General features: G+C 39.7%; 3 protein-coding genes and 1 long non-coding RNA gene across 5 annotated transcripts in view; 2 read left to right on the top strand and 2 right to left on the bottom strand.

The window, feature by feature from the left end:
• The first annotated feature begins 1342 nt into the window (after positions 1 to 1342).
• On the top strand, positions 1343 to 19385 carry LOC138958874 (uncharacterized). The gene is made up of 3 exons (XR_011453536.1): positions 1343 to 1992; positions 17495 to 17630; positions 18416 to 19385. It is a non-coding gene; the product is annotated as an uncharacterized lncRNA (long non-coding RNA).
• A 3682-nt stretch (positions 19386 to 23067) lies between these two features.
• On the bottom strand, positions 23068 to 40271 carry LOC138958873 (exocyst complex component 7-like). Its single transcript, XM_070330184.1, has 21 exons — positions 40130 to 40271; positions 39411 to 39576; positions 38804 to 38888; positions 38173 to 38281; positions 37708 to 37825; positions 36062 to 36233; positions 34759 to 34834; positions 34369 to 34427; positions 33769 to 33824; positions 33167 to 33276; positions 32710 to 32814; positions 31713 to 31832; positions 31039 to 31098; positions 30473 to 30511; positions 29717 to 29779; positions 27052 to 27118; positions 26705 to 26773; positions 26354 to 26570; positions 25702 to 25786; positions 24293 to 24334; positions 23068 to 23996 (listed from the first exon to the last, which is right to left on the bottom strand). Exons 1-21 carry the CDS (start codon positions 40178 to 40180, stop codon positions 23760 to 23762), a joined length of 2106 nt encoding a protein of 701 aa, XP_070186285.1. The 5' UTR covers positions 40181 to 40271; the 3' UTR covers positions 23068 to 23759.
• A 195-nt stretch (positions 40272 to 40466) lies between these two features.
• Positions 40467 to 54016, top strand: LOC138958872 (WW domain-binding protein 11-like). The gene is made up of 14 exons (XM_070330183.1): positions 40467 to 40605; positions 42568 to 42599; positions 42905 to 42998; positions 43643 to 43740; positions 43970 to 44057; positions 44384 to 44455; positions 45231 to 45333; positions 45664 to 45785; positions 48025 to 48114; positions 48591 to 48844; positions 49515 to 49716; positions 50271 to 50462; positions 51015 to 51308; positions 52200 to 54016. The coding sequence occupies exons 1-14, from the start codon at positions 40542 to 40544 to the stop codon at positions 52322 to 52324; spliced, it is 1830 nt and encodes a 609-aa protein (XP_070186284.1). The 5' UTR covers positions 40467 to 40541; the 3' UTR covers positions 52325 to 54016.
• Positions 54017 to 55978: 1962 nt separating this feature from the next.
• LOC138958871 (forkhead box protein J1-like) overlaps positions 55979 to 60948 on the bottom strand; it is a 13244-nt gene continuing 8274 nt past the window's right edge. Inside the window, exons 3-4 of one of the 2 annotated variants that reach the window (XR_011453535.1) lie at positions 58553 to 60948; positions 55979 to 58405 (exon numbers count right to left, since the gene is read on the bottom strand). The exon at positions 58553 to 60948 is cut by the window's right edge and continues 2813 nt beyond it. The gene's annotated coding sequence lies outside the window, so the exon portion shown is untranslated. The other variant, XM_070330182.1, reaches the window with a different exon arrangement.

Raw genomic sequence — 60948 nt, 5'->3', positions numbered from 1 at the left:
TAGAGCGCTGTCCACGATGTTTTGTTAAACGCACGGAATGCATGGTATTTGAGAGGACTTTTGCCCTTGGCATTTGCCAAATAAGGATATCGTACTACGCTGCATTACTTTCATGAATTTTCAATCGGCTACCCTGGCTTCGTCCTTCCTGATCGAAGGGGAGTGTATTTTTGATATTTGTAGGGAATAGCTAGACTTAGTATTTGATGCCGATTTCTGTATAAAAATGTAGACAAACACCTTTAAACTCGAGTATTATATTTTCACAAAGATGGTCGCAACCGTTTATAATTATATGGCATGTTGCATTTCCATTTAAAAATCAGGTAAAGTGTTATCTTGTGCTTCTTTAAAATTTGGGAGCTAGAAAGTACCATGGTGATGTGTTGCTAACTGCATTTAGCTTAGGGAGTTTACTATTGCCCATTAAACTCAAAGTGTACAACCAGCCTATATTATAAAGACTTAACAGAAATGATCAGATTCAGAGCATATATGACAGCACACGAATGGAATTAGCACTATATATAGCTTGCACACCAACAAACAAGAGAAATTTTAACTGGCAGTGTGACGATCAAACAATTCCATTAAAAAATATAGCTGGAACCCTAGCTGTTTTGCGCTTGGAGTATTCTCAAACAAATTTGGCATATATATATATTTTCAGGAAAAAAAAGGTGTACTCCATACATTTGACCGTTGCAACATTAAAAACAGGGGCGGACGAGGGGGGGGTTTCTGGGGTTTCCGGAAACCCCCCCCCCAGCCAAAAAATAAAAATATTTTTGTGTGTTTTTTTGGGTTGAGTTTCAATTTTGTGGGTATTAATCAGTGACAAAATCTGCTGCCTGGAACTGGTAATGATCATCCTCAGAATGCACCAGCTTGCACCATTTTGCATCCTTTTTTTCAAAATTTTCCGGGGGGGCATGCCCCCGGACCCCCCTAGCAAGCTAGGCGCTTCGCGCCGTCGGCTCGGCGCTTCGCGCCTTCACACCCATATCTTCACAATATACTTTTGGAAACCCCCCCCATAAAATGAACTGATCCGCCCCTGAAAAAGTTTACCAAAACATTAAACCAAATGCTTCTTTCAATGTGTAATGACAAAAGCGGTTACCATTGATCAAATGCAGAGTTGTTATAATCATTAAACCATACTGATCGTATTTTTAGACAAACAAGCATACATACTACATAGTCTAATACGGCAATAATTATGTGTTCCCAGGTCTTGATCACAGGCGGAAGGTATCGTCCACTGGTCAAACCTTCTTTGTATCACTTAGCTCCTAGCCGCAATCGGGATTTTTTTCCACCCCATTTCAAAGGACCAGACCATGCTGTTTTAAATTTAAAGGTTATTAGAACCACTAACCGATGACTGAAGGTTAGAGAAATGCACCTGAAGATGCCAAAAATGTAAAGAAATTCACCGAATAAAATAAAAAATGTATACCACATCAAAATACATACCATTTTCGTTAGTTAATTTGTGTTTACTATGTGATTTTGTATGAATATTTTATTGAAGTACCGTTCAGCCTCACACAGCCTCCGCGCGCTGTGATGCGCAACATTTTTCAGTTCGGTCGTCGTACTTTACGCTCTCTTGCTCCGCGTCAAAGAAACTACAATGGGTGTTTTGAAAGAGCAGAGCTAGCTCTATAATTTCGTATATTTTGAGAACTGGAAAACAAAGTGACCAAAAATTGCGGTTGAAGTTTTCAAAATCAAACTACCGACAACTTTATCACACTGCCAAATGAAATACACCATTCGATTCAGCTCGAATTTTTCTTTAAACAAGCAAAAAATGAAGTCAGTCCGACATGTGTCCTCCGAGCAAGACGCCCAAAACGAGGCTCGAATAGCTTTGCCTGCAGTTTTGAAAATGGCGCCCGGTGGCTCAAGCCGCGATTACCGACTCAACAAATTCGACCCAAGCATTCTTTTCGTCCGGCACATCGATTCAAGATGTTCTGTTCGGTAAGTTTAGACATATTAAAGTATTGATTGAATGTTTTTAATGGCGGATGTACGAAATGACAGAAGGTATTTTGTACTGAATTTGACGAAGCGGTTCGACTTCGATGGCCTGTCTGTTTCAAGCGGAAGGGTTGTGTTACGAAACGCTTTCGTTTTTTTCTCTAACCCAATAGAATCTAATGACGAAAATAATCATTGACAATGTATCTAAAGATATTAAAAAAAAAACTATTTCTGGTGCATCTACGAAATGAAAACATTGCATATTGTTCAAGAGAAAGGGGGAATGTACGTTCTGGCTCACCGATTCCGACAGACCCTAAATATTAACGCAAAATAGGCTTCTGGACTAAACTTTTACTAAAATGAAACATGCGACAAAATCAGAAAAATACTGCATAAATCCATACAAAAAAAATATAGTAAAGTAAGGTTGTTTTGAACCAATGCCGGGTCTGTCGGAATCAGTAACCCAGAACGTACATTCCCCCTTTCTCTTATACAACATTCTTAAGCTCAATACGGTATTCAATGAATACGCTCTCTCATTTACAAACTTTACTTCATATGTTCTTTCACTGTTAGAATTATATCTGATACATGCAATGTGACTGTCTAAACGAATAGTTAACTCTTTACAAGTGATTCTATTTTTACTTTTTCTTCCCGTCCTATTTGAATCCCCTTTTTTAAAAACTGCTTTTTCAGATCTTCTATATCGAGTGGCTTGTTATATTCAGCTCGTGTTTTTGTTTGAATACTTGCTTTCTTACTTTTGTAGTCATCAAAGTCTGTTTGTATCTGTTTGAATTCTTCGTCAGAAACTTTTGAATCTTCAAGTGCTTTACTGATAGACAGTTTTAGGCTAGACAATTTTGATGATGCAAGAGTGGAAATGGATTCGTGTTTTTCAAGCTTTTTCACAATTTTTTTCATTATAGCTGATGCTATAAATGATAAACCACCAACTGCTGCTGCCACACCACCTAGGATTAGAGAAACTGGAGTCCCTACTCCGGTAGCTAACAGAATTGTTCCCGTTACACCTGCAGCTGATGCAAGGATAGTAGAACCAGTGCTGGCATTAGAAAGGCTGTTGTAAGTTGTTGAGTACTTACGTCTAGCGCGAGAATATTTTTCTAATTCATCTTCTAGTTGTTTTTGTATATTACTAATGTGTGCCAGTCTGAATTGTTGACTTTCTGCTGCACTTTCATCAATATTAGGATAAAGCTTCACACTGCTAGTCATCTTTTTAATGCAAAATATAAAATATTTATCTTAATTCTCACTGGCCAGTGTTTCTGCTAAGCTTTGAAGCTGTTCATTGCTTAACACCTTATCTGTATAGTAGAAAGCAATCAAATCAAGATAAGTAAGATTAATACTTCTTATTTCTGTTAAATTATTTATATCTGCGTTAACAACAACATTTTGGTTTGACGTCTGTTTTTTTATTGTGTTAGAATCCTTTTGAACAGCAATAAATACTCTGACTTCTTCAACATTTAATGGTCTCCAGTTGAGATTTATTCCTCTCATTAGAACAGTGTTTGTGGTTTCTTCCCTTTTCCTGACAACTATATCAAATATCATAGTTGCATTCTGCCCTATTGGAAGCTTGGGTATAAAATCGACAATGGTGTCAGCGTCCTTTTCAACACTTTGTTTTCTGTGAATGAGATAGTTGTTCTTATGGAAAGGTTTAACTGCAACTTCTCCCCTGCTGTTAATCGCAGGAACAAGGCTAACAATTAGTGGTTTAGCATTGATTGACTTACGGAATGTGTCGTCTTTTCCAACAAGAGTGTATGGACTCACAAATTCAAACTTCATTTCCCAGTCAATCTTTTTTATAACAGGACTAAGTACCCATTTTTTATTCTGATGTTTCCACATGTAGTATATGTCATCGACAATTGGATCAGGTACATTAACATCACGGATTTGGCCTAGTTTGAGAAATCTTGGTTTCTTTTCATCGTCGATTTCCTTTCTCTTGTAATGACCAGTGTCTGTAAACTCGAATGCATACACTGCACCAACTTCAGCATTGCTCTCAAAGTCGATAGCGTCTGCTAAATCTTTCAACTCTATAGTTGAACATGCAACAGGATAAGCTATTGTAGGTCCACTCGACATTTTAATACTCAATATTTTATGGAACTATTTCCAATGTAATGTTAAACAAACAATCAACTGGTTGTCCACTTTGATTTTTCAGATCAATGTGTAGGAATTCATGACACCCTTCCTCCAAGTCCTTGAACTGAAGTGTCTTAAATGTTGGCACGTGCATTTTACAAAAAGAGGCATCACTCGGTGGAAGAATCCTAAGCAGATCAGAACGCTGATCATTAAACAGATTATAGGATGTGTTAAGCTCTCTCATGTGAACAAACAGTACACTGTTAACATCCATGTCAATGGGACGTGTTCCCTTGTATAAATTTGTAATTCCAAGCATATCAAGGAGTTTGGTTGGAAACTCAACGTTTACTTCTCTAGTTTTGGGCATAGTAAGAGTAGCAATGAGACTTGCATGATTTAAACTCGCTGTAATACCTACTGGAGCAAACAATTCTTTCTCTAAAGTGCAGAAGTCATAGTAACCATCTTCTACAGAATGTGTTTTACCATTAATTCTAACCCAGTTGTTAGCCTTTTTTTTACTGATATTATACCAAGTAACCTTGTACATAATTTCATGCAGTGCAACTTTCATTCCTCCATTTTGATTGTTGATAGGGTTTGCAAGTTTAACTGGCACACCAGTCTTCACATTTGTTAGTGTGATAAACATTTTTTATTCAACAACAAAAATGATTCAGTATAAATTCAACAAAGACGTTAAATACAAAACTGGACCATATTACAATCCAAAGACTATTTCTTTCCATGAGTTGGACTTTGCTGTAACAGAAACAGAATCCATTCGCGTTAAAGTGCCTGACCCATTCCATTCTTACCTAAATCCCCCAATCAAAAATGATAGTGTTCCAAAGATGTGGAACTCTCACCCAATTCAGTTCTATCAGAATCAGTTAAACTTTGCAATATTCTGTGCAACCACAGGATGTGGAGTGTCCTATGCAGACCACATGAATAATTCAAACTTACTGACAAAGTGTGTGTACACATTTCACGTTTACTATCAGTGCAGGAGAATCTTGTCTGAACTTCAGGCACCAATGCCGCATGAAAAGAGCTGGAACCCATTCAACAATAGGATAAACATGAAAGTGTATGAGCGTCTCTGCAATGAATTCAATATAGATTTTAAGACCGACTTTAGGCAAAAGCAAGACAAAAACCATGGCATGGGAACACTATATTTATGGGGTGTCCACAGGAGGTATAATTTTGATTACTGGCCAGGTCATACATCTTTTTCTTCAAATGTGCAGGTACAGTTAGGATCAATAGAACAAGAGCACCACAATGCATGGACTACTTTTATATTAGACACCGGCAAAGGTTTCACTGGATCAGGTGTTGAAAGGATCAATGAATCTATCCGAACATATGCGTGGTGCTTGCTAGGCTCGCAGGCACAGACACGATCAAACATAATGAGAACAAGCACAGGGTTTGGTGCACAGAAACAGTTGTTATCAAATTTAGAAGATGTCATAAACTCTGCAGTTGATCTGCCTTCCAGCATCAAAAGGTATCAAGACTCTCTCCGTTATGCAAGATCAAAAGTTGACTTTGCTGTTGGTAACGGCCTTTACATGTTACCTTCTGATCTCCAGCTGCAGATTGGAACAATAACAAATTATAACAATGAAATCATTATTGCTAGTGACACCCAGCCGCTTGGAAAGGGTGAAGAACTGAATTCAGAAATCAGAACGATGTTACAGCCATATCACAATGAACAGAAACAAAGCGTGACAAGTGAAGATCACGCTGCAGGTGAAGATCATTCTGTCACTAGTGATGATCAAGCTGTTAGTATTATTGATGATCATGAATCGCAGAAGACTGCTCTAGTAATTGGTGGAGTGGGTGTAGGCTTACTTTTGCTTTATTCTCGTTAGCAGAACACCTGCAATTAAAACTATTAGAGTCCAGAGATGTTCAGCCATGAAACCAACAACTTTACCTGCAAAAGATAACAGCCAGCTAACAATTGAACCAATGATTCCTGGAAGTGCACCCAAAGCTTTTGCTGCTAGTTTCTTTAATAGTTCTGCAATGTGTTTGAGTTGTTTCTTTACCCATCCCGGATCAGATGGAGGTGAAGGTGGAGGTGGAGGTGGAGGTGTGACAGTGCCACCTGTGAGTGTTAACACTAATGTGCTTATTGCAAATCCTAACGCAGTTAGTATACTAGCTATTGTGATTCCCTGCTCTCTGAAAAGCGTTCTAATTCTTTCAGCAAGAGTTGTGTCTTCGTAAAGGATTCTTTGAATTGTATTTTTTATTCTGCTGACCTGTGTTCTCAGTTGTTCTCTATTGTTACTTAGAACTTCTAACCTTATGGCTTTCTCCTCCTGCAAATCTTTTAAACGCTTAGAAATTCTGTTTTTTACTTCTTGTTCTAGGTTCAAATCATCAGCATCAGCAAGTTTTTGTTTCTCTTTGTTTATATCTTCATCCAGCTGACCTAGTTTTGACAGATTATTTGCTATTTCACCTCTGATGGTTTGTAGTGATTGATTAAGGGCTTCTATTTCTCTCATAGGTAATAGTTCATGTGGAGTCTTCAGTGAAGTTTCCTCAGAAAAAGAAGTCTCTATTTCTTGTATAAGTTGATCAGCCTCATCTGCAAGTTTATTAAGATCTTGCAATGGAACAGATTCTATTTGAGTAGCAGTTGGTAGTCCTAGTTCTGCTTGTTGAAGTAAGGAAACAACATGGGAAGATGATGACCGTGTGCTAGGCACAATATCTAATTGCCTAAGTCGATTAGCAGTAAGTTTTTGTTTTAGTGAAACTTTTGATAGAAACTTAGCAGGATTAGATTTATATGTAAGTTGGACTTTTTCTCCTTTATCGCTAGTTGTATATAAATGATTTGCTTCCATTTTGAACTGGTTTGGATCTAAAACATCAGGTTCTTCTCCTAAACTTTTGTAGAAATCTCTAACTTTACCTTCCAGAAGTTTATGTCGTGCCACCTCATAATGCAGTGAATGATGGTAGGGAACCAAAGGGATTGCTTCGCTCATGTCGTCCGCTGGCTCAAATAAATCTTCAAATCCACCTTCTGCCATTTGTAACTTATTTTTTATTTTGAAAATAAAAAAAGATGGCACAATCGTTCGGTTCTGTTCTTGATCCTTACAGAAGGCTGAAAGAACCTCTCGGGGTAAAAGGAATAAGGCAAACAGTTATAGTCACAAATAATCCTTCTACTATTGATCAGAATGAAATACTTACTGTTAGGTTTCCTAATCTAGGTAAGAACGATGTTATTGTACCAGGCACTGTAAGACTATCATTCAAATTAGAATTAGAATCTGGCTCAGATGCAAATAGGACTTTGGCTTATAATGTAGGAAGAGCAATTGTGAGGAAGATTACTGTCAAACTGGAAGGGCGGGAAGTGATGTCATTGAATAATGCAGATGTATTTTTAGTTTATGCAGATAATTGGTTAACTGACAATGAAAAGAAAAACAGAGTGTTTCAAGGGATTCAGTCAGACAATGGGATAAAAGTTAGAATAGGAGCAGGAGATAAAGCTGACAATAACAAAAAAGATAACGCTGTCAATGTTGCTTTTGGAAACAAATTTTGTATTCCACTTGACTTTGAACTCATAAATTCACATCCTCCCTTCTATCAAGGAGCATTGCGTGACAGGCTGTCATACGACCTGACTTTCAATAGTTATGATCGTGTTATGCTTTCACAAGACCCGGAAGCAAAGTATAAGGTGTCTGGAATTTCTTTAGAGTTTGATGTTGTAAACCATCCCGAACTGGCTAGACTTATAGAAAATCAGTACAGTTCTAAGCTGCCTATCTATTATGAAAGAGTGTTGAATCACAGTACACTTTCAAAAAGCCAGGCTGATCCAATCTGGAACATTAACTTGAATACACCAGCTAGGTCAATGAAGGGAATACTTATGTTGTTTGAGGAACCAAAAGATTCATATGAAAGGCAAATAGAAAAGTTTTACAATCCACTAATCAATAGAGTATATTGCACAATTGAAGGGCAGCCAAACCAAATATTTGCATCTGGCATGCTGCCATACCAACACTATGATGAAGCAAGAAAGTACTTTACTGGAGGAAGATTGAAAGACCCAACATCTGATCTTGTGGCTAAAGATCTACATTTACACGGTGTTGGCGTAGAAGATTTCTTGACAAATAAATATGCGTTATGGCTGGATCTCAGAACAACTGACGACAACAAACTGCATGGAAGTGGAAGGCGAATTGAAAACGGATCAGAAGGAATCACAATACAAATTGAAAAGGAAGTAGGGAGTAGTAGTAAATCAGTTAAGATCTACGTGTTTGTTGTGTCAGATGCGCAGTTAAACATCTCTGAAAGCAGATTACAGGATATTGTTTATTGAACGTGTTAAAATGAAGTATCTAGATTTTCTTCCAAAAGATCCACACTGTTCTTTGATTTGTGGGGCAACAGGTTGCGGCAAAACAAGATATGTTTTGGATTTATTACAGACTGTTTACATAAATCACTTTGAACACATAGTCATATTCTGTCCAACCATAAAGCATAACAGAACATACAAGGAGAGAAAATTCATATGGTCTGATCAAAATATATTTATTGTAAATCCTTCTGATCGTCTAAATGTTTGCTTGGAGCATTATTTCGATCTTTTTCAGAACACACCAACACTGTTTATTATTGATGACTGTGCAGCAGAACGTGACATTGTTAGAAAGAAAAGTGCACTAGCAAAGCTTGCATTCAGTGGACGACATGCATTAATATCAGTTTGGATATTAACACAAAAATACAATGCAGTTCTGAAAGACTTTAGAGAGCAACTCAAAACAATAACATTGTTCTATTCAAAGGACCGTGACAGTTTTGAAGAGTGCCTTCGAGAAAATGATGTCATTGAAAACAAACAGGAGAGAGAAAGAATAAAGAATAATCTGAAATCTTCTAAGCACTCGAAACTGGTTTTAAAAACTGATCAACCAGTTCAGTATGTATGTTTGTAGAAATCCTTGCTAAGTTCTTACTCAAGTTCTTACTCAAGTTCTTGTCAAGTTCTTGTCAAGTTCTTACTCAAGTTCTTGTTAAGTTCTTACTCAAGTTCTTGTCAAGTTCTTGTTAAGTTCCTACCTAAGTTCTTACTCAAGTTCCTACCTAAGTTCTTGTTAAGTTCCTACCTAAGTTCTTACTCAAGTTTAATTTCTAGATTTTAATTTTATTCTGCATCAAAATAAAATGAACTGTGATGAATTGCTGATGCAGACTGCTACAGATATTGAAATCTGTGACAGTAGGACTATACCTGATAAAAAAGAAAGATTGTATTCACTTGCTGTTTGTGGAAAAACAAAACACTACCTTGGGCAGCAGTTAACTGTGGAAGAAGTACAACATCTTTCCTCAGAAGATATAGAAAAGTATCATGGACGGTATGAATCAGTGCTTGGTTCTAAGATGGTTAGAAGTATTGGACAGACTGTTATAGGTTTGTACACAAAGATTTTTGGACATTTTACACCTCTCGACTCGGAGGAAGACTTAACACATGATCTAACTCATGACCCTGTTGTTTCCAAGTCCCTCGAATCTCTTGCCTGTGGCCTGTATTATCGATTTGGTGCTTTATTAGTACCATTTGTTGCTGGATTAATTACTTTCAAACACATTAATTTTCAGAATAAAAAAGATGACAGATCAGTTGAAGCAGACAGTGGAGCAGACGAAAATACCAGAAGTGAACACAGTGACAAAGAAACCTGGTAGAGTAGAAGCAGGAAAAAAACTAGCCGAATGGAACAGACAAAAAAAGTTAAATCAAAAGGCAAAGCAGAACATTATGTCTGAAGTTGAGCAGACACCAAACATTCCTGAAGTGACTAAGGTCACACAAACTGATCAAGAATTAAAATCTTCATTTCTATCATACAGAAAAGTAGCTGTAGCAGCTGTTGTTGGAGGAGGTGGATACTTGCTTTACAAACTTTGGCAAGGCAAATATAAAGTGTCAGAAAAACCAAAATCAGAAACACCAAAATCAGAAACACCAAAACCAACAAACAAAGCAGTACAAACAATAACAAAGCCCACAGTAGTACCTGCAGTGGATTCATTTCATATGGAATAATTTTAATATTTTAATTTTGATAACATAAAAATGAGTTCTGAAAAGACAATAGTTAATCTAGTTTATCACGCTGCAGTGATTGGAGGCTTGAGTGTAGGTTACACAATGCTGGGTAAAAGTCTCCTCAGAATGAAACCAGCCGACTTGGGAAAGTTAGACTTCGAAGACGGTGCTAAACTAATTGGTGTTGTGACAGCTTCCTTTGCAACAAAAGACTTCCTGGTGAAGCAAGGAATTATTCCAGAAAATATAAACATGTAAGACAATAAAATGGCTAGCTTGGTTATGATGGTGGGAGGTGCGATTGTAAATGCGCTTGCATTTTCTGGCAGCAACTATTTGTTTTCTAAACTGCAAAATGGTGAAGAGAGGGAAAGGCACAACAAAGCCATGGAACAACTGGCGAAAGCACAGGATGAATACGAGAAGAAACGAATTGCGCAGTTAGACTTTATGAATGATAAACTCAGGCAGCAAGGACATGCAAACAAAACCTTTGACAATGTTGATGCAGCCATTCAAGAATACTATCTTGTAACTGGAAAGAAAATGAAGACAAGTGCTCCTCCAAAACTGGGTGACTTTTATCAGCCTTCAGAAGAGCAGAAAATGGGCGAGATTGTTTTCATTGTTATTGGTATGGCTGTTGTTTACTTTATTGCGCGTGCTGTCAAATCTTAATATTCTGTCATTTAAAAAACCATGAGTGATGCTTTGTTATCTAAAATATATTATTCCCCAAAAGGATACTGGAAAGGAAGAACTGCTATTGACAAGCTCAGTGACACAGCAGGTGTTTCTCAAGATACAGCAAAGAAATGGTTGTCAAAGCAGGCAGTTTGGCAGATCTATTTACCTGCACCAAGAAAAATTACACGACCACACTTTGTTAACATTAAACCGAATGACACTCATCAAATAGACCTACTGTATTTACCGCATGACACAGTCAGAAGGAAGAAATATAAGTATGCACTGACTGTAGTTGATGTTGCAACAAGATACAAAGATGCTGAACCGTTGACAGAGAAAAGTGCTATAGCTACAGCTGTTGCCCTGCAAGAAATTTACAGACGTGGACCACTAAAGTATCCCAGAATGATTCAGTGCGATGATGGTAAGGAGTTTAAAGGAGCTGTCAACCAGCTTCTGTTAAAACATCATGTTACAGTGAAGAGAGGTATTCCAGGAAACCACAGGTCACAGGCTATTGTTGAGAGCTTTAACAAACAGTTGGCAGAAAAACTGTTTTCATATCAGTACCATCAGGAATTTTTGGACACAGAAAGTAAATTGCGTAACACTGAATGGGTCAAAAGATTACCATCAGTACTTAGAGCAATGAATCTGGAGGTATTTAAAGCTACAGGGTTAAGACCAGTTGATGCAATCAAACAGAAAACAATACCTGTTGCTCCAAAGTCAACAACACCAGTGGCATTACTACCTTTCAATCAGAAAGTCAGATATTTATATGCACCCGGTGAAGCTGAGGGTGACAGCAGGAAGCGTGCAACGGATCCAATCTGGAGTATTGACATTCATGAAATCAAGAGAGTAGTAGAGACAAATCCACCTATATATTACTTGAGAGAACCAGCACCGCAAAGAGCCTTTGTAAAAGAGGAATTACAATTAGTTCCACGTGGTACAAATGTTAAATGATTTTTTATTTCAGATTTTATAGTGTTAACAAAAATGGAAGCTCTGAGAAAGAATTCTAAGCAACTTCATTTTTTTAATTTATATTTTTATTTTGAGTTATAAAATCAAACTCACAGCGATGGAAGACTCTGTATTAGAATCTTTATCGACAGTATTTGACACCGTTGAATTACAAGTAACGGATCCTCAAAATGTGCAGTCCAGTGTGCAAGACGCCATTGAACAAATTCCAAACAATTTGTTGATTGAACCTCCAGTAAAAGTGCAGATAGTCAGTTTAATAAAATACAAAACAGTCAGTGATGAGGTGCTAGAAGTTCATGTTTCAACCAGACAACTAGCACTTAATTCTATGACAGAATTGAATGGAAACTGGGCAGATGAAATGATGAAACGGTTTGAGCAAGCTGCAGAGGATGCAAAGATGAAAGGATCCGGATGGTCAGAAGGTGAAATTCTAAAAATAGAATTGAAGCTAAGTAAATTTGCCCCCATCAGAGGTAGAAGTTACATACCTTTACCTCCTGCTCTTGTCAAAAAACGTGCTGTGCTGAACATAAAGAATGATGATGACAAATGTTTTATGTGGTGTGTTCTGGCAAGACTGTACAGTGTAAAGAAAAATGCAGAAAGAGTGTCTAACTATCATGCATACAGAAATAAACTAAACTTTACTGGTATTGAATTTCCTGTCAGCATTACAAGCATTGACAAATTTGAACAGCAAAACAAACCCATCACCGTAAATGTTTACACGTGGGATGAGGAAGATGAACTGAAACCAGTCAGAATATCAAAGAACTCACCAACGATTGGTGATTGTGATACTAACCATGTTGACATGTTACTAATGACTGATGGTGTAAAATATCATTACACTTTGATTCGTACAATGAGTAGACTGATGGCGAGCACAAGCAATCACAATAGTAAACAAGACTTTTGTAGGCGATGTCTCTTGCGTATTCCATCAATTCATGCAGCACTTATACACAAGCAACATTGTAAGAGCGTTGATGATGCGGTTGTGAAGTTAACAACACCACCGCCAGACAGCAAAGTGTATTTTAAGAATGTATGCAAACTACAGAAAAGTCCTTATGTTGTTTATGCTGACTTTGAATCTATCATTGTGCCATATGAAGGACCTTTACCAAAAGACCTACCTAAAACAGTAACTCTAAGTAATCATCAAGTCTGTTCATATGCATTTATTGTTGTTAGTTCAGATGGTAAACATTCTAAACCGCAATTGTACAGAGGACCTAATGCAGCAAAGAACTTCTTACAGCAAATGAACCAAGTGCGAAATGACTGCTCCAAACAACTGAATCTTTCAGACATTGTTATGAAACCTGAAGACCAAGAACAGTTTAACTCTACCACACAGTGTTGGATATGCGAACAAAGTCTAACACCAAACACAGACAATCCAATAGTAAGAGATCATGATCATGTAAGTGGGCAGTTCCGAGGAGCAGCACACAGCAAATGTAATCTACAATTAAAGTTTGATCCTAAGACTTGGAAGCTTCCAATCTTCTTCCATAACTTGCGCGGTTATGATTCACATCTGATCATGCAGGCAGTAACTGATGAATACAAAGCAAGATGCATTGCGCAGTCTTCAGAAAAGTACATGGCCTTTACTCTGAATAGTTTACACTTCTACGATTCTGCTCAACATCTGATGGGAACACTTGAGTCTTTATCTTCATCACTAACTGCTTTCCCAATCACATGTAAGTACTTTGACAGTGACTTAGTTAGAAAGGGAGTCTATCCATATGAATACATGGATTCGTGGGAGAGGTTTGATGAAGATGAGTTACCACCAAAGGATGCTTACTTCTCACGGCTGAAGGGTAAAGGTATAAGTGACGAAGACTATGAACACGCTAAGACTGCATGGAATAAATTAGGATGTAATACAATGGGTGATTATCATGATCAATATTTGTTGGCTGATGTTTGTTTACTTGCAGATATATTTGAGAATTACAGAAGAACATGTATGAAGCACTACAATCTAGATCCTTCACATTACATATCTGCACCAGGCATGAGCTGGGATGCATTTCTTAGATTTACAGGAGTAAAGATTGACTTGCTATCAGATCTTCCTACACTTCAGATGATTGAAAATGGACTACGTGGAGGAATCAGTATGGCTTCACACAATTACTGCAAAGCCAACAACAAATACTTGGACGACTTTGATCCTATGAAACCTTCTAATTACATCATGTATCTAGATGCAAACAATTTGTATGGTTGGGCAATGTGTCAGACGCTTCCACTTCGGAACTTTAAGATCTATTCAGGACCATTTTCACAATGTGTTGTGCTGACAATATTAAAAGCAGGCCCAGACAGTCGAAAGGGATGGATACTAGAAGTTGACTTAGACTATCCACTATCACTTCATGATCTACATAATGATTATCCTTTAGCGGCTGAGAGGTTAAAAGTAAACCCAAGAGAACCTCCAAAGCTGGTGCCCAATCTGTTTCACAAAAAGAAGTATGTGTGTCACTACAGACTGTTACAGTTTTACATTAGACATGGATTAATTTTGAAGGCTGTTCATCGTATAATTTTATTTGATCAAGAACAGTTTATGAAACCTTACATCATGAAAAACACAGAACTGAGAACCAAAGCCGCTGATGCATCAGAGAAAGACTTTTTTAAACTGATGAACAACAGTTGCTTTGGTAAGACAATGGAAAACCCACACAAGAGAAAGGATGTTAGACTTGTTACAAGAGAAAATGAGGCCATCAAGCTGACATCCAAACCACAGTATCAAGACTTTAAATACTTTCATGAACAGCTGTATGGTATCTTAATGAAAAAACTTGTAGTCAAGCTTGACAAACCAGTATTCATAGGCTTTACTGTGCTAGAGTTGTCAAAACTGTTGATGCTTGAGTTTTTGTATGATTATTTGAAACCAAGATATCCCAAATCGAGAGTACTTTACACAGACACAGATTCATTCTTACTTGACATTCCAGCGGATGACATTTACAAAGATCTAGAAGCTGAAAGTCCTGCAGTAAAAGGAAAAGATTCTTTTTATGACACTTGCGACTACCCTAAAGAATCACCATTGCACTCAAATGTTAACAAGAAGGTTATTGGAAAGATGAAAGATGAAATGAATGGGAAGATAATTAAGGAGTATGTTGGATTGCGTGCAAAGATGTACAGTGTTGCAAGTGAGAAAGGGGTGGTTAAAAAAGCAAAGGGTGTAAGCAAACAGGTTGTAAAGTCGAGCATATCGCATGATAACTACAAGGAAGCACTGTTTCAGAAGCGAGTGTTTCACCATGACAACCCTAAGATCAGTTCCGCGCTTCATCAGATCAACACAACTATTGTAAACAAGAAATCTTTAGATGCTAATGACACAAAGCGCGTTTATTCATCACCAGAATATTCTTATGCAATTGGACACTGGAGAATAAACGCGGCTTCAAATAGTCTGAGTGTGTAATAAGAATTTTTGTCAATCGGGAAAACCCGCTATGACAGCTTTGTTTTGACTGCAGCGGGGGAGAGGAAGTTGCTTGCGTTGGGGAAGTGTTTGTGAAAGGGGAGTACTAGGCTTTGTTGAGTTTCAAAGCAGCCACCAAGTACACTTGTCAAAGCTTGAATCAATAAACAAGTCATTTGCATAAAGTGCACTCGGCGGCCGCCTGAAAAGGCAGCCTTTAGAAGTTGTTTGACGGGTTGGAAGAAACATCAATAGCAGGCAATACAAAGACCTGGCGCTCCAGCCTGGAGCGCTCTGCTCAACCGTGACTGACTTCTCACAACTGAGTGTAGTGACGGGTTGGAAGAAACATCAATAGCAGGCAATACAAAGACCTGGCGCTCCAGCCTGGAGCGCTCTGCTCAACCGTGACTGACTTCTCACAACTGAGTGTTTTCTACCTGAGAGGATCGTGTTTGGAGTTGTAGTGGTTCTTGCATGGGAGAAGTCCAATATTTTCTGATCTCCTCATTACTTTCAAACATTGTCTTCAAATCTTTTTTCAGAGAGTAGATTTCAATGAAAGACAGACCAACTGTAGAAAACCTGCTAAAGTATGGTTTCAGCAAACGAGCAATCTCTCTCAGTTTGCGTGAATAAGCTGGTGAGATGCCAATGTTTGCCTGCAACCACTCTTCCCACTTGTTTTTGTGAATTCCTCGTTCCTTTTCTTCCTGAAAGAATTTGAAAGATGCATCCAGAAGAGAACCATACTGAAGGTTAAAACACATACTGGTGGCCTCCTGTCTTTGAATCTGCCTGTATCCTTCCTTCAGCTTTTCAATAGCAGCATCTGATGACCCTATTTTCTCTGAGGAAAAAAAGAAAACTTCTTTCCTAACTGTCTTACTCACATCAACCTCTTTTGACTGCAAGTATTGATGGAGTTCTTCTGGTGACATAACCTTTCGTTTTTTCACCTGCTCCCCATACAGAGATGTCAGTTTTCTTTTTGGTTGGGAGAGAAATCTAGGTAGTTTCCTACTTTCTGATGGCCCTTCTCTTTTCATTCTATTCAATACATCAACATAATTATTATGATGAAATATATGCTCCTCAATGATGCCAAGTTGTTCTACACTCCATCTGCTTTGTTGATCCATATCTTGAGGAAGAAGTTCTCTCTCTAATTCTTCAGAAATGCTATCTTGACTCTCACAGAAAACACAACTGCACGGCATCCGATTCCGGAATGAAATGGCAAAATCACCAGGCTATGTTACAATCAATACCAAGTGGTGGGCGGACGTGACGTAACTGTTGCTATCACATGATTTAATCTTGTCTTGCCATTGGAGGAATCAGTATAGAAGACAAGCTTGCTGTTTGTTTTTACCAGATCAATACGGTAGTTATGGCTAGCCGACCGACGGGCAGATTGGATCAATACGCACGCTGGCTGCAACTAGTTAATATTTCAATGGAAACTAAATTTAGCGTTGCACAGAGAGAAAGGGGGAATGTACGTTCTGGGTTACTGATTCCGACAGACCCGGCATTGGTTCAAAACAACCTTACTTTACTATATTTTTTTTGTATGGATTTATGCAGTATTTTTCTGATTTTGTCGCATGTTTCATTTTAGTAAAAGTTTAGTCCAGAAGCCTATTTTGCGTTAATATTTAGGGTCTGTCGGAATCGGTGAGCCAGAACGTACATTCCCCCTTTCTCTGTTCAAAAACTGATTTTATTCAGGTCACGTAACTTCTTCTTTTCTTGCACCAGCTGAGTGGAAACCAAAAGTAGAATTCACCAGCTGACTCTGAGAACGTTTTGCGGACTCGCAATGTTTCGCACATGTATGTCGACTTATTTCGTGTGAGAAAACAGATATTACAGATATATTTTTTATAAAATACTGGTAGCTGCTTTTTCATTTATTGAAAATGAAATAACTGACTTTTCTTCTTTGAGTTTGAATGGTGTTTTTCTTTCTGCAGAAGTAGTGTTTGATGTTATTGTTATAACTTACTTTTTATTTTTAGTCAAGTTTTGATTGTTCTTTTCTCCAGATGACACACATGCACCGACAACTTGCTAACTATTTTCTTGCCTCTGGCCGTGGCAGACCTCCAAATCCACCGACCGGGGCTGACAAACAAGGTTTTGCTGCAGTTACAGAGGCAAAGTGGCAAGCCCTCTTCAGTGGTAAGTACTCGGTTGATCACAACTCTTTTTTGTCTTATAGATATGCTTATGTATTTATAAACAGGCTAGCAATCCTTTGCGTCTTTTCTTTATCCACTAAAATTAATTACAAAATAATAATAGACATTGATAATTTGTATTTATTTCTTTGGCTGTCCCTTTTACTATACTGCAGCATAGTTCATGCACTGGTATATTGCTATTTCATATGTTACGTGGATTTCCATTGGTCAATTGGGCAAAACTGAGCTCAGTGCAAAAGTGATATCGACGACATTTCCGTTGATATCAGTTTTGATATCGACGACCTCTTTATTGCTTCCCCACTTCAAAAACAAAAACACCTAAATTTTAAAACAAACAAATATATATAAAAATGTAATTATCCCAGAATTTAGTTGAGCAAGTGACTAAAGACTTTTTGAAAGAAAAAACATTTTGAAAAACTGAAAAGTACAAGAAAAGAGTGAACAAAAAGAAATGATAATCAGAGGGAGGGATATGGAACAGCCAAAACTGAGACAAATACTTTTGTAATTTCTTTACAATAAATACAAAATCGACAAAATGTCCCGAGAATTAGCAATATATCTAACATTGACTGACTGTGTGACGATATCTTCTGCTATTGGTCTGTTTCGACAGTGATATCAAAATCTCGACCTCCAGTCTCGATTTTGATATCACTGTCTCAACAGACCATAGCAGAAGATATCATCACACAGTCCGTCAATATTGGGTAATATTATCTTTTGGAACACAGACTGATATTGACTTTTTTTCAGGTCCACTCCTGGTTTGAGAAGCTCTTCCCAGAAGTTACCTTTCCTGTGGATCGGATTGGTGGTGTCATTGATCGCACGGAGAAGCAATTCAAGGAGCACCTCAGTGGGGAGACAGGAACAACAGCATTTCTTCAGGTTGTCAGAGATCTTGATTCAGAGATGAGATTCCCAAATTTTGACATAAGAGGGTAAAGGAAGTTTGGCCCTTTGCGTTGCCCCTTGTGGGAGTCAGGGGGCTGAAGCTGATGCGTTTTTAGCATTTACATAACAAAAAATTGCTCAGAAATTAGTCTTAGCAGCAGAATATTTTGATTAGAACTTTGGGCATTGTTCATGCATTTCTAGAATGAATCTCACAAATAAACAACAACAGTCACTGAAAATAACATCACACTCACAGACTGACAAACACAAGTGTGCACACAAGGACAAATATGTGGTCAAATGGTCTTTCAACACGCTCTTGCCTCTCTATTTGTTGCCCAGTACTTTATTACACCACGTGCATTGTGCCTTCCCCGAACATTCAACTTTTGAACCGAATCTCCGAGACGGATGGAAAGTTTTCGTCCCTTCACTTCGGTAGTTATAATTTCGTCTTTCCACGCCCAAACCCATTTGTTCTTTAGCCCTTTATCAATCTCAGAAGCTAAAGCATGTTCTGTTTCTGCCAACAATCGCATTGACGACGCCATCTTGCTAAAGTGGCTAAAGTCAACAACTAAATCAGCCCATTTAGGAACTTCCGCGATGAAGACACTGATGATGAGGAGAAACTTGTTCCCAAATGGACAGTTCGTACACGGGTCTAAAGTTCATTTCGTAGATTTTTGGTTTTGAGCTCGGCGTTTTTGTCGGAGGTATTGTCGGTCCGGACAATCAAAAACCGGTCTAGTCTTTTGGGCGATTCAGTCATTGGCAGGTCAGATTTTTGATAATCAACCTCTACCCCCCCCCCCCCCCCCCTTTTTTTTTCTCAAGGGATCTGGACGATTCAGGAAAACGGTCCTGGGGATCAACTTTTGAGCAGAATTCCGCGAAAAAGGGGAAGAATCTCATCTCTGTTGATTTTGTTTCTGATGCACTCAGCCACCTTGGGTTAAGAAGGGGAGAACTTCTTGGAGAGTGCATACACTACTTGGTAGGTATGCAACATATTATGTACTGGTTAGCCTGTAATGTACTGTCTTGATTTCATTTTCGAAATATAGTTTTTCATAATAACTATATCGCTGATAGCTCTACACTTTTACTTTTAGGGTGTATTGCAATTAACTTTGGAAAAAAGGTTAAGCAGCTGTTTATGTTTAAACAAAAAATTACTCACGAGACCTTTAGCTAAACCCATGTGACATTGGTAAAAAAAACCAGCATGAGCGATTGCTAGTGCCGGCGATCTTGTATTTCGGCAACAAATTGTGAACTCTGATGAACTTGTTCGTCCTGATCGCAGGATACAGCTTGCTCTATTTAATCTGAATTTATGCCAAATGAGCTTTTATTAAATAATTTGAATTTAAACCAATTGTTTGTTTTACATTTGAGAATATGCGTCTGCATGTGTTGAACTGCTTCTGTCTCTAGTCAATTTAGAATGTACGTAGCACAATGGTCTGTCAGTGCGAAAGGATTTGCATGCACCCACAAGCTGGTTGCAGCATTTTTCTGGGAGGGTTTAGGTATATTTTAACTGGGACTTTAAACCATCTAAACAATGTTCAGGGTTTGGTAAAGCATTTCCTCCTGCATAACTGCAGTAAGTTATCACTCATCACTAGGTTGCAGCTCACTTGCTGTGAAATTTGAAGGTCGTTGCTTGATGATTTCATGGACATCGCAGTAAACCGTGACAACTGCACAGGTAGCTGCAGCTGGCTCAAGGAAAGCTTGTACGTGGTAAGAATTTGGAGGACAGGCCAGGGATATCCCGGCTCACCCTGGTCGTTGCTAGCTATAGCTGTGACATGGTCGCGGATATATAGCTGTGACTACCACATAGAGGTCCGGGTAATCGCGGCTAGCTGCGAGGTAATCGCGGCTAGCTGCGAGGTAATCGCGGTATATAGCTGTGACTATCAGGAACAGGTCCAGGTTACCGCGGCTAGCTGCGACCTGGTCGCGGCTAGCTGTAACCTGCTTGGGTCTATAATAATTCATCGTGGCTTGTCACGACTAGATCGCAGCTAACTGCGACTAGATCACAGCTAGCTGCGACTACATCACAGCTAGCTGCGACTAGATCACGGCAAGCCGCAGCATGATCCCAGGAACATCGCGGCTAGCTGTGACCTGGTCGCGGCTAGCTGTGACCTGGTCGCAGCTAGCTGTGACCTGGTCGCGGCTAGCTGTGACCTGGTCGCGGCAAGCTCACAGTAAGGGGTCCAGGACATCGCGGCTAGCTGCTGCTAGGTCGCGGCAAGCTCGCAGGGAACATCGCAGCTAGCCGCGACCTCATCACATCAAGCTCGCGGGTGGGATCTCCATATAAGGATATATAACTACATCGCAGCTAGCTGCGACTTAGTCGCAGCAAACTTAATTTGCATGGTAAATTACGGCCTCGCAGCGACCTCGCAGCGAGGCTCGCTGCGACCTCGCTGCGAGGCTCGCCACAGGGCCTTTTTTTCTGTATGTGTGGTGTTTACACAGCGCTCATTATATTTTTTTTAAGATAACAGGGATTTCTGCATTCTTCTCGTGGTGATTTCTAGTTTATTTGTGATGATGGAATAAAATCTCTTGGGGAAAGTCCAGTGGTACATGTAAGGGTCATTTTTTAAACTGTCTACTTGCTGGGAACTCTGCTTTTGGCTCACATGCGTAAGGCAACAACAAAAACAACATTTTAAACAAGTTTGTTTGTTTGTTTGTTTATTTGTTGCTTAACGTCCAGCCGACTACGCAGAGCCATATCAGGACGAGGAAGGGGGGGATGAAGGGGGCCACTTGTCAAGCGATTCCTGTTTACAAATGCACTAACCCATTACTTGTGTCCCAGCAGGCTTTAGTAAAACTAAATTAATACCTACTGGAAGATTACCAGTTTCCAATATGTTAAAATAGGCTTAACCTATCTACTGCTGGACTTACATCAGAACACTAACAGATTAAACTATACATGAATCGCGAGACAAGCGGCAAGAGAAGAGATTTTTGGAAAAAATACAGGTGAATGAGCAAGAAGGCAGAAAAAAGAAAAGAATTCATGAAGAAAAAGAGAGCATGACAGGAAAGAGGAACCAAAAATCTACCTAACAGCAAACTAGAAAGCTCCTGCGGTTCCAAAAACAGGAGGGGCCTTTAATTTCATAACCGCAGTGCCCCGCTGCGGGATTTTAAACAAGTGAACCAATCGCAAGGAAACGAAGATGATGATGGAGAAGAGGTGAAATCCGATACATTTGCAATGGAAAGGGGCAAAAGGAACCAATTACACACACAACATTAAGTATACTGAAAATAAAAAAAAGTACATAGAAGATGAAAATAGCAGACAGACAAACAAAATAAAAAAAAACAAGAAGTAAGAAAACGCCTCCACCCTCCAATTTTTGTTGTTGAAAAGTGTTCCATGCTGTGTGTGGAAAGCAGATTTTCCTGTCAAAAATGTTGTTTCAGTGACCCCACCTGCCATGGGAAGTGGATATCTTACAGTGTGAATGCAGCCAACACAGAAAGTCTGAACATGTACTATTTGAGCAAACCTGTGTGTGTGTGTGTGTGTGTGTGTGTGTGTATTAACGTGTACATGTATGTATGCACATGTGTGTGTGTGTGCACATCTCTTGTTTGTGCATACATCATATATGTGTGTGTGTGTGTGTGTGTGTGTGTGTGTGTGTGTGTGTGTGTGTGTGTGTGTGTGTGTGTGTGTGTGTGTGCTAACATACACAAAGGTCTGTATGCAAGATCTTCACAGCTTGGTTAAGCAATCAACATACACACAAAACCGTAACTCTTGATGAAACATATTTAATTGGCAAGTATCTACAAGAACATATCACATATTGCACATAAAAAGCGGTAGCACTCAATCAAATAAAGCATCAATCAACAAGTTGTTCAGATACCAATGAAGAAACATATTCCACAGCAAACGATGGCTCTTGTCACCTTCACTTTGAATATATTTACCATCCATCGGCTGAGTGTATATTGGTAGGCAGGTAGGAATGGCCGACACAACCAAGATTTACCCCTCCCCTTCTTCCTGTTTCAGCCGTCGTCTCCAGCTTACCCCCCCCCCCAACCCCCCCCCCCCCCCCCCCATTGAAGGAGCGAATATTTTGACTGATTATATCCTTATCTGCAACAAGATAACAAATCGTTGCTGCAGCAATGCTGTGAGCTGCACTGCACCTTTAATCCCCAACCTACCTACTACAAAACCCAAATCCTCTTTCTCCAGCCCAACCCCCCTACCAATCCACCTGAACCTCCCCTCTCCCACCCATCCCTGCCCCCCCCCCCCCCATCCCTGCCCCCCCCCCCCCATCCCTGCCCCCCCCCCCCCCCATCCCTGCCCCCCCCTCCCTCCCCCCCCATTCCCCCAAGTTGGTGCAAGAAATAACAATCGTCTTTGTAAAAAACCAAATGTACCAAATATTGCACATTAACATTTGACTGATTTAACGCTAGGCAAGCAGCACAAATTCGATTCACACACTCTGAACAAGTTAATTGTGATGACCTGGCTGGCTGTCAGCACTTAAAAAAAGGCAACATGACGATAAACCATTTAACTACATGTATATGGCTTAGCACTTAGCAAACTTACACATTCTGTTGCCTTAGCTGTGTTTTTTGTTTGATTGATTGTGTGTTTTTTAAGCACAGTGCTCATGAACCTGTCACAAAACTATCATGATCTTCCCCAAGCCCGGGCTGCATACAAATACAAATCCAAAAACACATCTGTTCGCCAATGTTGCTGCAACCCATTCATCGTGCACGGTTGTTCCCAGAGCTTCATTTCTGCCTCCTTAGCTGCAGGCAGGCTAAGCGATTTTTAGCATCCTTTCCACCACCGCTCTACACACCAGTGCTGGCTCACTCAGAGCCATACACTGATAAGTACCATCTTCCAGTGTAGCGCGGAAGCATTTGGGTATAACAACCAAGCTGTAAGGGTAACTATCAAACCCCAATATCCAGATGTATGAAAGGAACTGTTCAGCTTTTTGGTAACTGCCTCTTGTCTAATTCGTGAGATTCTTGTCATAGTGCTTCAAACTATAACGAACACAAGTTTGTGGGTCTCTGAAACGATTTTGTGTGACTCTGAAACTATTTGCTGAGTCTCTGAAACTATTTGCTGAGTCTCTGAAACTATCACCAGATCATATTAAGCAGACGCATCAAAGAATTTGTCCAGCATTCTGGTCACAGCATCTGCATCGTACTTGACGTACTTCTGACGATTTTTAGTGAAATTAAGAGTGCTGTATTTGTCGTGGAACATGCGATAGCGTGGCAAGAGGAACTCCTTGTTCTCGAGAATGAGTTGTTGACGGAGCTCTGGGTCTGGAATGGCGTAGGCTTTCTGGATACGATGGATTTCTTCCAGCTCTTTGTTGAAACCCTGTGGATGACAGAAAGTGTTCTGTTATACGATGAGCATACTAAAGATTCTCAGCTAAAATTAATTTTGTCAATAAATTTCCACAGTTGAAATTATTATTAAAATGTCTATGCCAAACTCATTAACAGATTTCAGGTTGTTTATTTGAAACAAAGAGCAAACCTTGATTGAATACATGTGAAAATAGTGATTAGATTAACTTTTCCTTTACAAAAATACATCACTGCCAAATATGCTAACACAAAAATGGATGGCTTACCAGTACTATCATAAAAGTTAACATGAATTTAACTTACCGTAAACTTATCCTTGATGTTCTGCCGTTCCTTGTCTTTTAACTGTGCAGAAAGAAACTGAACATCAATTTCATAAATGACAAGTAAGGACATGATACCCAAACTTTCACTGAATAAAAATCTTTGTCCACATTATCGCATGATTAATACACATAATTGACCACATGAGCTTGTGCGAGGACTTTTCAATAGTCATAAATCATAACATCAAGTGAATTATGGCTGGCTGCAGCTACCTAACAAGATATACAGGGGTTGTTTAACTGTTAGAACTTAGATCAGATCAGAGAGTTTGGGATCCTAGTCCAATGTACATAATGCGTAATCAACAATGCTACAAAGTCAAGGAAAACAAACCCTACAAATAAACAAATAATGCACAAACCAAATAAACAAACATACAACAAACACACAGACAAACAAACAAACTGTATCTGAACGGATATATCCCTCCAAAAACCAACAAAAAGAAAAACAAGTCGCGTAAGGCGAAAATACAACATTTAGTCAAGCTTGGTCGAACTCACAGAATGAAACTGAACGCATTGCATTTTTTCCGCAAGACCGAACACTCGAAGCATCGTCTGTCCACCGCTCGTGGCAAAGGCAGTGAAATTAACAATCCAGAAAAGCGCGGTAACGGTTGCGCTGAGGAGGATAGCACGCTTTTCTATATCTCTATTCTTTTTAACTCTCTGAACGTGTTTTTAATCCAAACATATCATATCTATATGTTTTTGGAATCAGGAACAGACAAGGAATAAAATGAAATTGTTTTTAAATCGATTTCGGAAATTTAATTTTAATCATAATTCTTATATTTTTAATTTTCAGAGCTTATTTTTAATCCAAATATAACATATTTATATGTTTTTGGAATCAGATAATGATGAAGAATACGATAAACGTAATTTTGGATCGTTTTATAACAAAATAATTTTAATTACAATTTTCAGATTTTTAATGACCCAAGTCATCAATTAATTTTTAAGCCTCCAAGCTGAAATGCAATACCAAAGTCCGGCCTTCGTCGAAGATTGCTTGGCCAAAATTTCAATCAATTTTATTGAAAAATGAGGGTGTGACAGTGCCGCCTCAACTTTTACAAAATGCCGGATATGACGTCATCAAAGACATTTATCCAAAAAAATGAAAAAAACGTCTGGGGATATCATACCCAAGAACTCTCATGAAAAATGTCATAAAGATCGGTCCAGTAGTTTACTCTGAATCGCTCTACACACACACACACACAGACAGACACACACACACACACACACTCACACACACACACACACACACACACACCACGACCCTCGTCTCGATTCCCCCCTCTATGTTAAAACATATAGTCAAAACTTGACTAAATGTAAAAATAGCAAAGAAACAAGCTAACAATCACACATTACCTTGACGGAACCATCCATCTGTGCAGTTCTCTGTGCTGACATGGGTTTGTCCATCTCCAGGATGTAGTGCAACACCTTGCTCCAGCTGCACACAAAGCAAAGTCTCCAGTCAAAAACCAACAACTGTTCTTCATGCATGCCTACATTGCCTGGAACTTCACAATGTACTGTGAAGGGGAAGGATGAGGATTTGTGCCGGGGAAAGGGCCGGAGAAGTTGAAAATGGAAGAAGGGGTCATGCAACGAGTTCAACAAAATGCCTTGTGAAGAACAAAAAACCCACCGAAAGTGCAGTACAGAATTACACCAACATTTTCACAAGAAAACTTGGCAGTTCAAAAGAGAGTAAATACCTTAGCTTCCACAAGGGCACCTTCTCTGTACCAAGTTACCCCGCAAGTGTTGATTTAAGTGTGGGTTACAGTGCTCAACAATAACACCCCACAGCAAATAGGAATAACAAAATAGTACAGGGAGCTTGACCACAAAAACTGTGGAATTTACACCAAATGTCTCTTGCCTCTTGTTATCATATCAAATATCGTATTCAACAACCTTTCATGTTTTCAGACTCGCATATCAAAACTTCTGTAGTTTATATATCCTAACTTCAGACTTAATTTTGATCACACAGGAATTACGACCCAGTTACCTTTGTGAGTAAATTCTCTTCTGTTCCAAAACTTGCTCGTTGTAGTAGGTGGCAACCTCCCTATTCCACAGCAACAGCAACTCCAGCAGCCCTGTTGTCTTGAGCGCCTTAAGGATATAGTTGAAGTTGTTGAGCATGAAGATGGGGCGTAGGCCGGGGTCATTGTACGTCTCCGCTTTGTTGCTCAGGTTCAAGCCTAGTGCTGACAACACTCGCGCTGAAAAATATTGATAATAATAAAGAATAATAAATCACTTTTCTATAGCGCAAGTCCCAATAACAGCTCCACGTGCCAATTCCAATACAAAAAAAAATAAAAACAACACATTGGTGTATATTGTTCATACTCACTCATGTAATCTGCAACCTTCATCCTACAACCATCTGCTGTGATACTTGCTGATGGGGTGGCCTGCTCCCCTGAAAAATAAATATTAAAATTCATCCTGTGAAATCAGACCCATATTCTACATTCAGCTATAACAAATAAGGGCCTGTGTCTCACACACACACACACACACACACACACACACACACACACACACACACATGCACGCTCGCATACACGCTCGCATGCACACACACAAACACTCACACACATACATAGACACACACACACAGAAAATCTCCCAAGCAAATAATCAATGAAAATTAATGCTTTTATCAAGACAGACATTCTCGGTAATTAATTCACTCACCATGCATCAGCAGCATAGCCCCAGCAGTCTCAGCATAATCTAGCAGTTGTGTCAAGAAAATGATAGTCTGTGGAAAAACAACCATAATAAGTCATTAATCATCTTTTGCTTGCTCACCAATAGCTTATTCCTTTGAACTGAGGACATCAAAGCTTCAGAAAAGAAAAAAATTTGTCTCTATATGCTAACAAGCAAATTGTGTTTCGCACCGGATTTAGTAAATCCTCAAATACAAAAAACTGTTTTCCCCAACTAGTAAAACCATGATTGGTTGCGTTTACATTAAAAAAAATTCTCTCAGAGAATAAAAGACCCAGTATGAACAATTAAAAGGAAAGTACATAAATGGGAACGTAAGAAAATAATAGAAGATACAGCTTAGCTGAGGGCCCCAAAGGGTTTAAAACCGTGATCGTGATTGGCGTTTTTTGACCTTTCTGTGACCGTGATTGCCGAAATTTCCATTTCTGTGATCGTGATGGGACTTTGCCCGTGATCCGTGATGACAAAAAAATCAAGTCTCGTGATCGTGATCGTCATTTGTTTTCGTGATCGTGATGGGCATTATTGCAAAGCATTTTATTTTCAACGTACATTTTTTCACAGCTGTATTACACTCTATGATCCTGTAGTCTATTCGGTAAGGAGCCAACCCCGATTGAAAGGGAAGCAACAACACATTCAGAAATATGATTTTGAGAGCGATTGCTTCCCTTTACAATTACACACTGACAAAAAGAGATCCAATCAGAAGGCAAATTGCAAAATTCTACCAAACTTCATCCAATGGAAGGGCTTCGTGCAAAAGGTTTGAGTGAAATTCGAATTCGAAGATCAAAAATGGCGTGCAGCGGTACTGTCATCGAACTTCTGTTATATTTTGTGGATTCAAGCCAGACCAAAGCAGGCGGCGAGAATGCCTTCCTTGGTGGAAAGGTCAGGCTACGGGTCGGTCTTTCTGAAGACGAAATACCAAGGTATGTTGATCTATGTTGCTCTATGACTGTTCTGAATGTAGGCAAAGATCTTGAAATTTGTTCAAGATCTTTGAGTTTGAGTGAGATCATTGACATTGTCGACATTGCCACGTCCGGCTGTCTCGCTCAGTGTGACCTCGACTGGCTCGAGATCGAGTCTGCGTTTAGCCAAAACCGAAACTAGAAATGTGTTTTTCATCCCAGCAACGTGGACACGCTTGGCATAGATTCTAATTGTCGCTTCTTTGCATTAAGCTTGGATTTATTTTAGCGCCTGTAAACTTTAATATCAACAATGGGTTAAATTCAGAAACAATGGCGGGGAGACGCGCCAGTTTGGGTCACTTGATCCTCATGTCAAAGACGATCAAAGTCATGTTCGTTGGGGATTTTGTCAGGCATGCTACTTTTCCGGTAATTGCCGGAAATCCGATAAAGCCGTTTTCAAAATCCGGTAAAGTCAAATTTTTTCCGGTGAAGTTGAAAAATTTCCGCAAAAACGATCCGTGTGAATATCGCGCAACGCGACCGGGCGCCGGTCTCAATGAAGCCAGCGCACAGTAGTGTTGTTTTCACCAGTTTGGAGGTGTGTTGAATGGTGGTGGGGGGAGGCTAAAATGGGATTTTTAACAAGATCACAACACTATTACAACCCCTAAAATGATGCCCAGAATGCACCAGATTGCACAGATTTTAACCGTTTTTTGAAAAAATTTCCGGGGGGGCATGCCCCCGGACCCCCCTAGTTGACTCGCCTGCTTCGCAGGCTCAGGCTTGTGGCTTCGCTACTGGTACTGCGCGCTTCTTTCAGGTAAAACCGTTTTTAGCCTGTAGCATTCCTGTTTTTTATTCAAGACCATGGGACCAGGCGATGGTGTACCTCAAATTGTACGGCAAAGTTGAAAATAAAAAACCCATCACACATACATGTACTTTAATTTCAATCCACCCAATAGTTTTTGAGAAAATGGGTTTACAAGATTTAGCTCTGGAAATGTGAAATTGTGCAAGTATATATTCATGTGTGTGAGTGAGGGTGTGGGGGTTGAATGTGTATGAGTGTAGAGAGAGAGAGAGAGAGAGAGAGAGAGAGAGAGAGAGAGAGAGAGAGAGAGAGAGAGAGAGAGAGAGAGAGAGAGAGAGAGAGAGAGAACGAGAGAGAGAGAGAGAGAGAGAGAGAGAGAGAGAGAGAGAGAGAGTCAGAGAGAGAGAGAAAAAACCCAATGAAAACAACATTCTTGTTACTGATTACAAATCATGATATGTATTTCTATGTGTGTATGAAAGAGAATTCAAAAAATAATTATAAAAAAGTGCAACAGTTGTCGCTTTGTGTTGAATAAACAATAGATCCAGAGGAGCGAATTACTGTGTGGTTGTGTTTACTTTGACACGTGCTTTCTGTACATGCAACTTTTACCGTGACCGTGATTTGCCACTGGTGTTCGTGATCGTGAAAACAAAAATCAAGGTAACTGTGATCGTGAAAGCGAAAATTTCCCTTCCCGTGATCGTGATGATACCCCCCCTTTGGGGCCCTCTTAGCTAATGCATACCATAGCAAATGTTTACATCCAACAAATACACTGTTAATTTTTGCTTGCAACTATTTTTTTGTGATATTGACAAGCACTTTGGGTCATAAAGCAAAAGATTTGTATGAGAATGCCATACAGCTATGTACTTACATGATTGGTCAGTTCGTGTACTGTTCCGTCACGAGGCATGTTTGACGCTTTGTCTGGATCATGCTGTCAAAAAAAATACAGAAATAAAACAGACCATTGACACAAAATCCAGGAAACTGTAGCAAAAATAACTGAACAGCGGAACCTCCCCTTTAAGACCACCAGAAATCTGAGAAAATCAGGTCTAAACAAGGAGGGAGTCTTCAAATGGGGGTAAGTTTACAAAGGTTATGAACAGAAAGTCTGAGAAAACAGGGTCTTAAAATGGTGGAAGTCTTAAATCCTGGGGTCTTAAAAGGGGGTTTCCACTGTAATAATAATGTTAGAAATGACAAAATCACTCAAAATGTCACCGGCACGGTTGGCCTAGTGGTAAGGCGTCCGCCCCGTGATCGAATCCCGTGGTCGTGGGTTCGAATCCCGGCCGGGTCATACCTAAGACTTTAAAATTGGCAATCTAGTGGCTGCTCCGCCTGGCGTCTGGCTTTATGGGGTTAGTGCTAGGACTGGTTGGTCCGGTGTCAGAATAATGTGACTGGGTGAGACATGAAGCCTGTGCTGCGACTTCTGTCTTGTATGTGGCGCACATTATATGTCAAAGCAGCACCGCCCTGATATGGCCCTTCGTGGTCGGCTGGGCGTTAAGCAAACAAACAAACTCAAAATGTCCCCCCTGAAATGCTAAAATGCTTGGACTGAGTTGTATGGCCTTGTAGCAATGCACTTCATAGTTTTTGACTCAATTTGTCAACTTACCCTGATGCTGCCTGTGAATTCCTCCAAAGCCTTTGCCCCCTGTAAGCAATGAGAGTAAGCATGTAAGTGAATGAAGTAATTCTTATAATTTTATATCTGTACAAACACACTTTGATACACATGTACGCACACATGAATACCTACATTAACACAACACAAGAATGTATCACAGCATCTCTCTGTCTCTCTCCCCCTCTCGCTCCGTTAGCAAAGAACTGTTTGTGCAGGCAAAATGCTAGGATCCGTTATAATTAAGTTTTAACTTGCCCCCCCCCCCCCCCCCTCTCTCTCTCTTTGCTTATTATTTGATGAATGTTGTATGAGTTAGATAATTGACCTGCCCTTAAACTTTACAAAAAAAAAGAAGTTCTACCATCTTCAAGCACTCCACCTCCACCTTCTCCCCCCCCCCCCCCCCCCCCCCCCCACCACCAACTCTCTTCCCTCTCTGCAGTCTGCACCAAATTAATCCATTCAAAGTTAAAATATTGTGCAAATAAGCTGGTGACATCTCCAGTGCCACAACTACAATGTGTTTCAGTAATGAAGAACACCAAGGTACTGACTGTGCTGTCCAGTGTGGAAAGAAGAGACGCTAACTTCGCTCGAGTAGGAGCTTGACAACCCTGAAACACAAGTAGCAATGGTGATCATTCTTTCTTCTTTCCTGCCATGGCACAAGAAAACAGTAGTATCACTTAATTTCTTTGTGTAATGTAATCACTGTATTATTTATTGTGTTCAACGAGAAAATAATTCTGTTACTACCTTCTTCTTCTTCTTCTTCGTTCATGGGCTTAGACTCCCACGTTCACTCATGTTTTTAGTACGAGTGGATTTTTACGTGTATGACCGTTTTTACCCCACCATTCAGGCAGCATATGCCGATTTCGGGGGATCTGTTACTACCGACATTGAGATAAAAAAAAGTTGTATTGTATTGTATCAAGTTCACTTAAAATGGTTAAAAAAAGAGAAGAGATTGATAACTGGCTTAAGTACAAAATGAGCACTGAAATTACAATGAGAAAAGCTATCATCTTTGACACAGTTATCGAACAGACAGGAACAAATTACACACACACACACATGCACAAACGCAAGCAAACACACATGCTTACACACACACACACACAGACAAACACACATACACACACACACACACATACCTAACAAACACACACAGCCAAAGCCACAGAGCTCTTCCATTTAGCAAATCAGCCCTGAGCCCCTGAATTACCTCCAGTATTAGGTCAAACTCTGGTTTGATGGATCGAAGATGCCGCACGATGGGGAAGATGGACAGAACAGCCGAGTATTCGTGTCTCTGCACATTCTTCCTGGCTGTTCCAGCTATCATCTGCACAACAAAAGACATAGTTGCTATAACACATCATGTCGTGGGTGCCACAGGAGTGGATGTCTAAAAGGAGCCAACGAGAAGAAGAAGACACATCATGTGTTTTACAGTTCACACATATGCATACATGTGTGTGTGTGTGTGTGTGTGTGTGTGTGTGTGTGTGTGTGTGTGTGCGCTCAGGAACATGTGTGTGTGTGCGTGAGTGTGAGAGAGAGAGAGAGAGTGAGTGTGTGTGTGTGTGTGTGTGTGTGTGTGTGTGTGTGTGTGTGTGTGTGTGTGTGTGTGTGTGTGTGTGTGTGTGTGTGTGTGTGTGCGTGAGTGTGAGAGAGAGAGAGAGTGTGTGTGTGTCAGGCATGGGAATTGAAAAAAGTAAAAACGGCTGAAAATTTGTAAGTAATATCAAAGTCGACGGCGCGAAGCGCTTAGCCTTACTAGGGGGGTCCAACATTTTTTTCTCCAAAGAACCCAAATTGTGCAATTTGGTGTCATCTGAGCTCCAAATTTGCCATTAAATTCAGTTTTCAGAACCATTTTTGCCTTTCCCATTTATTTTTTCGGCGGACAATTTTGCTTTTTCGGCGGAACAAAAAAACATTTCGGCGGAAATTTGCCTTTCGGCGGACAATTCCCATGCCTGGTGTGTGTTTTGCCATTTAATTTGACTATATTGGATGTGTGTAACTCAAGAGCCAAGAAATATGTGTAGAGTACTGCATATCTTTGTCACAAAGTCTTGTCTTACATTTTAGAAAACAAATTAAGATATCTCCTGGAAAAGCAAAGGCATAATTCATAGCTTATTTAACCATTTGCTTAAAAAAAAAGGTGTCTACTTTCAACAATCTTGAAAAACAAATGGAAAATTCCGCCTTACCTCTCCCTCATTGACAACTGAGTCTAACGCCTGTTGTATGATTGTGTCAAACACTGCTCTCTCATGTTTCTGCGGAACAATTCCTTTCATCAACTGCATCTCACTCTGAAAATAGCAACAAACATGTTACAATCAATGGAAGTGTTTTGCTTCTGTATGTCAAAAGAAACCAAAACAACTTTTACTACAACAGTTTCTAAGTTTGAAAAAAGCAAGAAATTCATAAATGGCCTAAATACAGAATCAACACTGGCATTTCAAAAACAAACTAATAAGTCCAAAGTTAGGTTATCAGGAAAAAAACCCAACTGGAAATAAATAAACATAAAGAAACACAAAAATATAAGAGTTGCACAACTATGAACATAACTGACAAAATTGCTGGATATCACCCCCTCCCCTTTGAACTTTGAGACAAACATTGCCCAGTTCTGCAAAACACAAAAAAGTTTCTGACCTGCATAAGCCTCAGAAGAGCGCTAAGCTCATTGATGTAGAGGTCAGTTTCCACGTCTGCCACTTCTTCCCGTATACTGTCGTTAGCTGCTGAACCTTGACGTCTGTGACCTGTACAGTAATTTTAACAATGTGCACAGGTAATACTTTTTCAAGTGTTCATTATGTACATGACCTTGTATTTGTTTACTGATTTGTTGATTTTTTGTAAGGCGCTTAGAAATATGGTCGGATTTGCGCCATATAATTATTATTATTATTATCTAATATGCACAGTTAATATACACAAGTAAAATGCTTGTACCCTAACTACTTTATACTTATAGAACAGTATGCAGAACAGTTAGCAATTAATCAAACAAAGTTCGAAACACTCTCTCCAAGGAAAAGTGAAAAAGTTATCATAACACAATTTTCATGTTAAACTTTAAGTATAATATTGAGCATGCTTTCAAAGATCTCTTTTTATATTATACTCAGTTTGAAGTGTTTACAGGTTTCAATGCAGGTCTGTACACTTAGCTCAAAATTCATACCTTAAGTAACATGAAAAATATCCTGGGCTGACATTACCTTAAACTTGTGTCATTTATACAATCATACCTGGTTCGAAAGATGATTTATTCAAAGCACTGGATGCTTTCTTTGTGAAGTTGTTTCTGAAAACATATAAAGAACAAGTGTAAACAACAACTGATTGCAAATAGAAATGGAAGGATTGATAGCAATTAAATATATATGTATTAAAACAGTTAATCTTCTTATACAGCAGAAATAGCAAAAACATTCTTCAATTATTAGAATGATGCCTGCCTATAAAAGGTTTCTGTGTGTATAAATACAATCATAATCTTACTACTAATGACATGAAATGGCATTTTTGATACAGGTAATATTAGCAATAATGCAGAAGTCAGATGTGAAGTTCAAAGCTTATGCCCTTTCTTGCACAAATGAGCAGCTTGACAGTTCTTTAAGGATACAATTAATGTCACTTCTGATTTTTTATTCCCTTCAGTTTCAAAACTCCATCACATAACCTGTGATACACCAGATTTGCCCTAATATTTGTAGTAAGGTGGATCGGCCTAAGATGATAAAAATTTTGACAGTGACCCTTCACAGGCAATGCTGCTAATTATTTGACACAGAAAACATAAAAGTATAGTAATACAAAATATAATGAACATAAAAAACACTTACACAAGTCTCATCATGCTCCTTCTGGAAGGGGCATCCTTTGAACCTCTGAACTTTCCACCCTGAAATAACCATCATTCAAAGTTATTAAAACGTTCATTTACATTTTTTTTTTTACAAAAGCTGCATACACTCTTTAGAATACTTTCATTAAATAACTCATGATACATTGTCATTGATATACATGTTCTGACACACAGAAACAAAGACAAAGGGAAGACAGACAGACAGACAGACAGACAGACAGACAGACAGACAGACTCTTTTCCTCTCTCTCACTCTCCGCCTCTCTCTCACATGCAGACACGCACACCCATTATCACCTCCATCACCATTTCCACAAAAATAACTGAACAGTGCATGTATCATCTGTTTTAAGTTTCAGAGACCTACCAGAGCTGGTGAGTTCTGACTGATGAAAGACAGCTGGGATGAGGTACTACTGGCACTTCGCAAGTGTTCTTTCAACCTGCAACCACAGAAATATTGCAACAGCTTCTTCAGTCATCTCTCAAAAACGTATCTCAATAAGAGACAGCCTATCTATTGACCTTCCTTCTTGTTCGAAAACTCATCTACACAGTTGCAAATGAAGAGAGAGCATACACCTTGGAAAATTTGACAACTCAAATCGTGAACAGCAGTAGGGCGTCTGACTGCCAAAGTGGTGTAAATCACACATTCATCAGTCCTCCATGTTCACAAATGTTTTGTCTTGGGGGGTTTCCGGAACAGCGTTCACGGCACAGTACAAACCTTATAATTTTTCACACAGTATTTACTTTCTTTGTTGTATAGCATTTTATATGCCGTTTGTTGCCTGAAGAGATTTGCTATCAACATACCAGCTATTGCTTTACCACTACCAAGATTTACCATTAATGTCTCTTTTTTTTCCTTCTTTTTTTTCGTCTTTACACCTGTTCCTTGTCCCGTTGTGCTCTCACACCGCCCCGTCCCTGCACTCACTGCTCCATCCACATCTGAATTTCGTTCCGCTGCCAGACTTGTCAATTTTTCAGACGCTCCGGGGGGGATGTCGGGTCGCTGCGGTAGGCTACCCTCGAAAGATGACACTGCACTTCTGCTGAGTCACTTCGACGGTGTTCAGTAGTGGGTCTGTCCCGAGCTAATGGACGCAGCCCACTACCTACTATGCCCCCTACTAACGGCATTGACTGTTAAGTCGCGGAACCAGACTGAGTGAGCGCCCCCTCCAGAGAGCAGACCACCACCACATCCCTCCGTCGACCCCCCAGAACGTCACATGTTGAAGACTGACAGCAGAACTACTATTCAGGGAAGGATCGAACAGGAACACTGAGACTAAGGTCACCATGAGAGCTCCGGGCATGAAGGGCCACAAGAGCAAGGACAATTTATGATTTTGGATGATTTATGAGATGAGGATGATTATAATGATGATGCTTTGGATTTCCAATTTGGTTTGAGACTACGTGACAGGGCAGCACTCTACGCTTACTGTCATAATATATCCTGGTGCCAACCATTAATGTCTCTTGTTCCCCTACTGCAGAGAAAGAAATTCCATCAACACTCCATGTCACCAATCCAGAGTAAATGGTGGGTTAAAAACGGCCTTACACGTACAAACCCACTCGTGCAAAAATACGCAGAAGAAGAAGAAGAACCCACCAAGAGATTATTATGCCATCAATACCCCTTGTTCACTTACCCCTGCAGTGATTTGTTGAGCATGGCAGCCCGACTCTGGCCGTAGGACTTGAGGTGCTGGTGTGACTGTGCCTGCTCCACCAACCACTGGGAGATCTTGGTCAGGTCGCTCACCACCTTCTCCGGAAGGTGCTCCAGGGCCAGGTCTGTGTCTGTCCCCACTGGAGGCAAGTCTGAACAAATTGACAGCGGTGTCGTAAAGTGTAGTTATATTTAAGCAGTTAATGTGATAATGTGTGAATATTAGCAGAATAAAACCCCCAAGAATTGCAGGCTATTGGAACGTTTAATTATTGACAATACAAATGTTAATTTTGGAATGTTAGCAGTCAATCTGTTTTTGGATTTGTATTCTATGCAGGTTTTCCTGGTTTACAAAGAAACAAAGCAAAAACAAGTCGCGTAAGGCAAAATTACTACATTTAGTCAAGCAGTGGAACTCACAGAATGAAACTCTGAGCGAACGACGAAGAAGAAGAACAGAATGAAACTGAACGTAGTCCGCCGCTAGTGCAAAAGGCAGTGAAAGTGACGAGCCTGTTTGGCGCGGTAGCGATTGCGCTGTGCTTCATAAGACGCTTTATTGTACAGTACCTCTCTTCGTTTTAACTTTCTAAGCGTGTTTTTTCTCCAAACATATCATATCTATATGTTTTTGGAATCAGGAACCGACAAGGAATAAGATGAAAGTGTTTTTAAAATTGATTTCGAAAATTTAATTTTGATCATAATTTTTATATTTTTTAATTTTCAGAGCTTGTTTTTAATCCAAATATAACATATGTATATGTTTTTGGAATCAGAAAATGACGAAGAATAAGATGAAATTGTTTTTGGATCGTTTAATAAAAAAATAATTTTAATTACAAGTTTCCGATTTTTAATGACCAAACTCACTCATTAGTTTTTAAGCCACCAAGCTGAAATGCAATACCAAACCCCGGCCTTCGTCGAAGATTGCTTTACCAAAATTTCAATCAATTTAATTGAAAAATGAGGGTGTGACAGTGCCGCCTCAACTTTTACAAAAAGCCGAATATGACGTCATCAAAGGTATTTATCGAAAAAATGAAAAAAACGTCCGGGGATATCATACCCAGGAACTCTCATGTCAAATTTCATAAAGATCGGCCCAGTAGTTTAGCCTGAATCACTGTACACACACACACAGACAGACAGACACACACACATACACACACATACACCACGACCCTCGTCTCGATTCCCCCCTCTTGTTAAAACATTTAGTCAAAACTTGACTAAATGTAAAAAGACGGACCAATTCGATGGTTCTTTACAGCCGACTACAATGTGGCATGAACATCGAGAGTAAAGTGTGTAAGATGCTATGGTCATGTAACGAACATCAAACAACATTTGTCGCACAATCTCTGCTAGTTGTCTCTGAAGAAAGTGACAATTATCTCTACATCCCTAAACCCCCTTCATCCCCCATTCCCAGCGGAAGCGCGACTCTCCTAAATAACATATAATTTAAAATGACTTCACATCATATATGGGCTACTTTCTTTTCTGGGCAGCTTGCAGTGGTTCTTAACTCGTGTACATTCAATGTGAACCATATTATCACTGGAAACTAAACCAGAAACTTTCTACAGTACAGTACATGTACAAGCAAAGTTATACCTTCTTCAGCTGTGAGCATGTCAACAATGACAACTGGAGGAACTGAGTGTCCGTGTCTGTTCAGCAGTGACTTGAACTCATGCTGCAGAGCCTGGGTTCCATCCACAAAGATGTGATTCTGCAAAAAAACAAATGCACACTTTAAAAAACACCTAAACTGACAGAAATTATGTACTATATTGATGAAACTATTAAATTTGGTATAAGCAGCTCACACTCACAGTGCCACCTAAGTAATAGACTGACAGCAAAACATGATTTTATATCCTCTACCTCCCCCCCCCCACACACACACACACACCAACACACTCAAAGCATACTGGTTAGTCCTCATCTCATTTAATTAAATTGATAACCCTTCAAACGCAACTCATCATAATCTTATTTTAGTTCAGATATATATAGGACAATCCAAAAAGAAACAGGTTCCACCAATATCCTTGAAAAATAAATGAGTCAACTTACAATTTCAGCCTGCTCCTTACTACCGGCATTGTAGTTCTGGAAGTATTTCTGGGCGTTCAACACCTTCTCCATGTACGAAAGGTAAGTTTCCAGGTCGCAAGCTCCAGGTCTGAATGATCACAATATTTGTAGTGTAATTTGAAGTTTTCATCCACACCTAATGTATAACATTTATAGATCACATCTGTTTCTTATTTACAACATTTCACAAATCAACTTATTCAAATCTCCAGAGGATAGCTGATTGCAAAACACATACAAATATGAGTGGTAAAAATGTAGCTTTTAGACACACATACTGTCATACACTGCTTTGTAGAACCTGGGAGTGGAAGCTGTATGAGATCTATAGAATCACCTCAAACATATTACCTTTAAATTTAAAACCTGTTAGATTACAATACCAAGCCATGAAATAGATTATTACCAACTATTAACAGCATCAAAATAAACGAAAAACACATGAAAAACGTGTTCAATGACAACAAGGTTCACACGTGGTTTGGTCTTTCTCAAGTTTATCAGTGTGACACCTTGTCACTGTTGTTGTTGTTAAATTATGTTCTCTCGTTAAATCATAATGTTGCAATACAACTAGAACTGTAACAAATGAAACAATAATTATTCATACCCCTCCTTCACAGTGGCTTCAAGATCCTTAGCAGCATGGTAATAGCTGAGAACTGTGTCCAGCGTGTGCATTGTCTTTTCAATGTCTGGGAGGTTCAAAGTCAAGGAGTGATATCTTTATTGATGTATAAACAGTGAGGATATTATATATATATATATTAATTATCATAATCATTTACACACATGCACATGCAATATATGCATAGCATTCATGTGTGTGTGTCAGTGTGCTTAAGTGTGTGTGAGTGAGTGAGTGAGTGGGCGAGTGAGTGTGTGTGTGTGTGTGTGTTACTTAGTTAGTGTGTGTGTGTGTGTGTGTGTGTGTGTGTGTGTGTGTGTGTGTGTGTGTGTGTCTGTGTGTCTCTGTGTGTGACTGTGTGATATAAATTAAGAGAGAAGGTCAGGGAGGGAAAGAGAAGGTGGGGAAGGGAAAGAGAGATTAAGGGAAAGAAAGACTCGAAAGCTGCAAGTTCTAGTGAGAATTCCAGCAAACATGCAGGAAAAGAGAGACAGAGTTATAGAAAGAGAGTGGGGGAGAAGAAACATACAGAAAATAATGCTGATACTGGGCTATGTTATTTTAACAACACAACATAGAGAAAGGATACTTTCTTGTCGTCTTCGCAGGTTCTCAGTTTCATTGTAGACAGGAACAATTGTACTCTCCATGTGCTTGAGGCGACTCTCAAAGCTGTTCAAAATTCCCAGCATGCTCTGTGTATTCGTACCACTGCGATTCAGGCAGTCTTTCAACAGGGCAAGGTTATTTGATTCCTGTACAAATCAAATAGTTCATACAGTATGTATACTTGTTCCTGAAATGAGTATGCGTTGAAACACAAATTCTTTCTTAAATTAAAATCTGACACCTCTTCGACCCCTTGGCATCATTCCCACAAAAATTTGAAGAAGAAAAGAAGAGTAAGCACACACACACACACACACACACACACACACACACACACACACACACACACACAGAGCATTCAACACTCTTGCGTTTAGAAAACCAAACATATGTGTTCAAGAGGCAGTTCTGCACACCATCTCTCACAACAAAAAGAGGCTTCTACACGCACCCACACAGAAATACACAGGTACACACAGAGTGACACACTTAATGACTTATGTATACACACTCACACAAGGTCGGACTGCTGACAAAATCAATGCAGCCTGCAGACAGGTGTGAAAGACACAACAAACCCTGGGTGCAACACCTGATTTTTTACTTAATAAGACTAAATTTGTCTAAGGGGGAGGGGCTGCTCCAAAATAAATATGTGTGGCCTTTACCATGTGCAAAAAACTCATCAACCGATCTTACCTTTTCCAGTTTTTTGTCAATATCATACTTTAGCTCTGCTATCTCATCCATCTTGTGAAACACTTTTTTATTTCTCAAAGAAGGTCTGTGTCTTCAAAGGCTGCTGACGATGCTTGCAAATTTATCTGTCTGCGGAAGTAAGCCGGAAAACGGCTGGCTAACTGTTTACGACATTAGTGGAAACTTCAATAATATCATATTGCAAGTATTTTGATACTGTTGAGCTAGATAATCATTTATACATCAGCTAAGATGGATTTACGCCTATATTTTTACATATAAGAAGAAAAAACTGAATGTGATTAAAGCCGAAAAGTGATTTTAGAAGTCACGTGACTGTCATGGTGGCTTGTAATATTCTGGCCGGCGTTTGATTGATTTTGTTGCAGTTTTATCACTAAGACCATCCAAAATGGGGAGAAGGTCGATCAACACCACCAAGAGTGGGAAGTACATGAATCCCACCGATCAATTTCGTAAGTTTTCCAAGTGCACCTTGTGCAGTTCGAGTACTTTGACTAGATAAAGAAGTCTTTCGGTTTGTGCATACGGTTTGATCCTCACTCAGTCACTGTGGACCACACTGCAGGGTTTCAGACTCTTCTTGTTGCCATTTTACGTGCTGTCAAGGAATACATTCTCACAAGCGTTCAATGTTTTCTTTAATTTTTGCAGTAAATGTTTAATGTTACGATCTGGATACTTTGAATGCTCTGTCTGACTAAGGTCAATTTGCAGGCCCATCACACACCGTGACTATGGTATGGTAGTTTGTGCCACTATCAATGTCACTAGTGCCAGTTGTGACTCCGTCCACGTTGATAAAGTCAGCTGTTCCATTCACCCAGTTGGCATTCTTTTAGAACAGACAGATGTCTCATGGCCTTGCAAACACGAAAGCATGCACACAGGGAAAACAGAAAAAAAGTTAGCAATAGTTTATTAGTCCCCAGGGAAAGCAACAGTGCCAACCTGAATTTCTTGCCAAAAAACTCCTAAGAGTAAGAGTGAGAAATTCAACAACAAAACAGTTTCTTACACTGGCTTACCAGTTACCATAGCACCTTGCTCCTCTTCCATAAAAAGGATTGTCATCCAGAACATTCAACTTCCTCGTGTATGAAATTAGAAATTAAAAGTATTTACTTTTTCACTTTCAGTAGCACTAGCAAAGAACATGCACTTTGCAATGGTTGTTTATTTCACATGCAAAATATGCAATGGAAAATTTAATCTGTGTTTGTTCGCGTGCATATGTGCATGCATTTGTGTATGTGTCCAGACCTGTGTTTACCGCCCTGATATGGCCCTTCATGGTCGGCTGGGCGTTAGGCAAAAAAAACAAAAAAAACAAGTCGCGTAAGGCGAAATTACTACATTTAGTCAAGCTGTGGAACTGACAGAATGAAATTGAACGTAGTCCGCCGCTAGTGCAAAAGGCAGTGAAAGTGACGAGCCTGTTTGGCGCGGTAGCGGTTGCGCTGTGCTTCATAGCACGCTTTACTGTACCTCTCTTCGTTTTAACTTTCTGAGCGTGTTTTTAATCCAAACATATCATATCTATATGTTTTTGGAATCAGGAACCGACAAGGAATAAGATGAACGTGTTTTTAAATTGATTTCAAAAATTTAATTTTGATCATAATTATTATTTATTTAAATTTTTCGAGCTTGTTTTTAATCCAAATATAACATATTTATATGTTTTTGGAATCAGAAAATGATGAAGAATAAGATGAACGTAAATTTGGATCGTTTTATAAAACATTTGGTTTTTTTACAATTTTCAGATTTTTAATGACCAAAGTCATTAATTAATTTTTAAGCCACCAAGCTGAAATGCAATACCGAAGTCCGGCCTTCGTCGAAGATTGCTTGGCCAAAATTTTAATCAATTTGATTGAAAAATGAGGGTGTGACAGTGCCGCCTCAACTTTTACAAAAAGCCGGATATGACGTCATCAAAGACATTTATCAAAAAAATGAAAAAAACGTCCGGGGATATCATACCCAGGAACTCTCATGTCAAATTTCATAAAGATAGGTCCAGTAGTTTACTCTGAATTGCTCTACACACACACGCGCACACACACACACACACACGCACACACACACACACACACATCAGAGGTCGCGCTGAGTTTAACTTTTTAGTAGTTTGCGTAGGTTGGCGCAAAAAAAGACCTATGTTGTGAAGTGACATGGCTATGGTAATGTGTATAGTACCTGAAAAAATGTATTTATAATTTAAGCAACATTTTGCAATGAGGTTAACCCCTGAAGGCTGAAGTGTCTACTAGTAGTAGTACTAGCTGACATAAATTTCTGAGACACATTCTTTTTCCAAATTCCATACAATTCATGTCACAGACAGTAGAACTAGAACAGTAATGCATTGCATGTGCCTGTGGTAACACATTTGTTTTCTTCCTTTGCAGGAAAAGAAGCAAGAAAACGGGAATTAAAAAAGGTAAAACTACGATAGTCACTCATTTGTGGAACAGCTGAGTCACTTGAATCACTGGCTGACCATCTTATCCAGTGAAAAAGAAAAAGAAAAAGATGTGACATTATTAATATTTAAATCATGTACAATATTTAGTGAAAAAAATGAAATTAATAATGTTTTTTTTTATTACTGAAAATTAATGATGAATGTCGCTATTAACAGTATGTGATAATCATGGTTCTTATCAGATCAGAACAAGTAGTTCAGACTGTCAGTTTGGTTGTGTTGTGTGTAACTGAATCATATTAAATTTCTTATGTGAACAGAACAAGAAGCAGCGTATGATGGTGAGGCAAGCTGTACTAAAGGGGAAGGATCCTATGAAGCTACTTGAAGAAATGGAAATCATCGACAGAATGGGTTAGTATTCTCATTGTGGTTTTGCTGAGGGATAGTAATGCAGTGTGAACATTTTTAAATGAATATTGCCATAAAGATAAAGCAACACAAAGAAAAGGGGAATGATTTTCTGAAGCAGTGATTAGGCATATGAACAATTCCTAGTTTTACAGTAGCATGACCAATCCTGTTTTATGCTGCCAACCCTATAATGTTTTTGCAATTGTCAAAATAAAAAAACCCATAAAAAATGGTGAAATGTACAACAAATGAGAAATTTTGAACTTATGGTACACCTGGGCGTTTCAGAAATCCTAGGTAACAAGGGAAACTAAGTGCTTGATCTGCAAAAAAAAAAGAAGTAAAAAGACACTCTACCTATCCTGTTTGATGGGACCATGTTGCCTTGACTGCAACTTCTTCCTTGTATTGCTTTTAATAATCGTGTTCAGAGTCCAGACAAGGTAGATCAATTTGCAATAATGCAAAGTTTAGTCATTGATCTATATATATATATATATGCTATTTATGATGCTGTACAGAAAGCAAAGTGTATCAAGGTTTCTGAAATCTCAAGTTTAAAGGAGTTTGTAATTGTATAGCTGAACAGCAGAATGATAATGCAGTGCTTTATTGCTCATGGTACAACGTTTTATCCCCTCCAGAGTACAATCCAGTTGAAGCACCAAGCCTCAATGAAAAAGTTCTTCGGGACAAAAGGAAAAAGCTGCGTGACACATTTGACAGAGTTTTCAAACTTTATGTAAGTATGTCAGTAGTTTTCTAGTAATCCTTTTGTTTTCTTTATAAGGAATCATGTTATACTTATACTATTTTGCGGAGGGGTAGGGGTGAGGGAAGGTAAGACCAAGGATGTTGAGACAAGATTACATTTGCATGTGTCCAAGCATATATGTGTCTTTATGTGAATTTTCAAGTGTTTGGTTGATTTGTTAGCATTTAAACTTGTTTAAATTCCTTTTCACTTTCAGGAAAAAGAGAAACCAGAGTATGCAATAGACCTGAAAAAAGCAGAGTCTGAATATGAGCGCACAAGGAAGCAGCTGGTACAATACTTTGGTGAGTAAAAAAGATTTCTTTTAACTAGAATGAATTTATTCAAGGATAATCAGAAGATGAGGTTTTATGAAAATACATGAGCAGTTTAGGACAATGTTGGTTTTAATATATATATATATACATGTACCCTCTTTAAGGAAGTTTAGGAGGGTGTATTAAATTCTGTCTGTCTGTCCATCTGCCCCTCTCCTTACCATTTACTTTACTGTTACTATTTTCTTGACTATCTTTAACTGTCGAGTAAATAGTGATTCATTGATTCAGTCATAATCAGTTGAACATACATCTCTTGAGCTGAAACTGTATTAGAATTCTTTTCTTTTCAGAGCAAGTACGTAATGCAGAGCGAGTGCAACTGGATCAAATCCCACTTCCTGATGCTCCTGTGGATCAGACATGTAAGATTTGTTTGTTTGTGTTCCATGTCTGTTTGATAGAACTGTAAATATTGTTGGCAAACATCTTTCACTTCAATTTGTCTTCTTCTGTGTTCATGGGCTACAACTCCCATGTACACTCGTGTTTTGCACATGTGGGTTTTTATGTGCATGACCGTTTTTCTCTTGCCTTTTCTGCAAATATTTATATGCCGTGTTTTCAGGGGATGCATTCTGGGTATTTTTGTGTTTTAATAACTCACCGAACTCTGACATTGATCACAGGAGCTTTTTCTTGGGTTCTTGGTCTTGTGCTTGTGTGTACACATGAAGGGGGATAAAGCACTGGGAGGTCTGCACATAAGCTTGCCTGGGAGATGGGAAAATATCCACCCTTAACCTGCCAGGCACAGCTGAGGTTCGAACCCCGAACCTTCCACATGGATGGCTGATGTCTTAACCACTAGGCTATTATGCCTGTTTACTTTATTTCAAAGTCCTACTTAAGAAATTGTTTGCTTTGCTTTGATTTAAAGTAATACTTCAAAAAAGGACCACTAAATACTTATGCTTTGTATGTTTAGAGTTAAGAAAAACATGGTGGCTTATAAAGTTATATGTATACCCACCTTGTTTCAGTATCACTCAAAGTTGGTCTTGCTGGTTATTGTTGTACTCTTGAACAAAATAAGGTGTTGTTTTTTTTTTATCAAAATAAGGTTTTCGTTTAGTAGAACATGGTTTGGTTGAAACACTTCCAACAATGAATAAATTATTTTCAAACATTTGATTGCAGTGCCAGCCATGATTCCACTGCCGAATGAGATTCCTCCGCCCTTGCTTGGCGCTTATCCTGATCTCATGCCTCCCAGTATTTTGAAGAAAAGATCAGCATATGAGTAAGTTTGTTTGTTTGTATGTCTCTGGTTATATGATCATACAAGGTTTGTCTCTGACACAAAGATTGTGTCCTAGTTTCTGCCTGACTGATTGGAAGACTGAGACTCAGGGGGGGGGGGGGGGGGGGGGGCAATATTTATTTATGTAAACTGTCAACTTGCGGTCTGCCTCTGAGTTTTCTGTCACTTTCAATAGAGACAGGTGTAATGTGCTTGTGAGAGGGTTTGTATTTCTGTACCCACAAGCAGAGAACCTAAATTGTTTGCTAGACGTGAAAACTTGTGCCATTTTTCTGTTTAAACAAGAATATGTTGGGTGTGTATGATCAGGCTGGATATGATTGGAACCATGGTACCAGACACCCTGACGAGGCAACGAAAACCACCAGGCCCCCCACCAGGCCCTCCCCCTCCACTCAGCGACAGTGAAGATGAATACGACCCAGCAAATGGTTTGTGTGGTGTTTTTTGTAACTGAGTGGGTGTGTGCAAGTGTTCGGGTGTGTGTGCTTGCCTCAGTTCCTGCGTGCCTGCAAATCTGTCTGTGACTGTGTATGAGTGTAGGAGAATAGAGAGAGGGAGAGTGAGTGTATCACTTCAGTGCAGGAGCACAGAGAGAGAGAGAGTGTGTTTCACTGTATGAGTGTAGGAGAATAGAGAGAGGGAGAGTGAGTGTATCACTTCAGTGCAGGAGCATAGAGAGAGAGAGAATGTGTTTCACTGTATGAGTGTAGGAGAATAGAGAGAGGGAGAGTGAGTGTATCACTTCAGTGCAGGAGCACAGAGAGAGAGAGAGTGTGTTTCACTGTATGAGTGTAGGAGAATAGAGAGAGGGAGAGTGAGTGTATCACTTCAGTGCAGGAGCATAGAGAGAGAGAGTATGTTTCACTGTATGAGTGCAGGAGCATAGCGAGAGAGAGAGTGTGTTTCACTGTATGAGTGCAGGGGCATAGAGAGAGAGAGTGTGTTTCACTGTATGAGTGTAGGAGCATAGCGAGAGAGAGAGAGTGTGTTTCACTGTATGAGTGCAGGAGCATAGAGAGAGAGAGAGTGTTTCACTGTATGAGTGCAGGAGCATAGCGAGATAGAGAGTGTGTTTCACTGTATGAGTGCAGGAGCATAGAGAGAGAGAGAGTGTGTTTCACTGTATGAGTGTAAGAGCATAGCGAGAGAGACAGTGTGTTTCACTGTATGAGTGCAGGAGCATAGCGAGAGAGAGAGTGTGTTTCACTGTATGAGTGCAGGAGCATAGCGAGAGAGAGAGAGTATGTTTCACTGTATGAGTGCAGGAGCATAGCGAGAGAGAGAGTGTGTTTCACTGTATGAGTGTAGGAGCATAGCGAGAGAGAGTGTGTTTCACTGTATTAGTGCGGGAGCATAGCGAGAGAGAGAGTGTGTTTCACTGTATGAGTGCAGGAGCATAGAGAGAGAGAGTGTGTGTTTCACTGTATGAGTGCAGGAGCATATCGAGAGAGAGAGTGTGTTTCACTGTATGAGTGCAGGACCATAGAGAGAGAGAGAGTGTGTTTCACTGTATGAGTGCAGGAGCATAGAGAGAGAGAGAGAGAGAGTGTGCTTCACTGTATGAGTGTAGGAGAATAGAGGGAGGGAGAGTGAGTGTATCACTTCAGTGCAGGAGCATAGAGAGAGAGAGAGAGTGTGTTTCACTGTATGAGTGTAGGAGCATAGAGAGAGAGAGAGAGTGTGTTTCACTGTATGAGTGTAGGAGAATAGAGAGAGGGAGAGTGAGTGTATCACTTCAGTGCAGGAGCATAGAGAGAGAGGGGGTGTGTTTCACTGTATGAGTGTAGGAGAATAGAGAGAGGGAGAGTGAGTGTATCACTTCAGTGCAGGAGCATAGAGAGAGAGAGTATGTTTCACTGTATGAGTGTAGGAGCATAGAGAGAGAGAGAGAGTGTGTGTTTCACTGTATGAGTGTAGGAGCATAGAGAGAGTATGTTTCACTGTATGAGTGCAGGAGCATAGAGAGAGAGAGAGTGTGTTTCACTGTATGAGTGTAGGAGAATAGAGAGAGGGAGAGTGAGTGTATCACTTCAGTGCAGGAGCATAGAGAGAGAGAGAGAGTGTGTTTCACTGTATGAGTGTAGGAGAATAGAGAGAGGGAGAGTGAGTGTATCACTTCAGTGCAGGAGCACAGAGAGAGAGAGAGAGTGTGTTTCACTGTATGAGTGTAGGAGAATAGAGAGAGGGAGAGTGAGTGTATCACTTCAGTGCAGGAGCATAGAGAGAGAGAGAGAGTGTGTTTCACTGTATGAGTGCGGGAGAATAGAGAGGGAGAGTGTGCAGGACTGTATCAATGTTGTTCTCAGGTCTCGGTTTTCCGTTACTGATGCAACATTTTTTTGATCTGACACATTGGTCGACCATTCCATAGTTTTGACATGTAGGATGGCTTCTGATGGAACAACTTGGTTATAACCAGGATATTTAGGCCTGTACATATTTTCAGTCAAGGTCCAACTGACCTATTGTCTTCTGCTGAATAAGTATATATGTGAGGTGCGTGTGGGTGTTTGGATGTGTCTGTCTGTCTCTGCATGTGTATCTGTGTGTCCATATGTTCTTCCTGTCACTCGGCTTGTGTGAAAGCATTTTAAGAGAGACGGACAATGAGACTGATAGTATATATATATTTCTCATTATACTGTAAAGATGGTGTTACTTTCTCAGATGTTGGTGAGACGTTGGAGGTGGATTTTGATGCCGTGCAACATCCAGATGACCTGGCCATCCTCTTAGAAAAAACAGCAGAAGCCCCTTGTGAGTTTCATCATTATACTGATTTGTTTGTGTGCGTGAACAAAAGGAAACAGAAAGTGGATGCTTTCTTCTGCTTTTCTCTGTCAGTTTCCTACATTTCTTCCCTCCCTTTGATATATTTCTTCCCTCCCGTTTACTCTTGTGGCTAAAGGTAGGGTTCCATATTCATTTTATGCCTTAGTCTTTGTCTACGATTCTGCATGCACAAGAATGCTTATGGGGAATTTAACATATCTTGTTTTAAAACTTGAGGCACACAGACAAATTAAATGGGTGCTAGATCATGTTTATAGTCACTACCATGCTATGAAGACCTAGGCTCGGATGCCACTGTACCCATGGAATCTAATTTTATTTATCATCACGTTCTTTTTCTTTTCTGGCAAGAGACAGATCAGTTGATCAGTTTTTGCAGTGATGCCTTGTAACACCTTCACATTCACAAACATAACCCCGACTTGTCTTTCACTTTTCAGCCAAGTCTCGCAAGATCCGCTTCGAGGACGACGATGACCTTGATGATGAATTTCCAGAGAAAGACACACGTCTCAAGCTGAGCAGAAGGAAGAAGAAAGAGAAAGCCGGCAGCAGCAGCAGCAGCGGAGGAGGGGTGTCGGCCTTGCAGGCGCGCATGTTGCAGATGGCAGGGCAAGAGTTTCCAGACGGCCCGTCTGAATCCAGCAGTAGTGAGAGCGATGACAGTGAGGATGAGAGGGAGAGAGATGAAAACGTAAGTTTGGGGCTGTTGTTTTGAGTGAATTGTTCATGTTTTCTTGTAAAGCTTAGTTGTCTCAGGTACTAAAGAAGAAAAAACCCCACTGAATAGCAAAGATATTTTTTGAGATAACCCTCTGGGAGGACATTTTCAGGATAGGGATTTAGAATGCTATATGTTCTATTTACTTTTTGTTAAACAAAAACTTTCTGGAAAATGAGTGATTGGGTTGTCGCTGATAAGGGATTCCATCGTACAATCATGAAAACTAGAATTTTGTGGAAGCATAGGCGATTTGGTTGTCCAGTACTTTTATAAGGTGACAAAATAGGGCGAAGGATCATCCTGTGTGTGAAACTAGAAGTCATGCTGTTTTAGACAAAAGATGTCCCTGCCCTGCTTCATATTTTTTTTAACTGCTGTAGTAGATCCAAAAGGGAAGTTAGTGAAAGCCTGAAACAGTAAGCGAAAGAAGGGCTTGCTTATTTTAGTTTAGGATATAATAATAATACGAGAATTTATAACGCGTACATATCTCACCACAAGTTTGGATATTCTTGAACTTGAAGAAAGCAGTAAGTTTTTGTATGTGGAGAACATTCTTTGTGTTTTGTTGACAATTATCCTCAGAGTTCTTTGATTTAAAAAACGCCAAACAGAGAGTACTTTGTCTCATTGATCCCAGGACCGCCAAGCAGCAGATCTGAAGTCACGCATGGACGAAATAGCGCGACTGGATGACCGACCGCCAGGCACAGAGAGGGATGAAGATAACGATGATGAGGAGGAGAGAATGGAAGAAGACGACAAACCTTCGTCGGCAAAGCTGATGCCCCCTGGTCCCCCTCCCGGTGCTCCTCCTGGTCTGCCCCCAGGCCTTCCTCCAGGTAGGTGCTATTTAGTTTTGTCGTTTCTGACAGTTCCCGTGAGAGGTCTTTTTGTGTTTGATTTATTGTGTAGATCGATACAGCTACTTTATGTTAGTAGTAGGTGATTTGTGCATTAGTATTGCCAGAAAAGCAGAAGGAATGGCTAAAAATAAGTTTAAAAAAAAATCCAAACAAGTCTTGTCATAGTAACTAGCCAGTCAAAGTGCAGCAGCACAGAAGTAGCATCATTTTGACATAAAAAAAGAAAAAGAAAAAAACCCACAAACGCTGAATGCACTCACAACCAGTAGGACAGACTGGAGACAGGTTTTGAGCTGCCAAATTGTTTCTTGACAAAGTTTAGGTTAGCTATATATGTGTTACATGTACCTGCAAATATGGCTTCAAGTTTGAGATTTTTCTTCTTGAACTTACATATTTTGTAAGATGTTCGAGTTAGACACAGGTTTTGTACAGTGAACCAAATTGTAATTTTTTAAGGATTTGCTGCGTGTTGAAATAAAGCCTTTCAAATTGACACAGCGACACAATATTTGCCTGTCATGTTTCAGGACCGCCCCCAGGAGCACCACCAATGTTCATGCGGCCACCGCTGATGCCGGGAGGTCCCCCCGGGTCTCTGCCTCGTCTCCTCCCCCCTGGGCCACCCCCTGGTCGCCCACAGGGTCTCCCCCCAGGCCCCCCTCCAGGACTGCCGCCCAACCTGCGAGGTGGTCCCATGCGTGTGCCACCCGGCATGCAGGGTTAGTACATCTGCTTGTCAAGTTGAAGTCTGTAGCAAAGCTCTTTGTATTGTCTGGTAATGTTGTTGTTTAAAGAGATGGTTTGTTTAAAGACAGTTTCAGGAGTGTTAATTGTTTTTTTATTTCAAGTTTGACTCGTGTTTCAAAACTTTCAGGAATGCATGTTCAGGTTTAGGGCTCCTAGGATTTTCAGTATAAAGACAGAGGTGCACTCCAGCCATATCTCCTTGTACTTACTGATGTTGCTGAGCTGTTGTCAACTCTTCCGTCTGAACTGTTGTCAATGTCTATTTAAAGTTTCCTTGCATAGCTGTATGCTGGGCATGCTAGCAGACATGTCATTTTCATGGATAGTATACATGTCTAAAGAGGTATTAACATTCAGCTTGCTTTACACTTACAGCTGTAATTGTTGGTGTACAGTTTTGTAACAACCACTGCCAATGCGGTTACATTTGTGCCCGTAAGCCCCAACAACATCAACAAGTAAACTAGGAAAAGGAAGGAGGAGGTGAAATATGAGATATTGACTAATATTGTGTTACGTGACAGGTATGCCTCCACCCCGACTACTTCGACCGCCCGGTGCCCCTCCCAACGTCCCTCCCCCTCATCTCGCCCCCAGCATGATCCCCATGCCGGCCTCCAACCCCAACGTGCTGAGTGCGCCGCCCAGCATCATGAAACCACCGCTGCGAGCCCACGGAGACGACGACAAGAAGAGCGCCATCACCATCGAGGCCAAGCCTAAGATCAAGAGCGGCATGGGAGATGTGACGAGGTTCACTCCCACTGCCGTCAAAATCAAGCGCAACCAACAGCACAAGGGCCGCTTAAAACCTTCAGGTGAGGATTTTTGTTGGAGTGTTATCTTTGTGAATTTCGAAGTATTCTCCACAGGTGAAAATGTGACTTTTTGTGTGTGTGTTCTGTCCCAGTATTGGTGAGTGCAGATTTATTTTGTTTTTCAACTTTGTTCATCTCACCCACAGTCATTTTTGGCTCACGTAAGTGTAGCCTATGCGATCGTAACTTTGTCTGTCCCGAGTCTGTGCGTGCGTACGTATGTGCGTGCGTGCGTGCGTGCGTGTGTATGTCTGTGGTAGAAACTCTAACATTTGAAGACGTCACATTACATTGACGTCACATTATGACGTAAGAGGGTTAGACGTCACGCGAAGAAAGTACTGAAAGTCTTGGTCATTATTATTTTGAGCGGGCCGAGACTAGTGTACATGCAGACAGACAGATCTAGATCTAGTGTCTCGCTTTCTTGCACAGTTTCACCTAGATGCTCTTTCTGTGTGTATGTGTGTGTGTGTGTGTGTGTGTGTGTATGTGTGACGGAGTGATTGAGTTTGTGTTACTGTTTGTCGATTTCTTACGTGAGCCTTGATGGCTTCGCCTCTTGTGTTGTTAAGATTTTACTTCAGTTTTTCTTGGGTGAAAGGGAGGTTAGTATTCGCACACTACTGTGTATTCGTAGTCTCAAATAAATTCACTTTGAGTCTGAAACTCAAGTGTGTACAGAGTGAAAAAAACTTTTAGAGAGAGAGGGTTTGGGGGGGGGGGGGGGGGTATCCTTTACTTTTGCTTAGTTTAGATAAAACAGAGTACTGCAAGTACCAGCATCTTCAAAAGAAGGTACTAAGAGAGCTGAAGAAAAGATTTAGTCATCTACTCATAAAAACAGCCTGTGCACTTCCATTTACTTTTCTCTCTCCTATTTTTATACAGGCAGAGCAGATGAGACTTCAGCACTGAACGTTTCATCCAAACCAGCACCTACCCCTGCCACACAGACGAAGACCAAGGACGACGCCTATGACCAGTTCATGAATGAAATGGCAGGATTGATCTGAGTTCTCTCCCTTCATGCGTGGGGTAGACAACGGTGTTCTCGGCTTCTTCAATAGTAAGATTTATGTCCCTTGAAACTGCATCTTGAAAGTTGAAACTAGCCTGTGAAATTTATGACTTTCATCATCTTTAAGATTTTTCTCTAAAGTGTGCATATGCAACTAAATAATAGGAGGTGTATTCTAAGACAGGTATGATTATTATGATGCTGGAATTTATTGGGGGAGAAAATAATTCTACCATACAATTGCTTCTGAAAGCAAGTCCCTGCATTACTTGGATCTTGCTTGACTGCTACCGGTAATTTGTGAAACTTATGATAATACCTGTGTGTCTGAGACAGGCTGATACCATTTACACTCAAGAAAAATAAGGGCCTTTGTTAACGATCATGCAAAGGTGTTGTCAATATGTTAGTTAACAGTTTACCACGGCTATTCAGAACAGGCATGTAGACGAACTGGAGTAGGCTCTATGGGTGTTTTTGACATTCATACTTGTTAGTTTTAGTGTGCTTAGTTATTTCACATTCACAGTCATTCTGTGTCTGATTTGTGTACACCTTCAGTGTACACTACATTGGGGTGTGCACGTTAAAGATCCCACGATTGACAAAAGGGTCTTTCCTGGCAAAATTGTTTTGGCATAGATAAAAAAATGTCCACCAAAATACCCGTGTGACTTGGAATAATAGGCCGTGAAAAGTAGGATATGCGCCGAAATGGCTGCGATCTGCTGGTCGATGTGAATGCGTGATGTATTGTGTAAAAAATTCCATCTCACACGGCATAAATAGATCCCTGCGCCTTGAGTCCGAGTCTGGAGATACGCGCGCGATATAAGACTTCATATAACATAACATCTTACATTGTTCAGGTGATTTGGTTAAACTTTCTTTGAGATTGAAATGGAAAAGCAGTTGTTCACATGTTGCCATAGAAATGCATCAGTCAGTAAGACATCAGTAGTTCAGAACCAAAAGTTGTTGTTTCTGGTCATCAATCTCATTACAGAGGAACTCCCCTTTTAAGATTCTCGATTTAAGACTCCATCATTTTTAAGACCTTGTTTTCTCAGACTTTCTGTTCTTAGCCTCAGTAAAATTACTCCCTTTTTAAGACTCCCATCTTTTTAAGACCCAATTTTCTCAGATTTTTGGAGGTCTTAAAATGGGGGTTCCATTGTATTTGACTTCATGAGCTCAGTAAGCTCTCAATACAATTCTGAATGATTTGATGCCGTTTTCATGCAGACCAGTATATTGAGGGGGCTGTTCTCTTCTAAAAAATATTGTTAGCATTTTTGTACTGGACGTACAGTGTTGTGTCAAGGGAGGTACTGTCACAGGAATAACGGTTCAGGGCAACACATGTGGATAAGCGCTGAGGATTGTGTGCGTGTGTGAGAGAGAGACAAAGAGGTTGACAGAGAAAGAAAGACGGAGAGTGAATGAGTGCATATCTGTTTTAACAGTGGTTTCGAATGAAATGCTTCACATGATAGAGGCTTCTGAGTTTTCATGCGGAAATATGGAATGAGCAGAAAATGTTTCAGCCATGGATATCAACAATGTTGATATCAATTATCAGGTGGTTAATTATGTGCTGTATTGTCTTTGTTTATGTTTAGCTTCATCCAGAGTGTTTTGTTTGTTATTTCTTAAATACAATAAATGGTTTTACATTGAAAATGAAGTCTCGTTTATGAAATTTGCTAAGTCTGAGGGAATATTTTGTTGGTGAGTTTTTATCTGTCTTCTTTTGCCACATGTATGTGTCTCTGTATCTGCCTGCCTGCCTGCCTGCCTGTGTGCCTTCATGTCTGTATGTCTGTCTGTTTATCTGTTTGGACATATTGTATGTCTGTTTGTTTATGCCTCTGTCTCAGTTTATGTCTATGTTTTTTCGTCTCATCAGGGTTCGTACAGAGTCCTTGAACCCTGGAAAACTCCTTGAAAATTGGAAAACCTTTTCCAGGCCTTGAAAAGTGCTTGAAAATAGAGTTTTGTTAAATAGTCATTGAAAAGTACTTGATTTTTCCAAATTGTTGCCTATACATTTCGTCAGCAGCTTGTCTTATTTAAAAAAAAAAATGCAACCCCTTTTTTTTTCGTCAAATACAGTACACACATTTTGGGAGAATAAAAGATCGAGTGAAAACAAAAGCAGACGAACTAACTATTACTAGTCACCTGTAGTTGCTTCCCTTCCTGAAGGTAAGCTTGGTGCTTTGCATTAATTTGGGGAAAATCATGTCCTTGAAAAGCATTTATTTGGTCCTGGAAATGTCCTTGAAAACTCCTTGAATTGTATCAGCTCTGCCCTGCAGGAACCCTGTCTCATTCTCTTTCTGGATTCCTATGTCCATTTATTAATTCAGTGATTTATGCATATATTAAAATATGCCTCCAGTTTTAAGGTCAAGGTAGACTTTGTTCATGCTTAGGCAAATTCTTTCAACCTTCCATTACCCAGTTCCGCAAATGATCAGCATTTTGTGTGTGTGTGTGTGTGTGTGTGTGTGTGTGTGTGTGTGTGTGTGTGAGAGAGAGAGAGAGAGAGAGAGAGAGAGAGAGAGTACATCTCTGTGCGGTGTGTTTGTCTTTGTGTCTACATCTCTGTGCGGTGTGTTTGTCTTTGTGTCTACATCTCTGTGAGAGAATATACATCTCTGTGTGGTGTGTTTGTCTTTGTGTCTACATCTCTGTGCGGTGTGTTTGTCTTTATGTCTACATCTCTGTGAGAGAATATACATCTCTGTGCGGTGTGTTTGTCTTTGTGTCTACATCTCTGTGCGGTGTGTTTGTCTTTGTGTCTACATCTCTGTGCGGTGTGTTTGTCTTTGTGTCTATGTACCTTTCTCTGTCCCAGATCTGTTCTCTCTTCTTTCATCGGCTGACACATTGTACATGCCTCAAAATATTCCAGGTCAAGGTTGTGAAAACATGAACTTGGTTCACACTTAAAATAATTTCTTTCAACCGGCCATTACCGTGACAGGTCAACATTTATGTTCTGAGGACGCTAGCACAAACACAAGTAACAATAGCGGAAAGTGTTTCCTCATGTTTGTCTTATTGCCTAGCATGGACAGCAATAGACCAAGTAAGCCTCTTACCCTCTCTGCCTTGATGGGGGGTGGGTGTAGAAAGAACCCCACTCTTTCTTTATCTTCTGTGACCCAGAAAACTTGCTGAGCAAAATGCAGTATGCAGAGAAGGTTATTTCTAATCTCTTATGGCCGGCAGATTAACGCCTAGTATTACCCTTCAACTGGCAGGTACCAGAAACAGGCCAGACAGGTCACCGTCAATGTAAGGACACTATTGTCTTGATATGGAAACACACATGCATGTTAAACACATTAAAACAGGATTAACAAATTATTTATTTTGGTGCCTGTGTTTCAGATTAATGATATGTAATACATACATGTACCAGGGTGCATTTTGAAGAAGCGCTGAAAAAACTAAGGAAGAGAACTTGTTATGGTTTTGAAAGTTACTGAATTATACAATCTATTTTCTGTGTGTGTATATGTGGTGGGGGGGTGAGGTCATGCACACACACACACACACACACACACACACACACACACACACACACACACACACACCCCATTCAACACTCTTGCATTTAGAAAACCAAACATCTGTATTCAAAAGGCAGTTCTGCTTTACTGTGCAAAGTGAAACACCTCACCATTGACAAGTACAGTCTGAAAAATCCAAACTTTTGTTATCAAAAATAAATAAATGTAATACTGGTCACAGCTAGTTGAGCGTATCACAGGGAGGCAACAAACAGTACCACACCAGGAAACTAATGTACATACAATATCACACTAGGCAATGGGCAATATGCATACACCGCTACACTCATGGAGGAAAGTGTACATGCAAATTACACTAACACAATTTAGGGAAATTCACAAGATGAACAGAACAAAAGGCCAATTTGAAGTTGCTCTGTGAGTAGAGAAACCAAGTATCCTGTTGCGATAATGGGGATGAAAATTAATTCAGGGGTTTGGGGAGGAGGGGGAGAGGAGGATTTGTATACATCAAAAATAGATTTATTCACTCTGGAAAGAAGCGTCAATCAAGCATATTACAAGGAAGAAACTTCTCCTTTTTTGTAACACTTCAAAAACATCTGGGCAAGACAAAAGCAGGAGTTTAGCTAACGCATCATTATCTGTGTGCAGTGACATACCTTGCACAGTTTCACCTACTCACAAACTTTATCACAGAAATTCCTGTCCTCTGGCCTTTCCATGCCATCTCACAGTAAAGTCTCAATTGTAATGTGATTAACCTTGTACACAGTACAGTATCACCAAAGCTAATCTTCTTTAGATGCATTTACAGCTTGAAAGTTATTCAAGCGCTCTGCAAGAAAAAGCCTCTGACCGCTTTGCCTTTCCCTGCGGCAAATCTAAATCTGTGTTGCCCAAAGACCGTGTTCAGGTTGGTACATGAACGCTGGACTGTAGGCAGATTACCGAGGATTGCCGGCCGGCCTGCCAATGCACTGATTGCACAAATGGTGATAACTTTCACGCATTTACAAGTTTGTACTTTCATGATAGGTAAGATTCTGTGCAAGATTTTAGAATACCAAATGTTGCTGCCATTCTACAAATATTAACCTTTAATCTAAATGCAAATTCTTATGTTTCCTGTTTACCATTCTAATTTCTATACACAAATTTACAGTTCTCTATAAATGTGAACAGATTTAAAACTCTTTTCAGGGAGACAACAAACTGTATGAGGTCTTGCATACATGTGGCTAGAATAGAAGACAAATAAAGAAAAGTCGCGTAAGGCGAAAATACAATATTTAGTCAAGTAGCTGTCGAACTCACAGAATGAAACTGAACGCAACGCCATTTTTCAGCAAGACCGTATACTCGTAGCGGGGTAGTAGTTGCGCTAAGAAGGATAGCACGCTTTTCTGTACCTCTCTTTGTTTTAACTTTCTGAGCGTGTTTTTAATCCAAACATATCATATCTATATGTTTTTGGAATCAGGAACCGACAAGGAATAAGATGAAAGTGTTTTTAAATTGATTTCGACAATTTAATTTTGATAATAATTTTTATATATTTAATTTTCAGAGCTTGTTTTTAATCCGAATATAACATATTTATATGTTTTTGGAATCAGCAAATGATGGAGAATAAGATAAACGTAAATTTGGATCGTTTTATAAATTTTTATTTTTTTTACAATTTTCAGATTTTTAATGACCAAAGTCATTAATTAATTTTTAAGCCACCAAGCTGAAATGCAATACCGAAGTCCGGGCTTCGTCGAAGATTACTTGACCAAAATTTGAACCAATTTGGTTGAAAAATGAGGGCGTGACAGTGCCGCCTCAACTTTCACGAAAAGCCGGATATGACGTCATCAAAGACATTTATCAAAAAAATGAAAAAAACGTTCGGGGATATCATACCCAGGAACTCTCATGTCAAATTTTATAAAGATCGGTCCAGTTGTTTAGTCTGAATCGCTCTAGACACAAACACACACACACAGACACACAGACACACACACACACGCACATACACCACGACCCTCGTTTCGATTCCCCCTCGATGTTAAAATATTTAGTCAAAACTTGACTAAATATAAAAAGTCAAGGGTAGCTGTGATAAAAAAAAAGTTCTGAATAATGCTGATGGCTCGTGATTGAGTGTCAGAACAATCCGCTTAAGGCTCTATGGGTAACGTGAATACTGCAGTAATCAAATATAGTTATTTTACCAGCAATCATGACAAATATGGGTCAGGCACCCGGTGAAAACAATTACCAGAAAAATAAAACGTACAGATACTAAGAAAACAAGCATGTGTATTCTATCTCTGTGGCACTCATTTTCTACCCTAGTCAACACGTAATGCTGAACCAGCATTTTATTTCCAAAGAGTTGTAAGCAGACGTAATGAGTAGCATTGAGGAATGCAGAGTAACGACTACCGTATCACATTTACCCTACTTTGACAGCCAAACCACCTATCAGACCCAAGGCTATTCATACTCTTCAATCATCAGAAATAGAGAATACTACATGGCTTGCTGTGTCGTACCAGATTTACATGAGTTGTTTTTTTAAATATTGAACTGCGAGCGAAAGCGAGCTGTTCACAATTTGAAAAAGCAACGAATGTAAATCTGGTACGGCACAGCAAGCCATGTAGTATTCTCTTTATCCTACATACTGTACTTACGTGTATTTTACTGAAATTGTCTTGCAGTCGAGGCAGCTAACTTGAAGACGCTTGTTTTGGAACCTCGATCTCTTCTAAAGCCTCGTGCAATCTATTACGTCAAAGTACAGAAACGTCACTCTGAAAGTGTGGCGTGACGTGTTAGTTCTAAAAATTCATTGAGGGTAATTAGCGAGCGCAATTTTATTTTCTATAATGACGTTTGTCTCGGTGACTTTGGCATCATAAGCAGTGGAAAAACAGGTCCCTGCCAGACCTGCTTGACATGACCTCATTTACATGATATACACACATGTGATTTGAACGATTATTATCTCACGGGTGTCTCTCTCACGTATGTAGGATAAACATAATTTCACACAATGTTCCCCATTCATATTTCTGGCCTAATAGAGGTCATAATACAGTGAAAATAAATAAATCCCTGCGCCTTGAATATGTGCGCGATATAAATTGCATAAAATTAAAAAAAATTAAAAAAATAAATCCCTGCGCTTAGAACTGTACCCACAGAATACGCGCGATATAAGCCTCATATTGATTGATTGATTGATTGATTGATTGATTGATTGAAAACCCCTGATAAGACCTCCCCCTTTTTTAGGACCTTGCTTTTTCAGATCTTGTGTTCCATAACCTCTGTAAATTGACCTCCATGTTAAGACTCTCTCCATTTTAAGCCCTGTTTTTCTCAGATTTTGGAAGATCTTAAAAGAGAGGTGGCACTGTACTTACAACCACCCTTTGATGACAGTTATTGGGGTCTTTCTACAGTCATGTCATATCTTGCTCCACTATTCTGGGTGGCCGAGTGGTAACGCACTTGCGCTCGGAAGCGAGTTCGACCCGGAGTCAGGGCGTTAGCAATTTTCTCCCCCCTTTCCTAACCTAGGTGGTGGGTTCAAGTGCTAGTCTTTCGGATGAGACGAAAAACCGAGGTCCCTTCGTGTACACTACATTGGGGTGTGCACGTTAAAGATCCCACGATTGACAAAAGGGTCTTTCCTGGCAAAATTGTATAGGCATAGATAAAAATGTCCACCAAAATACCCGTGTGACTTGGAATAATAGGCCGTGAAAAGTAGGATATGCGCCGAAATGGCTGCGATCTGCTGGCCGATGTGAATGCGTGATGTATTGTGTAAAAAAAATTCCATCTCACACGGCATAAATAAATCCCTGCGCCTTGAATATGTGCGCGATATAAATTGCATAAAAATAAAATTAAAAAAAAGAAATAAATCCCTGCGCTTAGAACTGTACCCACGGAATACGCGCGATATAAGCCTCATATTGATTGACTATTCGGCATTGGCCTGTCTTTGCTATCCTCTCCAATTAGATCATCTCATGCAAGTTTTAGTGGTCTGTCAGCGTGTATCTACATCCCTTGATTGTAAACTTTTGCTACCTTTCTTTGCCTTACATACAATCAATATAGACCCCAGTTCAAGGAGTTACCTTTAATCTGTGTAGGACTTACTATTGTTGGCTTTACTTGTTTCTCTTTTTTTTGTGGTTAATCAGGAAGCTATTACTTTAGCGAGAAGGAAAAAATGAGTGACAGAAAAATCTAAAGTTAACATTGACAACTTTTGTTCTTGTAAAAGGGCAACAAACAGTATTGGTATTCTCAAGAACCTACCAGTGTTACATGGAACAACAGAAAACGAACTAACACCCAGTGCATTGTAACAAGTTAAAATAATGCTGACTGATAACAATGTGTTATTTTCTTCAGTGTTGCTGCATGGGTTCACAGGTCTCAAAAATACTTCAGACATGTTTCTATTAGTCTATAATACTGAGGCAAAGTGTTCTGTGTGACGAATCAATGAATGACAAAATGACTGGAATTTTGAATCTTGAAAACAAAGCATGCAAAGACTTTAAATAAGAGAAAGAGTAGATAGAACAGAAAGGGTTGGAGAAGGGGTAAGGGAGGGGTTAACAACCTTCTGATAAAAAGCACCATCTGCAAAGCAGATCAGTGCAGTTTCTTTATTTGGTGTTTAACGTTGTTTTCAACCACGAAGGTTATATCGCGACGGGGAAAGGGGGGAGATGGGATAGAGCCACTTGTCAATTGTTTCTTGTTCACAAAAGCACTAATCAAAAATTTGCTCCAGGGGCTTGCAACGTAGTACAATGTATTACCTTACTGGGAGAATGCAAGTTTCCAGTACAAAGGACCATTTCTTACATACTGCTTGACTAAAATCTTTACAAAAATTGACTATATTCTATACAAGAAACACTTAACAAGGGTAAAAGGAGAAACAGACTCCGTTAGTTGCCTCTTACGACATGCTGGGGAGCATCGGGTAAATTCTTCCCCGTAACCCGCGGGGGGCATCTGTGCAGTTGAAGTGCATGACAATGAACTT

The sequence above is a fragment of the Littorina saxatilis genome, linkage group LG2, assembly GCF_037325665.1.
Source record: "Littorina saxatilis isolate snail1 linkage group LG2, US_GU_Lsax_2.0, whole genome shotgun sequence".
NCBI classification, from domain to species: Eukaryota; Metazoa; Mollusca; class Gastropoda; order Littorinimorpha; family Littorinidae; genus Littorina; species Littorina saxatilis.
This window is presented reverse-complemented; position numbering and strand designations above follow the sequence as displayed.

Excerpts from the sequence above, each read along its gene's own strand:
- LOC138958872 (XM_070330183.1), top strand. The coding sequence starts at position 40,542 with ATGGGGAGAAGGTCGATCAACACCACCAAGAGTGGGAAGTACATGAAT. Across the intron at positions 42,600-42,904 it reads GAAAACGGGAATTAAAAAAG|AACAAGAAGCAGCGTATGAT; the intron begins GTAAAACTACGA and ends TTATGTGAACAG. Across the intron at positions 42,999-43,642 it reads GGAAATCATCGACAGAATGG|AGTACAATCCAGTTGAAGCA; the intron begins GTTAGTATTCTC and ends TATCCCCTCCAG.
- LOC138958873 (XM_070330184.1), bottom strand. The coding sequence starts at position 40,180 with ATGGATGAGATAGCAGAGCTAAAGTATGATATTGACAAAAAACTGGAA. Across the intron at positions 38,889-39,410 it reads CCTGCGAAGACGACAAGAAA|ACATTGAAAAGACAATGCAC; the intron begins GTATCCTTTCTC and ends TGAACCTCCCAG. Across the intron at positions 34,428-34,758 it reads GTCAGAACTCACCAGCTCTG|GGTGGAAAGTTCAGAGGTTC; the intron begins GTAGGTCTCTGA and ends TGGTTATTTCAG.